We start from the raw sequence: 50,539 nt of genomic DNA on the forward strand, positions 1-50,539 counted from the left end.
CCGCGCAAACTCAGCGGCATGCGCCCTATTGCGCGCCGCTGACCTCGGCGGCAGACCCTGCGCCCTTGCGCGGAGGCAGCACATACACAATGAATGGGAAAGCCGGCGGCGGCTGCCGCTGTGCGCCTCTATGTGAAAACCGCTTAACAAAGCAGGTGACAGACCTGGACGACTCAGGGGAGTGACTCAGCAAATCTTTGCTGGGACCTTTGTACTGCAAGTTTATGTATAAAAATAAAGAAGACGGGACTATCAACAAGAACGCGGTGATTTGTACATTTTGTAAAAAAGAATTTTCTTATCAGCGGAGCTGCTCCAGCCTGAATTATCATTTAAATGCTAAACATGTCCGGACAAGTTCCATTGTAAACGTTACAGCTACTAGTACTTGAATTGCTGTATAGAGTCAGCTTTAGTTTAATTTTGAATTGAGAGTCCGCTTAAAGGAGGTTGAGGCAGGATTGAGGCAGGATTTATGAAAAAAATTTGTATACGTTTTAAGTTTTCTAGTAATAAAGTCAGATGAAGCGTTCCAAACCAAAAAGAATGAGCCCTCTAGTGTATCTCTCCGTTGCCTTGAACAGGCTGTGTGCTGCAAAATGTGCTGCAGTGCTGGGGCCGAGTTTCCCGCGCTGTCCTGCGGATGTGACGTCAAATGACGCTGCATGCGTGTTCTCCCCGTTCTCCGGTGCCGGCTTCGTTGTTGGCTGCAGTACCCCCGACGGCCGTCGTGGTGAAGGGTGGCGCTATAGAGTCTCATTTTTTTAAAAGAGCCTCATGCTCCTTTAAGTGCCTATTTGAGACTCAGTCGTATTTTATTTTCTGAATTTTATTTATTTAACTGTATTTGTATTGCATTTTTGAATAATGCACCTGGCCTAATTGATGTGGTTGAGCTTTTTCTTTTGAATTTATGTTATGAAACACACTTCACCAATAAAAATGTCGATTTCAAATCTTCTCTTCTTAGTGTATTCAATTGATTAGTCGTGCACTGCAATTTTGCAATGTCCTAGAATTCAAATTCTTTATTTGGGGACCTTTAGCAGATATGAGATTAAAATGTGATTAATTAGATTAATTAAGTATAAATCCTGTAATTAATTAGATTCATTTTTTTAATCGCTTGACAGCACTACTAAGTATACATCTTTGCATCTGTATGGGTATTTAAGATTTCTTCAACAGTGTAGTTTACCTTAACAAACCCAGCTACTGAGGGTGAGATGCAAACCACAAAGTTAAGATTGAAACTGCTGGTTTCATTTGTTGCAGAGGCACAGATTATGATACAAAACATAAAAAATGATGCCATCACAGCTTATTCAAAATTAGGGAAACGGCACTACTCTTGTTGTAGTTAACACACACAGCTGTTACCAGTGACACTGCTATGACGATGTGTGCACGTTTCACAGAGAACTAAGAAGTCATTTAACTTTTTGTCCTGTGAGATCCCCTGCGCTCAGCCCAATGTGGACTTGGGGTTTCAGGAGGAAAAGTAATAAAGGACATGCTAGTTGTAGAAGCCACTGAGGTGTATCTCGACGGAAAAACCTTTTTGACGCGCTTACTTTTCATATGCCAGGTGCATGATGAATGAATGTCCACTTACACTGTCTTTGCGATGCACAATATACATTTATTTGTCACTCATATAATCCAGTTTTTGCAAATTACAGACTTACACCAGCCCGGTACCGCATGACATTCCGTGCATACATACGTGCGGTCAAAAACTGTTTCCTCCTGCCAGTCAGAAACACACCTAGTGAGCCAAAAAAGGCTAAATAGACTAAATAGGTTTCAGCGTCACACTGAAACCAATCAGCACCTTGTAATCTGCTCTTACACAAGTTTCAGCTAAGAGAATATACTTGGTTCTTTTTTATTATATTTTTCCACAAGGAATTTAATAGGAGACAAGCAGACCCCTTGTCTTTGCACCACCGCCCCTTGTGAGCAGCGAACAGCCCTCTTTTATGGCCCCACCTTAATTGGGCAGTTACCTTCCACAGAGGGGTGCACAGTACCAACAAATAGACCAAATAATACACTTTACGATAATCCCTCCAAGCCTAAAAAACATAAACCAAAATAATCGCCAGTGTGCAAAATGATAATAAATGAATATGAATGAATTACTTAACTTCCCCTATTCCCTCGCATGCATTGGCCCCTTCCTTGCGGGATGATATGAAAACCCCGTCTCACTGCAGAGCGCGCTTCCCCAATGAGACGTGACAGAGACACAGACAGAGGAAGCGTCAAGGTAAGTAAATGAACAAACAAACCGGTTTGTTTGTTCCTGAGTTTTAGTGTTGAGTAAAACTCTAGTGTGTTAGAGTCAGTAGTCATAGCTGCAGCTAGAGAACAAGACTATAATAGTTAGTTTCAAAACTTCATGGTAGATATGCTGCTATAGGCCTATGCTGCAGGGGGGCACCGACATGATCCACTGGGCGGTGCCTCTCACCCTTCTTCTCTTCTCCTCTTTCATTTTTTATTTATTATAAGTATCTCATAGCCATCATTTTTGTCCATCGTTCTTGTAGTTTGTTGTGCTGGTCTGCCCCCCTATTTTTTCAGTTTTTTGCATGTTTGCCGGCCAGAGCTTCAGGAGCTGCATGTTGACCTGCAGTCCCCCCCTCTGATCATCCCACTGCTTCTTCCACCTGTCTGTGTAAATGTCTGCTATATGCTTGCTGACATCCTGGAAAGATCCTAGATTGAAAAATTTAATTGAAAGTAAAATTGAATGATTGAATGAATGAATGAATGAATGAATGAATGAATGAATGAATGAATGAATGAATGAATGAATGAATGAATGCTTTGCCTAGTGGTGGTGTGTAACCTGATCCCTCTTATAAACAAGTTGCCACTTGTTCACAATGAAACTTAATAAACAATACAAGCTTTCTTAGTTGCTTACTACAATGCAAAAATTAATAAATAAAATTCTGCAGTAACCTAACTCAGCTCAGTATGCCGGACCCTGACCTTTATATGACCAGGTTTGTCACTGTAAACCTTAGCTAACCCTGAAAAAGAGACAAGTATACATCTAAATGCAAATGAATAAAGAAATATTTGTGAAAACATTTTATTAGCACATGGAAATATGATACACTCCCCCAATTCAGCTTATAAAGGAAATAAAAAGTCACCTTGCTCTGTCATATACAGCCGACCATGGATATTGCTAAACACAAGACACCATTTAATGTCTGTATACATTTCTGAACAATTACATAAAACAATGATCAAACTCAACATTTTTCAGTACTAAAAATAGTAATGAAACAAAGTGCTTCATCAAATTTGGTATATTAATTATCAAGACAAGACTGCCATTCCAACGCTTTAACCACAGTTCCTTCTACATGCAGCATCTGATTATTTCCATCATAGTTTGTCCGTGTTTCATTAAGCTAGTCGAACAAAGCATACCTCTTCACATATAGGGTATGCGTTATGAGCTAAAATTCTAACAGATTAAAAAAGATTACACATTGAATTTACATTTAGGTATTTAGCAGATGCCTTTATCCAGAGCAACTTACATGTAAGGAACAATATTCAATAATCATCACAGTCAGAAACCTTGTCATAAGTATAAAATTAAAACTACAACAATTTAAATGTATTCAAAATGACTAAATAAAACAGAAAAGGTCCAAAGGGGCAAAGTAAGGTAGAGTTTGAGATGTTAAGGTGTACGAGGTGTTAGAAAAAAAAAGGTATTCTTTGAAGAGATGATGCTTTAGGAAATTTGTTACACTTATGGCCTCTGCGCCAAATCTGGCCCGCCACCTCATTTAACCAGCCAACTGTACGTCAGGTCCCAGGTGGTGAGAAATAATAATAACTTTCATTTATATAGCACCTTTCATGGAAACCAAGGTGACTTTACAATGGTCGTATATTATTCATTCACTCCATTCATACTTGGTGATGGTAAACTACGTGAGTAGCCACAGCTGCCCTGGGGCAGACTGACAGAAACGTGGCTGACAATCGGCACCGATGGCCTTTCCGACCATCACCATAACCAGAACTTTCACACACCAGCAATACCACTGGGGGCAAGGGGCGGTGAAGTGTCTTTCTCAAGGACACAACGACAGATGACTGGGAGGACCGAGGTTTAAACTGGCAAAATCTTGGATCACTGGACGACCCTCTCTACCACCCGAGCCACTGCAACTCCAACTATTATTCAAATGAATTGAATTTAAGATCATCGTATGCAAGGCATACAATTTTACCCTGACTAGAAACAGCCTTGAAAACATGTCGAGATCTAAATGAACAGGAACTGGGAGTCGTGTGACACTGTTCATCGAGAATGCACTCAGGTGTGTGGAGTATTGAATTAGTTGTTATCAAATCACTGACTTTGTTGACATATCGCATCAAGCCTTTTATAGTGCAGATTTAAGCATTGGCCACATCATTGAAGAAACAAAACCCTATCTGTCAGTAACAGATAAATGCAGAGGCAGTTAAGATAAAAATGTTACCAAGAGCAGTTGCTGCATAACTGACCCTGACTCACTACAATGATTATGTGGCCAGAAAGACACCGAGTCTGATAACAACACAGACACTTCTTTTTTTTTTTTTTTATATTTTTATCCCGGTTTTTTCCCCATTTTATCACCCAGTGCTCCTACCTAACAGTCCTGTGCATTGCCATCCTCTACCAACCCCGGGAGGGCCCTGCACTGAGCTCAGGTCTCCTCCTACAACAACACAGACACTTCTGAGCTAAGAAGGTCCTGGGTTCGATTCCCGCCGGGGACGCTGTGGGCGCTGAAGTGTTAGTTCCCCCATGACTTCAGTGCCCACACCCTGGGTGGGGTTGGTGAAAGGATCTTTCTGTGTGGAGTTTGCATGTTCTCCCCGTGTTCCCCTGGGTAGCTAATGGGAGCTACCCTCACAAAAACATGCAACAGTCCTGGGCTATAGTGCCCCCTCTGACCGGGGCGCCAGATAGGGTGGGGAGGATCCGGCCGGAATAACGTGATCCTTCCACGCGCTACGTCCGGCCGGAGAAACCCCACCCTGTCTGGTGAAAAGAAGCGGCCTGCTCACTCCTCAGGTTAAGGAGGAGACCTGAGCTCAGTGCAGGGCCCTCCTGGGGTTGGTAGAGGATGGCAATGCCCAGGACTGTTAGGTAGGAGCACTGGGTGATAAAATGGGGGAAAAAACCGGGATAAAAATAATTAAAAAAAAATAAACTTCTGAGGTGATCTGTTTTACTCAGATGGCAGTATAAGTTCATGTTAAGGAAAAATTTAAGCCTACATGCATGAGTTTAAATAGTTCCCGCAGATGCAGAAATCTTCACATAATTGGTGATGACAAATTCCACCCCTACACCCAGACGGAATAGGTTCCTGGATCTCAAGCAACATAGCTTTGGGCCAGAGTAGCACTAGTTTGTCTGTCTCTAATCAGGTTTTTCATTGCATTTGGTTATCTACAACATAGAAAGACACAAGCAATGCACTATAAAAGGCTTGATGCGATATGTAAGCATAGTCAGTAAAACCAAAGACCATTTCAACAGAAACACCTCTTACATCAGAGTTCCTCTCTGATTAACAGAGAGCACCCTGACCACTGTCTTCTTTTGCTAGGATGTTCTACTCACAAGTATTCCATAAAACAAAAAATAAAATAAAACAAAAGATCCTTTTATTGGATTATTTCCTTTAAATCTGATCTGATCAGTCCCGGCTGTACCTACCATAGATATATGGATCCGTGACTGTCCTTCTTTTGGCATTACTGCTACCAAATATCTGAAAAAGGTGTATGCCCCTAAGCCCACTTTCTTTATTTGTCCTAAATACCTTTTCAGTGCAACAACAACCCCTTTTATAGCAAAAGCATGACCTTCAAAGCAATGATACAAAGTCTTCTGGGCTGCCAAGTATAACACCCTCTGAGGGGTAGCAGCCCCTTCATCCAGGATAGCATCTCCAGGCAAAATGCCCTGAGGTGAACCTGGGACTAACATATACTTACCATCAGGATTTGGTCCCATTATTGTCCAGCCTTCCATGGCTACTGAACCCTGGATCCTTGCTGGATTATCAGGCAGCAACACAGTCGGAGTGACTGGACCCACGGGTCCAGTCACTCCGACTGAACTATTAAGAGTTCTGTTAAGAGTTCTTGACCCCTCTGCATTCTGGGTAACAAGCCCTGCAAACACAGTCTGAGTGACTGGACCCATGGGTCCAGCAGAACTATTAAGAGTTCTAGTAAGAGTCCCAGAACCCTCTGCATTCTGGATAACAATCCCTGGAAACACAGTCGGAGTGACTGGACCCATGGGTCCAGCAGAACTATTAAGAGTTCTAGTAAGAGTCCCAGAACCCTCTGCATTTTGGACAACAAGCCCTGGAAACACAGTCGGAGAGACTGGACTCATGGGCCCAGCAGAAATATTAACACTTCTAGAGCCCTCTGCATTCTGGACAACAAGCCCTGGAAGAGGGTTCTGGGTTCCACTGATTACAAGATCAGATGGAACCTGGGGACCATTGACTAGAAACATCCCAGGAAGACTGGTTCCTTGGGAGACAACATAGGACATGGGCTGCAGTACAGGGGTGGTGGTGTAGTAAACTGGCTGCTGTTGCAGTACGACCGTCTGAGGAGCATAAGACAGGTTAGCAGAATGAACAATGTTAGAGGAATGACCGATGTTAGTGACACTGGAGCGAGGAAGGGTCATGGAAGATGAGCCATTGCTCACTGTGTTGAGAGATGATTTAGAGATGTTAGTAACACTGGGGTGAGGAAGTGTCATGGAAGATGAGCCGTTGCTCACTGTGTTGAGAGATGATTTAGAGATGTTAGTAACTCTGGGGTGAGGAAGTGTCATGGAGGATGAGCTGTTGCTCACTGTGTTGAGAGATGATTTAGAGATGTTAGTGGATGATATGACTTTCTCTGTCTTTACTACAGAATGCTTTGCTCCAAGCACCTGCTCAACCCTGGTCTTTGAAACAGGTTTAACAGCATCCACTGTGGTTTTGAAAGCACCTGTTGTTTTAAATGTCTGGGAGGGTTTGGGTGTCGGTGTTGGAGGGAAACAGATCTCAGCCAGAGTCATGAACTTTTCTCCAAGGTCATTGAGGAAGTCCAGATCATGGTCAGACTCCAGGAGGCTGCAGCAGCCCACTGAGCCAGCGGAGGAGCCCTGGCCTTCAAAATCATACTCCAACAGACCGTCTTTCCCTGTCACAGCGAACACTGATTTCTGTTTGGATTGAAAAACAGAGTAAACAATGGTGTGAACATGTTTTTGACAAAGCTGTGGTAACTATCCCCCCCAAAAAACAGTATATAACCTTGGAGTAGTAGTAGCTGAGGAACTCATCAGGAAGGGCGATGTCCTCCTCATAGAGGTTTGTTGACTGTTGTTCACCATACATATGTCTGAATGTAGCAGTGCCATCACCATGGTAAAAATCTGTGGAAAACCTGTAGGCGTTGTCATTGTCCATGAATTGGTGGTTGTAGGTTTGTGTCTTAAAGCTGTCCACCACTGTTGACGAGATGGAGTTGAAATTTAGTCCTTGTGCTGTCCCAATTTTTTGTTGGGTACCCTGTAGAATAGGAACACTTTGGAGAGGCACTTCCTAGAAAGAAAGAGAGAAAAGTAATTTTAGCATCCTCGTTAACTACCCAAGCCATGGCCCTGTTCCTGTTGTATTTCATAGATAAAACATATCTGTACATCACAACAGCTTCCATTGTTCCATTATCTATACCCGCTATATCCTTTGCCGGGTCACGGGGGTCTGCTGGAGCCTATCCCAGCTAATTTTCAGGAAAGAGGCAGGGGTAGACAGGTCGCCAGTCCATCGCAGGGCTACATATATACATACAACCAGACATACTCACACCTACAGGCAATTTAGAATCACCAATTAACCTACTATGCATGTTTTTGGACTGTGGGAGGAAGCTGGAGTACCCGGATGTAACCCACGCAAGCACGGGGAGAACACGCAAACTCCACACAGAAAGACCCTGCAGGGCCTGGGAGTCAAACCGGGACCTTCTTTCTGTGAGGCAACAGTGCTAACCAACAAGCCACCGTGCTGCCCTCACAACAGCTTGGGGTTGCACATTCTGTTTTCCAGTCTACATCATCTACTTTCACAGATCAGAAGAGACAATTTGTATTTTCATGGTATACAAATCGTATTAGGAACTTAACTTAAAAAGTCTGAAGGGTATCGACGAACAACAATATCAATTAAAGCTGCAAACAGCAATGAACAGGCCCTCGCGCGTGCATTTTTCACCAATAAAAGTCAAGGACTCAAAACCGAGTCTGATGACACCACGACTCTCTATGTCAAACCATTCAAAAGTTATGCCAGAAAATAGAGGACTATCAACTATCGACCAATCAGAAGAATGGGCGGGGCTAATTTGCACCAATTAAGGTGAAGGAGTCAAAACCGAGTCCGATGACACCACCCACGACTCTCTATGTCAAACCATTCAAAAGTTATGTCAGAAAGTATGAACTATCAAATATGGACCAATCAGATGAAGGGGGGGCGCCCTTTTTGGCGTTTAGCGTCGCCATGGTAACGCTTTTGAAAGAGAAAAGTAATGCATATCGTTGCAGGATCGAGATGCACATTTTGATGTATAACACACCTGGGTGCGCGTTACGGTTCGGGCGAAGAAGCGGCCGAAGGAATGGCATAAATTGCGCCAAAATTACACAATTAATTCAAAATGGCCGACTTCCTGTTAGGTTTCAGCCATGGCGCCAAGAGACTTTTCTTTAAGTTGCGACATGATACAGGTGTGTACCGATTTTCGTGCATGTACGTCAAACCGTATTGTGGGGCTTGAGGCACGAAGTTTTCTAGGGGGCGCTGTTGAGCCATTAGGCCACGCCCATTAATGCAAACCATTACATATCAAATTTTTCACCAGGCCTGGCTTGTGTGCAAAATTTGGTGACTTTTGGGGCACGTTTAAGGGGGCAAAAAGGCCCTCATTTCGTCGGAAGAAAAACGAGAACGAGGATAACGAGAACAATTCTTACAGATACAATAGGGCCTTTGCACTGTCAGTGCTCGGGCCCTAATTAACGCTGCAAGCAGCGATGAACGGGCCCTCGCGCGTGCAATTTTCACCAATAAAAGTCAAGGACTCAAAACTAAGTCTGATGACACCACCCATGACTCTTTATGCCCTCATTTCGTCTGAAGAAAAATGAGGAAAATAAAAATAAACTACAGATACAATAGAGCCTTCGCACTGTAAGTGCTTGGTCCCTAAAAAAACAAAAACAATTCCTACAGATACAATAGGGCCTTCGCACTGTAAGTGCTCGGGCCCTAACCGGTTTAAAAGGATGATTTTCTATAGATGTCCTTCTTCATTATTTTGTTACAAGGTATTTTGCTTAATGAACTATTTTGAGAGAAGAAGAAGAAAGTGGTACACTTGAAAGTCTTTAGAATCTTATCGCGAATGGAAAGATAGTGTAATAGTATGTAAAAAAGCCATTTGATTATTATTCATCGTTGATAGAGGATAACAAAAGTAACCCATGTTTTCTGTTCAGCACTGTAGCCAGGCTGACAAAGATTCACAACTCTGTTGAGCCGTGCATTCCTGCAGCTCTCAGTAGTGAAGACTTTATGAGCTTATTTAACAGCAAGATAATCAAAATTAGAGAAGATATCAATCAGGCCCACCCGGTAGCGGCTGTGGGCGTTTCTTCAGCTTTAGCGACTTCCTTAGGGTCTGACTTGACTCTAGACTGTTTTGATCCTGTACACCTCCCTGAGCTAACCTCACTCGTCAATAGAGCTAAATCATACTAAATCAGACCGGTCCCGCCTCGGCCACCAGGTCTATGAACGTCTACACTTCAGAGTTGGATCTCGAAAAAGACTTTTGTGAATAAAATGAACAAGAAGCCGTCAGAGTCCCTCTTTCTCTGATTTCCTCCTCCTGACTCGGACGTCTGACTCCCAACCCCCTGATCAATTGGTGGCATGTAGTGTGATGATGTCAGATGCAGCCCGACTCAGTCCGCTTAGAACAGAAAAAGTATCTACTCGGCATGTTAGACCCCTAGTGGGAAAGAACCAAACCGAAGCACCATTAGAAAAGAAAAAGTGTCTGATGAAAACAGACTGTGGGTGGATTTATTTGCTTTCACTGCTGACGAGACTGGTTTGTCAGTATGCTTAATATGTAACGAGAAACTATCAAACAACAAAAAGTCAAATGTCACAAGACATTTCCAGCATAAACATGCAGCCTTTGCTCAAAAATATCCAGATGGAGATGAGTGGAAAAAAAAGCCCTTTCGGAACTGCACTGAAAAAAGTTGACTGGCCACCTCTGGGATAGATGTAAGCATCCTGGGTGTAGTTAACAGAATTTCCCCATGTTTTAAAGTTGAGTGTAACTGTATATTGTAGAAACTCCACGATTTGCAGGGAGGGTACATTAATTTGTTCAGATTCATGTTGGATTAAAATTCTTTTTTTGAGCATGCGACGTAATGACACCCAGTCCAATACACAGTCAGAGCTCAGGGGGCCTGGGCACTAGGCCGGGTAGACCGACGAGAAAGTTCAGGGGGCCGTCCTCGGGGCCAGGCAGACCGACAAGGAAGTTCAGGGGGCTGTCCTCGGGGCCGGGCAGACCGACGAGAAAGTTCAGGGGGCCGTCCTCGGGGCCAGGCAGACCGACAAGGAAGTTCAGGGGGCGGCCCTCGGGGCCGGGTAGACCGACGAGAAAGTTCAGGGGGCCGTCCTCGGGGCCAGGCAGACCAACAAGGAAGTTCAGGGGGCTGTCCTCGGGGCCGGGCAGACCGACGAGGAAGTTCAGGGGGCTGTCCTCGGGGCCGGGCAGACCGACGAGAAAGTTCAGGGGGCCGTCCTCGGGGCCAGGCAGACCGACAAGGAAGTTCAGGGGGCTGTCCTCGGGGCCGGGCAGACCGACGAGAAAGTTCAGGGGGCCGTCCTCGGGGCCAGGCAGACCGACAAGGAAGTTCAGGGGGCTGTCCTCGGGGCCGGGTAGACCGACGAGAAAGTTCAGGGGGCCGTCCTCGGGGCCAGGCAGACCGACAAGGAAGTTCAGGGGGCTGTCCTCGGGGCCGGGCAGACCGACGAGGAAGTTCAGGGGGCCTCGCATTCTTTGCGGAGGGGCTACCTGGTTGATCCTGCCAGTAGCATATGCTTTTCTCAAAGATTAAGCCATGCAAGTACACACGGCCGGGGTGTCGGCTGAAGTGCGTCTGGGACCACCACTAGAACATGGGTAGGTGTGTCCGGGACCACCTCAGGGACAGGGGGGGGGGGGGTTCAGGATCCCCTCAGGAACAGGGATGGGCTGTGGCTGTTGCCCCCGCCGTCGTCGTTTCCCCTGAGGTTGAAAACACCTGGGCCTGCCTCGAGCCAGGCGTGTTCCCCATAAGGGGGGGAACAGACTGGGGGGTATCCAGGACCACCTTGGGAACAGGAAGAGGTGCGTCCAGGACGATTACCGGAACAGGCTGGGGCTGGTCCCTGTCCTCTTCACCATCTTGTGGAAGAACTCCACTCTGTTAGGGTAGAAGAACTCCCACACATCAACAGCCTCTTCTGCTGGGTCCATGAGGGCTGCTCTGTTCTGTTAGGAATGCGGTTGGAGTCGGACCCAGATGTAGGAGAGCAGGAGGCAGGAGTTCCACAAAAAGTGTTTATTTTAACAAAAACAAATAAAAGCGCTGCTGAGCAGGATACCAAAAACCTAGAGCTTAAACAAGAATCAAAGAACTACGAAAAACTTGACGTGGAAACACGGAGGGAGGAAACAGTACGGACCAGCAGGGAGCAGCAGGGAAAGAGAAGACCAAATATACAGAAAGGTTAACGAGACACAGGTGCAGATCATGAGGGCAGATGGGAAACAGGAAGATCAACCCAGAACTCAAACACAAAGACATGAGCTTCAAAATAAAGCCCCAGCAGGCTTTACATTTACGGCCCTTCGGTGATAAGGAATAGAACCCTCATTGGGCATGAACCCCAAACCGCAGGAGCGGCCGCTTGCCGATTTATGGCAGCCTGGACCCAGCTATAAAGAGCAGGCTCCCCCCTTTCTCACTCTCTATTCTCTTTTTTCCTCCTCTCTTGTTCCTAAGGTCTCTTCTACCTCGGACCTGTCCACGGACCCATTTTGTGAGCTGTTAAGAAAGGCCACAGCTCCTATTTTAGCATGAAGAGCTACTAGCTATGGGCCGGCTATCTCCATGATCGTGCCTGAAGAAGCATCTGGAGAAGGCAACCACAGTCTGCTGCGCTGCAACGAGTGACCCGCAAACGTTCTAAGCCCCAGATGAGTCGAACGAGGGACACTTGCATGCCTCGACATGAACGCCTTTGGACCGACCTGGAGCTGAAGGAGGCCCAGCTGCTGTGCCCATGCTGCATCCCCTCATCCACACTGGGATGAGGAGAGCAGGAGAGAGAGAGAGAGAGACGCTCTTTACCAGGATCACCTGCGGAGCGTTACCACCCAGCTGTTCATCAAGGAATGCTGACCGGCCAGACCCAACCACCCTTTTCTTCAATTTTTATTTTTGCCGTTACTACACACATTAGTCAACAGTTGAAGAATGATAATTGTATTAATTGTATTAATATTAATATGTATATTAATATTTTTTGTAGAACTAGGGAAAATCCGACTATATACATGTGTGTGTAAATATACAGTATATATATATATATATATATATATATATATATATATATACATATATATATATAAATAGTATTATTATTAATATTACAGCTGCCCTAGACGACAGATTTTGGACACCCCTGATGTAAAGGGACATCTAAAACCTCCAAGACACTGGTTCTCAAGTACTGACTTTGGAAGCCTCTGTGCTATGTTGTCTTCTACTGATTCTCCCTTTAAAAAACATTCATTGTCAACAATACTGTAATTTAGTGCTTTTGTATATTAAACCTAAAGTAGAAATATTATATTTACTTTAATTTCCATAAAAAGAAAGGTCAAATTCCAACCTACCTGATCCTCTCCTAGTCCTTCAGTGTGATAGGATATCAGATGTTCTTTGGTGTCAAATGGTAGATCAGTGAACTGGTCAGCGAAAACTGTATTTGCTCCTCCACACTGACAGAACAGCAGAAAAAGAGGCAGGACTGCAAGGAGAAGGAAACATTTTAAGCAAATATTTAAATTTTTCCTTTTAGACATAAAAGCAAGAGATCATATAAGATAAAAGAACACAAATCTATGTCACATATACAGTATTTTGCTTGTTAATCAGAGTACTACTTTCTTCAAAAACACAGTTTTTCCGAATTCATGGGCTTAATTTATTTATATATATATATATATATATATATATATATATATATATATATATATATATATAAAATGTGTATTTGGCTGACACATACATATATACACAGTCACATACTATTACAGTCATGAACATTTGTGAGGTAAATAAAATTAATTGTAATTGTTTGATAGATACATACGTGTTTATTAGATACAAAGAAGGTGATTATTACACATTAAGCCTGAATTATGGTTAAACCAACGCAGAGCCGCCCTACGCCGTTGCCGTGACGCCGTCGTGAACCCTTCGGACTTCTCCGTCACTCCATTTCGCCGCGTACCCCCCCAGAGCACTAGTTGATACTTTGTTTAGCTTCCGGCTTTTCCGGTCAGAGTGAATCAAAGAGATAAGGACAACTATTGTGCAAAAAAACAAAACAAAAAAAAAATCACACACACACGAAGAAAAGAGCGCTGAAAGTTCACTACTGCTTCACGAACCGGAACCGGAAATGCGTTGCTACCAAGCAAACCAATCACAGCCCTCTCGGTCTGCGTTGGGTCTGCGTCGCCTCGACGCGTAGTTCCATTTTTTGGGAGGTGCAGGTCAGGCTACGTCGTAGGCTATGGAGAGACTCCCGCGTACCCTACGGCATAGGTTTAACACAGAACCATAATTCAGCCTTTACACTATTCATGAAGGTTGAACTTACACAGCAGTAAGCAGAATGCTGATAGGACCAGGCCGATGACTCCTCCAGAGACCTTAGAGGCCGTGGTTTCTAGTCTGTCTGCCATCACACTGCAGTCCTCTCTTCCCTCACAGGTGCATACGTCCACAGAAAAAACTTCATTGGCTGGACAGGCCAGGCCCTGAGCATCCATCACCTCTATCTGGAGCTCATATGTACCAGGCCACAGCTCCTCCTGAGAATGAAGTGCTACCGTCGTTTCTGGAGACGACATAAAACAGAAATGTCTAACACACGACATACTATCGTTGAAATTCTTGCAGTCACAAGTACCACAGTATAGACATAAAGCCTGTGATTAGACTCTAATGCAGGGGTCACCAATCCACCTCGAGGACCAGGATTGGTGACCCCTGGTCTTAACTATAACAGTTTTTCTTACCATTGATGACTTCTGGATCCCAGGTGCCTTTTGTACCATCAGGTATGATTGTGAATGTGAATGGAGCTGCGTTGGGACTGAAGTCTTCATCAAAACCAGTAACATAGACTGTTTTTTTATCTGAGCACAGGCTGGTGTGTGTGGTGGCCAAAGTAGGACAGTGGTCGTTGGAGTCAGTGACTTGGATGGCTATTGTTCCCGTGGCCGTCTTCGATGGTATATCTGAGAATGAAAACAGATACGTTTGTGAAAAATCTAATAGAAAAATGTGGTCTGGTGTTTCCCAGCCCGGGTCCTCGGGGCACACTGTTATGTTTCCCTGCTTCAGCACACCATGATACCAATAGCTGTGTCATCAACAAAGTTCGCGAGACCTTTGTGACAAGCTAATGGGAACAATTCATTATAATCTGGTGTGCTAAAGCAGGGGAACGTCTAAACCAGGAGTAGGGAACGCTGGTCCTAGAGAGCCGTAGTCTTGCATGTTTTGGATATCTCCTTGCATCAACACACCTGATTCTGATTAATGATCGTCATCAGCTTCTCATTCAGGTCGGTACAAGTGTGTTAGTGACACAATCCTTTGTATCAGGGTGTATCAGGGTGTGGAGAGAAACATCTAAAACAGGGGTAGGCAATTCCGGTCCTCGAGGGCCGGTGTCCTGCATGTTTTAGATGTTTCCCTGCTTTAACACACCTGATTCTAATTAATCATCGTCATCAGCTTGTCATCCAGGGCTGCACAATTCTGTTAATGACACAGGTACTTTTATCACGGTGTGCTGAAGCAGGGTAACATCTAAAACATGCAGGACACCGGCCCTCGAGGACCGGAATTCCCTACCCCTGATCTAAACATGCAGGACTGCAGCTCTCTAGGACCAGGGTTCCCTACCCCTGTTTTAGATGCTACCCTGCTCTCTGAATTTCTTATGCAACTCATGAATGTACAGTTGACAAATCATTAGTAGGAAAAACAAAAGCGCTTTATATACGGTACAATTTGATATAAAAGATGAGAAAGGAATATTTGATTTTGAGAAAGATGTTTACCTTTGGTCATGGCCAGAATTTTGGCAATGTAGACACCGTTTACCAAGAAGGGTGACTCTCGGTCTGGAGCCTTGTTGAGTTTAATTTCAGCTGTGTCTTCATCAACAGTAAACCAGTTGTCTGGATCAAAGGCTTTGGCATAACTGGAACAATAAAGAATAAAAAGAGTAACAATTTGGAGAGTGTTTTTTTCTTTTCTTTTTTGAATACAAGCTGTGTTTAAAGGAGCATGAGGCTCCTTTTAAGAAATGAGATTCGTTAGCGCCACCCTTCGCCACGACGGCCGTCGGGGGTACTGCAGCCAACAGTGAAGCCGGCACGGGAGAACGGGGAGAACGCGCATGCAGCGTCATGTGACGTCACATCCGCAGGACAGCGCGGGAAATTCCGCCCCAGCACTGCAGCACATTTTGCAGCACACAGCCTGTTCAAGGCAACGGAGAGATACACTAGAGGGCTCATTCTTTTTGGTTTGGAACGCTTCATCTGACATTATTACTAGAAAACTTAAAACATATACGAATTATTTTCATAAATCCTGCCTCCATCCTGCCTCAAGCTCCTTTAAGGTATTTGTTTATAACAGGGGTGGCCAACCCTGGTCCTCGAGAGCCACACTCCTGCACGTTTTAGATGTTACCCTGCTTCAGCACACCTGATTCTAATTAATGGTCCTAAGCATCAAGGTCTGCACAATTCTGTTGATGATAAAGTTACTTGTATCACGGTATGTTGAAGCTGGGTAACATCTGAAACATGCAGGAATGCGGCCCTCGGAAAACTGTATTTCCGACAAGGCAATGTTTAAATTCATCCATCCAAAAGGGGAAAAAAGAAGTGTTGTTCTAGTACGCAAGTGTTTCCAAACCCTGGTCCTCGAGTGCCACTGTCCTGCATGTTTTAGATCAGGGGTGTCGAACTCCAGTCCTCGAGGGCCGGTGTCCTGCATGTTTTAGATGTCTCCTTGCATCAACACACCTGATTCAAATTAATGGTCGTCACCAGCTTGTCATCAAGGTCTGGACAGCTCTGCAGCTACTTTTATCATGGTGTGCTGAAGCAGGGAAACATCTAAAACATGCAGGATTGGGCCCTCGAGGACTGGATCCCGACACCTCTGTTTTAGATATTACCCTGCTTCAGCACACCGTGATACAAGTGGCTGAGTCATCAACAGAATTGTGCAGGCCTTGATGACATGTTAATTAGGACCATTCATTAGAATCAAGTGTGATGATGAATGGAAACATCTAAAACAGGGGTTGTCAGTTCCGGTCCTTGGGCCTCCCTGTCCTCCATGTTTTAGATGTTGCCTTGCATCAACACACCTGATTCTAATTAATGGTCCTCATTAGTTTGTCATCGAGGTCTGTACAACTCTGTTGATGACACAGCTCCTTGTATCTCGGTGTGCTGAAGCAGGGTAACATCGAACAAGCAGGACAGTGGGCCTCGAGGACCAGGGTTGGGAAACACTGGTGGACAACTCTTTTGGTGACACAGCTACTTTTATCACAATGTGATGAAGCAGGGAAACATCTAAACATGTTGGATAGGGGCCCTCGAGGACCAGGGTTGGCCACTCCTGTTTTATAACATTTTGTGAAATGCAAACATCTAAAACAGGGGTCACCAACCCTGGTCCTTGGGGGCCCATGGTTGTGCATGTTTTTTCGATCAGTGGTGTTCACTCTTGGTCCTCGACAAGCACTGTCCGGCATGTTTACCTTGTCACCAAAGGAACTATGCAAGCCTTGATGACAAATTGGCGACGACCACTAATTAGAATTAGGTGTGTTAAGGCAGGGAAACATCGGAAACATGCTGGACAGCAGCTCTCGAGGACCAGGAATGAAGACCACTGTTTTAGAATGCTACCCTCCTTCAGCATACAACTGGCTAGTTTCCACACTAGTGTCATTGACAGAGTGGTGCAGACATTGCCCTCAAGTTCGTGATGACTATTAATTAGAATCAGGTTATGCTTATGTATAGCAACATTGAAAACATGCAGGACAGTGGGCACTGAGGACCAGGGTTGGGGACCACTGCTCAAGAGCACCTATTCACCATGTTTTAGATCAGGGATGGGCAACTTCGGTTCTCAGGGGCTGCAGTCCTACATGTTTTAGTTCTTTCCCTGCTTTCAACACAGCTAATTCTGATCAATGGTTCTCACCCGCTTGTCATGAAGGTCTGCACAAGTCTGTTAATGACACAGTTATTTGTATAAGGATGTGGGGAAGCAGGGAAACATTAAAACAGTGGTCTTCAACCCTGGTCCTCGAGATCTACTGTCCTGCATGTTTTAAGCTACTTTCACATAGAACATGGCACACCGCCGGGGTGGCGCTGAATCGGGTCGGCGCAGGTGGGAGCAGAGTCGGTGGCGAGTGGGCGCAGACTTGGCGCAGAGCAGCGAGTTGCAAGTTGCTTGGCGACCGAAAAAAGGTTTTCCGGTCTGGCGCCGTTTTCCCACTCGTTTGGATGTACAGTAGCTACAGCTCGGTTTGCAAAATGCATCTGTCCCTGCTTTAAAGAAAAGCCCTGGCTTTAGTTCTTCTTCTGAGGAGGAGGAGAAGAGCAGCAGCAGCAAGGAGGGGATGGGTCCATGAAATCCTCATGAGAAGACAGGATTTGGGGGAATGCACAACTACCAGCATGCACCCTACACTGGATAAAAGTGCCAATAGGCTGGGGGGGGGGGGGGGGTGATTTAAAGCCCCAGATAAACTTGCTGTTGGGGCTTGCGTTCGCGTCCGTTCATGTCCGTTTGCATGCACCACCAACTGCAATGTCGCTCGCGTAGTACGCGAGGAGAGCGCGTGGTACCGGCGGTAACCGATAGGGGGCAGTAAGCAGAGCAACAGTTGGAAAAGTGATCAAATATTTAGAAGTAGCGGTAGTAGCCCTCGCAGGCGGTGGGTTGCCTCCTCCTACTTCTCCCCTCTGTGGGGATGCCGGTGGCCTGGGTTCCGGGCTCTTCCGTGTCGGCCTCTGGTCTCGCGGGTGGCGGGGTTGCTCCCCCCCCTCCCCCACTATAGATACACTTCAGGTGGAGCTTTGTTTGGTTTATTACACACACACACACACACACACACACACACACACACACACACACACACACACACACACACACACACACACAGGTAGCGGTAGCGATAGCTTAGCTCAGATCTCAAGATTTAGGTCGATTGCTGTTATTGTTCTGGTTGGCTCCGTGCCGGTTTCGTGCTTTGTTTGTGTTTTTTTTGTTGCAGATTTCCAGTGCTTGACGTGTGTCTCCGTGTGTTCCTGCTTCCTGGATTGGCAGTGGAGGTCGTCACCCCCCCCCCCCCCCCCCCCCCAAAAAAAAAAAAAAAAAAAACACTGGGTTTGTATGTGTATATTTATGTATGTGTACGCATATGTGTGCGTATATATATGTATATATATTAAATATAGTAATAATGCACACATATACACTTTTGGTTTCTACCGTCATGGTATCAATCAATAATATGTGTGCAGACAAGGTAAAAAAAAAAAAAAAAAAAAAGATACTGCATATCAGCCCAGTTACACCACTGCTGTCAGTGTTGCTCTTCCATCAGGTATTTTGTTAGTTCTTTCCAGCTCGTTTGACTGTTTAAAATCCACCACAGTAAAATTTGTGCTCTCACAACAGTTTCTTTGCTCTTTGCCCTTACCCCCACCTGGGCCTCTCTGATCACATCTGCATCATGCTGGTCCCTGTCCACCACCCCCCACTACGAAGCTCCAAACCCACACAGAAAACCATCTCTGTGTGGCCCAATGACGGAGACTTTGTACTGCAGGACTGCTTTGATTGTACAGACTGGCAGGTCTTTAGATGAAGACTGATGACTGGCACTTGTGCGGAGTGTCATGTGCTACCCGAACCAGAAACCCTGGCTGAATGCAGAACTCTGTTCACTACTGAAGGCCAGGGATCCCCCCTTCAGGTCCGGAGACACACAGAGACTCAAGCCCCTTTCACATAGAACGTGCAAAGCGGCGACCACCGCCGGCTTTCCCATTCATTGTGTATATGCTACCGCGGTGCAAGAGCGGTCCGCTCTGCCGCCGAGCTCGGTGGCGCGTAAGAGGGCACCTACCACGGCGTTGCGCCACGCCTGCCTGCGCCTAAATTGAAAATGTTTTAATTTCACCGCGCTGTGACGACATCTCGGCGCGTCCAATAGGAGAGAATGTGGTGGAGTGTGAAAAAACTTGCAGGTTGGTGATCAGAGACGATCAAGATGGAGGAAAAAATTATCTTGGCTGTGAGTATGTGTGAGGAGCTGGTGGATACAAGACTGCAGGCCTATCGTGACCTCAATAACCCCCCCCCCCCCCCCCCTCTGGTCATCCCGCTTCTGCTTCCACATGCCTGTTTGGATGTCTGCTGTGTGCTTCCTGACGTCCCCGACCCCCCAGTCTGGCTTCCGGTAGGAGGGTCCCCCCTTATGAGCCTGGTCCTGCTCAAGGTTTTTTCCCTCCTAAAGGGGAGTTTTTCTTGCCACTGTTTGGCTTAAGGTTTTTCTCCCACTAGGGGAGTTTTTACCTGCCATTGTTTATGTAATAATTGCTCGGGGGTTTATGTTCTGGGTCGCTGGAAAGCGCCTAGAGACAACTTTTGTTGTATTAGACGCTATATAAATAAAATTGAATTGAATAAAAAGGGACAAAAGTGGAGAGAAATCTCCCAGAATTTGGACATGCCAGGTGTATTTAAAAATGGAACGACTCTGTATTCCCCCTAATCCTGTCTTGCCATGAGGATTTCATGGACACATACCCTCCTTGCTGCTGCTGCTCGTTTCCTCCTCCTCAGAAGAAGAACTAAAGCCAGGGCTTTTCTTTGAAGCAGAGACAGATACGTATATGTGAAAGCAGCTTCAGGAGGGCTAGGAGAGAACTGACTGCAGGCCTAAGCCACATACGCAGAGACGATTCAGGGACATTTCTCTTAAATCAGTCTGCTAGGCACTAACTCCGAGCGTGTTAAAGGGAGAGTTTTTCCTTTGCAGTCAGCTGGTGTTGCTCGAGGGGATCAGGGATTGTATCAAAGAAAGGTTTTGATGCAAGCTGATGGTTTCATTAGCAGAACAATGATTATTTTATTGGCTTTGTATTAACTGGACTAATTTGGAAAGATTAAAACTGTATTGTTGAAGTGCCTTGAGACAACATTTCCTTGATTTGGTGCTATATAAATAAAGGTGAAGTAAATTGAATTTAACTTACTTGACATCTTCCGCTGGTTTTCCTGTATCTGGATTAGTAGCAGCAAACACAGTGAGGGTGCCATTTTCTGGTAACTCATCTGGGTCCTCAGACACAGGAACGTTCTTGGTGCTGGGAAGGAATGCTGGACCTTCTGGAACATTATTCACTGATATCTTAATAGGATAGCTTTTGGCTGGTTTTTTGGGTTTCGGCTTTTTTCCTGGTCCTGGTTTGACGCCTGGCTTAAGTCCAACACCCACTCCAGGTCCAACTCCAGGTCCAACTCCAGGTGCAACTCCAACCCCAACACCAGGTCCAACACCAGGTCCAACTCCGACTCCAGCACCAGCACCAGTAGCAGGCCCACCACCAGGATTAACCCCAACTCCAGGACCAGGTCCTCCTTGAGGTTTAAGTCCTGCATCTAGTCCGACATCGACCCCAGCATCCAGGTCCACGTCTAAATCTACTCCCACGTCTACCCCCACATCCACATCTACTCCCACGTCTACCCCCACATCCAGATCTACTCCCACGTTTACCCCCACATCCACATCTACTCCCACGTCTACCCCCACATCCACATCTACTCCAGCACCAGCTCCAGCACCAACACCAACACCAACACCAGCACCAGCACCAGCACCAGCCTGAACATCCACATCCATCAGTAGAGGACCCCCCTTTGCAAAAGGAGCCACATTCTTAACGAGCAGGCCAAGCTCGAGATTTTGTAGTTCTTCAAAATCCACTGCCTAATTTGGTCCAGATGCATGACAGATGAAATTGAAAGTGAAATAAGGAAAAGGAAACAGGAATAGGAAGAAAACAGCCAAATATGTTACAAAAAAACACATAATAAATGATTAAAATTCACATGTAAAACTGAAATACCTTGATCAGCTTCAGGATGCCCTCGTTGGTTTCTTTGTCCGTCTCAATGGAGAACAGATTGTCCTCATTTCCTTTGGCAATTTCAAAGACAGTCAGCCAGTTGTCTGTGTGTTCAAGGTCTTTGTCCAGAGCTTTGATCCTCATCACAACAACATCAGCAACATTTTCATCCACTGAGCCACTGTACTGCAGAAAACAAAACACAAAACACAAAGATGTAAAGAAGTAACATGTTGGTCAACTTATATATATATATATATATATATATATATACTTGTATATATATATATATTATGTGTTTGGATCAAGCCAGAGGTTGTACATTTGATGCTTATACCCGATTAGAACCTGTATGGATGAGTTATAATAATTTCCTGGCCAGATTCAGTGGAGAGGAGATGCTGCATGTTAATCTCACTAGGTCAGTATTTTGCAGTCAATTGATTTTTCCTGATACACACTATGCCAGAGTTTTCCAACCCCGGTCATCAGAGTACATTGTCCTACATGTTTAAAATGCAACCTGGTTTCAGCATTCATGACATAAATTGAAAGTTGTCATCAAGATCTTCACAACTCTGTTGGTGACACAGCTACTTTTATCACAGTGTATTGAAGGAGGATAGCATCAAAAACCCTGGTCCTAGAGCAGGAGTGGGCAATCCTGGTCCTAGAGGGCCGCAGTCCTGCATGTTTTACATACTACCCTGCTTCAGCACACTGTGACACAAGGAGCTGTGTCAACAACAGAGCTGTCCAGACAAGCTGGTGACGAGCGTTAATCGGAATCAGGTGTTGGGCCACAGTCCTATGTGAACATGGGAAGCCTTAATTTGAACTTTAGCCTGGGATATACTTGCTGTGGTGTAGGTTCACGTCCGTTCGCGTGCACCACCAACCGCAACGTCGCTCGCCTAGTACGCGCGGAGAGCACGTCGTACCGGCGGTGACCGATAGGGGGCAGTAAGCAGAGCAACAGTTGGAAACGTGAATAAATATTTAGTAGCAGCGGTAGTAGCAGTAACATATTAGATGATACCATTGGATGATGTAGGAGATTATAACATTGCTTTGGTTGCAATCTCGGCAAAGGAAACGGCGCCGGCGACCTCCGCATCGTCACTTGTGGCCAGCTGTATCTGACCGGGACCAGCGCCACTAGCAGCCACAGCAAGAACTGCAGGTCGCGTACGCGCTAAGTGTCTTTTTGGGAACGTGCACGTCAACGCGTCAAATGAACGCAGGATACGCGTGGCGGCCATGAAGCGTACACGTACGCGGTCTGAACTGCAAGTATATGGACCCCAAACCACAGGAGGGGCCGCAGTTGCAGCCTGGGCCCAGCTATGAAGAGCAGGCTCCCCCCTCTTTCTTTGTCTTTTCTCTTTTTTTCTTTCTTGCTCTCTTGCTCCCAGGGTCTCTTCTACCTCGGACCTGTCCACGGTCCCATGGAGTTCTCTGTGAACTATGAAGAAGGCCACAGCTCCTATTTTAGCATGAAGAGCTACTAGCTATGGGCCGGCCTCCTCCATGATCGTGACCAAAGAAGCGTCTGTCTGGAGAGTGATCCACGAATGTTCTGAGCCCCAGATGAGCCGAATGAGGGACCCTTGCATGCTTCGACGTGAACGCCTTTGGACCGACCTGGAGCTGAAGGAGGCCCAGCTGCTGTACCCATGCTGCACCACTCATCTACACTGAGATGAGGAGAGCAGGAGAGAGAGAGCCGCTCTTTATCAGGATCACCTGCGGAGTGTAACCACCCAGCTGTTCACCGAGGAACTCTGACCGGTCAGACCAAACCACCTTTTTCTTCAAATACAAACATCCACGTAAGAGGCTGTTTTGTGTCTGGACAGAGAAACATAGTTAACACATGTAACAAGTTTAGTTGCGTTGTAAGCTGGACCGTTGATCCTGTCACAACTGTTTATTAGTTTAAGTGTGTTTGTTTATTTTATCGTTTGTCTACTGTTGCATCCACGTTGCTGGATCTTGATCACATGTTCTTCCACAACAGAAAAAAAAGCCCTTCCTCATATCCCAGTTGAATAACCAGAGCGCACGTGCAAATTTAGTTTCACATTGGTGCATCTCTGTGTGGGAAACATCAGAAGAACTTAAATTATTCTAGTGTCCTGGATTTTACTTTTCTTCTCTCATTCTCTCCTCTTGTTCTATTCCATTTTTACCTATGGTTGAGGTTATTTGATGCCTTCTCACTTGGACTAAACTTTAGGAAAACCCTGTTCAGTCCTGGCTTGTCCTGCATCCATAGTAAACTAAAGTTGGTGGGTAGTTATTTTGTGCATTTTCATATATTTTTTATTTCAAGTAATATCAAATAGTTGTTTATCGATAAAGATAATGAACAGAAAGACAGCGGAACATTGTCACCTCTGTTATGGACTGTGGTAGATTGCAATATATAATCAAATCTGTGTGACTTAATCAAATTACACATCAGGTTTTATTATCTTCTGACATCAGTTTCTTCCATCCAATTTTAGTTTCTGATGCAAAGTCCCACACTGCTATTGCTGTATGGATATTTACAAGTTTAGGCCTATTCTTTACCTCAGATTTTTCCAGAGTGGGAATGTTGTCATTTATATCTAGGACCTTTATCTCCACGGTCCCTGTCCCTGTTAGACCTCCTGGTCCTCCTCCCATATCAGTTCCCATTATGACCAGTTTGTAGAAGTCATATGTCTGTCAGAGTAAAAGAACAAGCAAAACTCAACAATTTTCCTCCTGTGATCTTTAGCAGAAAAGATCTGATGTCAGTCATATACCATAGTGTTTTATTTTCAAGGTGAAAAAGTAGCACAGGCCTAAATGAGCTTTTGATAATATTTTTTTACTGAAAAGTTGAAGCATATGTGCAGTGTCAGGTGTGCAGTCAGCATTACCTCTCTGTCCAGAGTGGGCTCTTTTACATATAGTTTTCCTGTCTTTTTATCTAAAGTGAACATGTGACCGGTTCCCTTTGGCTCCTGACTGATGATTTTGTATGCGATCTCTGAATTAATCGTTCCAGGTTCATCAGCATCTTTACCTTCAATCTGCATAACAAAAGTTCCTGCAACATATCACACAATCAATCAAGCAAATAAAAATTAAAGGAGCAGGTATGTGGGAAAACAGGATAAAGTGATGTCAGAGAAGGGGAAGGTGATTAGTTTGACGTAAATACTAGTGGGGGGACTCGATTAAAAAAATTAATCTAATTAATTAGAGGCTTTGTAATTAATTAATTGCAATTAATCGCTTATCAATATTTGACACGAGAAGCAACATTTTTCAATTTAAATGGATTTTTATATATGACTGAATCATTGAATTGACACATAAATGAGCTTAAACAACAAAATTGTGTTTATTTTGATAACTGAGTGTTAACATAAAGTGCAATATGAATAATAGGAATATGATTGCATTGTCCACAAGGCATAAACTTAAATTCAAGTTAGCTATATTCAAGCTTTTTCAGGACTTTTTGTAAAGTTTTTATGTTTTAAACACATTTGTTTTTGTTTAGTAAAATTAAAAAACAGCCATTTCAAGTACATTCCAGAAAAGTGGAAACTGAACATGGCAAAATAGTTAAAATATCCTTGGCATAAAATAAACAGACCAACAGTTAAACATAAAGTGCCCTTTCTACCATAAATGGTTTTGAAAAACAACAGAAACAGAAATGATCCATCAACTGATGACAGCCCTCCTATTCTGCCGTTGTCCTGAGCAAAAAGTCTTTGCAACATAGGCCACAACAGTTTGATCAACATTAGTGTGACTTAACAGTAACAACCAACCCTTTTATCTAGGTTTCCACTCCGTAGTTTTTTAAAACTAAAATTTCTGCCCACCGAACCAGCAACGACTTCCCATGGGTTTGGGTTTCCATTGTTGTTTCTCGTGTTGAGTACTGTGCATCAGTATTATGGGTTATTTATATCGGGAACTGCAATGAGTGCAATGAGAAACATTCCGCACTGTTTGGAGTGCAAAAGTAAATTGCGATTAAATGCGTTATTTTTTTTTTGTCGCGTTATTTTTCTGTAATTAATTAATCGTAATTAAGACGATAAAGTGCCAGCCCTAGTAAATACATTTGAACGTGTTCTGGCAGGACTGGGATCTGACCCGCCCTGTTGCTGTTATAGGCCAGTGGTCTTCAATTCTGGTCCTCAGGGCCGCCTGTCCTGCATGTTTTAGAATCTAAAACATGCAGGACAGGGGGCCCTGAGGATTAAAATTAAGAAACACTGGTTTAATCAATGTGGGCAAATGGAGAGGGATACACTTAGGTCAGCAGAAAAGTCAAAAGTCAAACGTAATTTGTTAATCGTCACATAGCCTTCAGAGCTTGACGAATGATCAAACACTTGTTAGTCATTCATATATGATTGCATTATGATAACTTAAAAAGCAAAATGTGTCACAACTGGATTGGTTCAAACCAACATAGTTCACATTTAAATTGTACCGCAGTTTTCAGGAAACAGCCAGCTTCAGATGTTTGTTTTTTCTTTTTTAGTTTAGTTTAGTTTATTTTCGGTCATGACACAAAAAAATAAATAAATAAAAAACCAAGAATAAAACTGACAACAAGAAAACGTTCAATTGTTCAAAGAAAACATAACAAAAAAGTTTCCAGTATACAAATAACATCTAGACCGAAAAAGGGGTAGGCTGAAGCAAAGCTTATTATTTGCCTACCCTAGTTAACGTCATTTGTTAACTTAAGCCTTAAGGATGCATCGTACTACATTAGTTGATTTATAACGTTCATGTTGAATTGAAATGTCCTGGGGCAACATAGTGACACACCTGGTGGCCCCTGCTGAACAACATGCAATATAAGTGTTTTAAGCTGAGCCCTACCTTTTTTGCTTGTCTCTGTAATATTCCCAGAGTGCAGCTCGAAGAAAGGAGGGTTGTCATTCTGATCCAGGACATTGATAATCAGGGGAATGTCATCCTCTGCTGTGGTCCCATCCAGAAATCTAGCAGTGCCTTTTAGCTGCAGGGATTAGAAGAGTTATGACACATGTGACTGTTTTCAGAAATAATAATAATATTAAAGCTGCAAGCAGCGATGAACGGGTCCTCGCATGTGAAATTTTCACCAATAAAGGTCAAGGACTCAAAACCGAGTCCGATGACACCACCGTCTTCAGGCCTGGACATTTAGCAGATGACACCAGCCATGACTCTCTATGTCAAACCATTCAAAAGTCATGGCAGAAAGTAGGAACTATCAGATATCGACCAATCAGATGAAGGGGCAGGGCTAATTTGCACCAAATATGGTCAAGGACTCAAACCCATGTCCGATGACACCACCCACAACTCTGTATGTTAAACCATTCAAAAGTTATGGCAGAAAATAGGATCTATCAAATATTGACCAATCAGAAGAAGGGGCGGGGCTATTTCAGGCCAATGAAGGTCAAGTACTCAATACCGAGTCCGATGACACCACCCACATGTCTTTATCACAACCCGTTCAAAAGTTATGGCAGAGAATAGGGACTATCAAATATTGACCAATCAGATGAAGGGGGGGCGCGCTTTTTGGTGTCTAGCGTCGTCACGGTAACACTTTTGAAAGAGAAAAGTAATGCGCATAGTCGCAGGGTGGAGACGCACATTTTGATGTATAACACACCTGGGTGCACGTTACGGTTCGGGCGGTATTAATTGCCGAAGGAATGGCATAAATTGCGCCAAAATTACACGATTAATTAAAAATGGCCGACTTCCTGTTCGGTTTCGGCCATGGCGCCAAGAGACTTTTCTTTAAGTTACGAATGATACAGGTGTGTAGCGATTTTCGTGCATGTACATCAAAAAGTATTGTGGGGCTTGAGGCACAAAGTTTTCTAGAGGGCGCTGTTGAGCCATTAGGCCACGCCCATTAATGTAAACCATTAAAGCCAGGCCTGGCTTGCATGTAAAATTTGGTGACTTTTGGGGCACGTTTAGGGGGGCAAAAAGGCCCTAATTTCGTCGGAAGAAAAATAAAAATGAGGAAAATAACGAGAACATCTCCTACGGAGCATTGCTGCGGAGCTTCCAACAGCTAAAGCTCTCATCATACACACAGGAGCACTTGATGTTGTGAAGCAACAATCGGAGGTATTAAAGCAAGACTTCACTGATCAGGGGCCTCATTTATAAAGCTTGCTTGCGCACAAAACAGGGCTTGAAAGATGTGCAAGCCACCTTCTACGCAAAGGTTGGGATTTAAAAAGAAAAAACTAACCGAAAAATGTGCGTATCTCTACGCCAACCCTGACCCTCACGCAGGAACAGTCTTAAGATATGGGGAACTGGCGACGCAGGCGGTGAGCTGGTGAAATGGAGCCAGATTCATGTCATACTCTTAATGTCATCACATATCAGACTTATAGATCCATATACACCCAAGCCGGTGTTCTGCCGAGGTGTCCTACCTGAGTGGTTTAAATCTTACTTGCAAGATAGGGCCTTTTTTGTGTCAATTGGGAACCATGAGTCTGAGAGAACCAAGATCACATGTGGGGTTCCTCAAGGGGCCATTCTCGGACCGCTTCTATTCAACATCTATTTGCTACCCCTAGCTCATATTATGGAACATCATAACATTTCCATTATGCCGATGACAAACAACTCTATATTTCAGTGTCACCACATGACTACAGTCCCCTACTCTCATTGAGTAACTGTATTCACCAAATCAATGAGTGGATGTGCCAGAATTTTCTCCAGCTAAATGCAGAAAAGACAGAGGTGATAATTTTTGGCCCTAAAAATGAAATGGAAAAGATCAGCGCTCACCTTGGCTCCATGTCATTGAGAGCTACAAATCAAGCCAGAAATCTGGGTGTAATTATTGACTCAGACCTGAACTTCAACAGCCATCTAAAGTTTATCACCAAATCTGCCTACTACCACCTAAAAAACATTGCTAGAATTAAGGGGATTCTGTCTAAACAAGACATGGAAAAACGTATTCATGCATTCATTTTCAGTAGGTTGGATTATTGCAATGGCATCTTTACAGGCTTTAACAAGAAATCTATCAGGCAGCTGCAGCTGATCCAGAACGCTGCCGCCAGAGTCCTTACAAACACCAGGAAACTGGACCATATCACACCGGTCATGAAATCACTACACTGGCTTCCAGTGAGTCAAAGGATAAAATCCTACTGCTGGTCTACAAAGCACTGAATGGTCTTGGACCAAAATACATGCTTGATCTGTTAGTTCCTATGAAGCGTCGTGTTGACGATGGACGCCAAAAAGTGTGCCCCCCCTTCATCTGATTGGACCATATTTGATAGTTCCTACTTTCTGCCATAACTTTTGAATGGTATGACATACAGAGTCGTGGGTGGTTTCATCGGACCCGGTTTTGAGTCCTTGAACATAATTGGTGCAAATTAGCCCCGCCCCTTCTTCTGATTGGTCGATATTTGATAGATCCTATTTTCTGGCATAACTTTTGAATGGTTTGACATAGAGAGTCGTGGCTGGTGTCATCTGACTCGGTTTTGAGGACTTGACCTTCATTGGCATTAATTAGCCCCGCCCCGTCTTCTGGTTGGTCGATATGTGATAGTTCCTATTTTCTGCAATAACCTTTTGAATGGTTTGACATAAAGACTCATGGGTGGTGTCATCGGACTTAGTTTTGAGTCCTTGACTTCTATTGGTGAAAATTGCACGCCTGAGGGCCCGTTCATCGCTGCTTGCAGCTTTAATTATTATTATTATTATTATTATTATTATTATTATTATAAACAGTAGTGCGTAACTTTTTTGAAACCACTTGTGATGTTTCTCAAAAAATATTATTTGATCTGACTAAATTAAATGTCATTCTATTTATAGATACACTTCTATCTATTATACAAGTATACAAGTCATATCTAGATCAGGGAGGGGCACCTTCAATCTTTGAGGATCATTAGCCATGTTTTGGTTATTTACCTTCATTGGTACACTTGATTCAAATTACCATTCATCACCAACTTGTCATCAAGGTCTGGAGAACTCTGTTGTTGACACTGCCCCTTGTATCATGGTGTGCTGAAGCAGGGTAGCGTCTCTGAAACATGTAAGACTGCAGTCCCCAAGGACCGAAGTTGCCCATCCCTGATCTAGGTATTTTCCAGAGACCCAGAACATGACCCCAAGCATCAATTACATAAACAGTAGCAGGACAAAACTCCCCTTTATGATGATTAAAACTTTGGTCAGGACCTCCTGGATCATAAGCAGGGTGCACTCACAGTCCTGGTGAGAATGGACATCCACACAGATGGTCATGATCCCAGTAAAGAAAATTCAGTGCGGTTACATGCACATCTAAATCTCTAAATCAAGCTATTGGCAACAATCTAGCTAAAGATTCAATTGGAATTTCTGAGAAATCCAAGTATTCATGCGCAAGAAGATAATCGATTATTGAATGAGGTGCGTTTGACTCCATGATGCTAGGTTGCGCCACACGAACTTTCGCATTGACGTTCTTCCGGTTAGTTCTTTGTTGTTCCTATTCTTCTTCTCCTACTCTGATGATCTCTGGCTTTTGTGGTGTCGTCACTTCTGGAAGGGGGAGTCCATCACTAGCTCGACTAAGCGTGGGTTGCGTATACATGCCAGAATTACTCAAATCAGGAGTGCATTTTCTGGCACTAAAAGCTTGATCTTAAGAGCTTTGGTTCAGTTCGACTAAGGTATATATAACCTAACTATACCTAAGGTTAGGGTTAGGGTATACATGGCTTTTAAAAATTCGATATAGGTCAGATTAAGACAAAAATTTGACTTTCTGTTTGTGCATGTAAACGTACTGATTGATTTCATGTCCATTTATATTTCATAAAGTATTTTCATCTGTGACCTGAAACCACTCCTTTCAGAGCTTCAGCTTCCTATGACCATCTATTGCTGAAAATGTGGTGAAGCACTGGATTGTGATCTTGCACTTATTGAATATACTAGACTTTTTTTTGATTGCATCAGAACAACCTTTCAAAAAAAGGCCTTCTGAATGGAGTGACGGCTATTATTTAAAAAACAGGGGAAAGATTAGGATTTGTAAACCAAGTGAAATCTGGAATATTGTTTTGGACGAATCATTTAAATATGTGACTATTTGGAAGATACCTCTACTCCAGTGGTCTTCATTTCTGGCCCTCGAGAGCCACTGTCCTCCATGCTTTAGAATCTAAAAAATGCAGGACTGTGTGTCTCAAGGTTGGGAAACACTGATTTAAAGAATGGCTTACATGGTAAACAGCACATTTTTCCCGGTCTAGAACGCCAGTAAGGCGCACATGTCCGTTGTTGTGATCCACCACGAAAAGGTTGTAGGGTGGTCTGTCAGCTCCATGTCCTGTGAGGAAGTACTCCACACTTCCTTGTGTGTCTTTGTCAGAGCGAATCTGGAAACAAAACAGTGTTTGAGTTTGAGAAACCATTGTTCACCAATAGACTTCAAAACAAGTTTTTACCAAATTATAATTATTAGAGTAGTTTTTATTCCAAACAACACATTTTTGTTGACACATCACACGCTTTTTAATTTATTGTGATCTATTACAATGTGAATACCACGATGATGATTCCAGCTTTAGGTGCATACATGCAGTTCAATTAAATTTTATTTATATAGCGTCTTTTACAAAACAAGTTGTCTTTAGGCGCTTTCCAGAGATCCAGAACATGACCCCAACGTTTGAAGTTTGATTTTAAAGGTAGAGGTGGTGTCAGCCTCCTTAACCCAAACTGGAAGTTGGTTCCATAGTAAAGCGGTTTTCACATAGAGGGCGCACAGCGGCAGCCACTTGTGTATGTGCTGCCGTTGTGCAAGGGCGCAGGGTCTGCCGCCGAGGTCAGCAGCGTGCAACAGGGCGCAAGCCGCTGAGTTTGCGCGGTGGCATAGGGTGCAAGTGGGCGCACTTTGCCGGGTTGCCGCCGGGTTGCCGCCGGGTTGCCGCCGGGTTGCCGCCGGGTTTCCGCGGCAGCAAGGGCGCAGACTCGGCGCAGAGACGGCGCAAGGTGGGCGCAAGGTGGGCGCAGAGTCGGCGCAGAGCAGGGAGCAGAGCAGGGCGCGCCTGCGCGCATCACGTACATATTTGTTGCACCCACTTGCGCCCTTTGCCGCCGTTCAAACCCGGCAGCGTGCGCCCTGTTGCGCGCCACCTACCTCGGCGCAAAGCCCTGCGCCCTTGCTGCGGCAGCAGCACATACACAATGAATGGATTTCATGGACCCATCCCCTCCTTGCTGCTGCTGCTCGTCTCCTCCTCCTCAGTAGAACTAAAGCCAGAGCTTTTCTTTGAAGCAGGGACAGATGCATTTTGCAAACCGAGCTGTAGCTAATGTACGTCCAAACGAGTGGGAAAAGCGCGCCAGACCGGAATAACTTTTTTTCGGTCGCCAAGCAACTTGCAACGAATGTGCGCGCTGCTCTACGCCGAGTCTTCGCCCACTCGCCGCTGACTCTGCTCCCACCTGCGCCGACTCTGCGCCGACTCTGCGCCGAGTCTGCGCCCACCCCGGCGGTGTGCCGCGTTCTATGTGAAAGTAGCTTAATGGTGCCTGATAGCAGAACGCCCGCCCTCCAAATCTACATTTGGATACTCAAAACTGTCCAGACCTTGATAACAAGCTAATGAGGACCGTCAATTATAATCAGGTGTGCTGAGGTCAAGAAACACCCAAAACATGCTGGACAGTAGATCTTGAGGACCAGGGTTGGTGGCACTGCTCTAGGAACTACGAGTAAACCTGCACTCATCATCGGATGAGCTCTGTTAGGAACATAAGGTACTATCAGGTCTTGCAAATATCGCGGAGCTATGCCCTTTGGGGCTTTATACCCAAGTAATACAATTTCTGAATTGTGTTCTATGTTTACAGGGAGCCAATAGAGTGAGGCTAACACTGGAGAGATGTAGTCTCTCTTGCTGATTCCTGTCAGCATTCACTCTTTGGATCAGCTGGAGGATATTCAGATAATTACTTCAATTACTTCAGGACATCCTGCTAATAATCATTACACTGTAATGATTACAGTAATCTAATCTAGAAGATACAAACGCGTGAATTAGTTTTTCTGCATCATTCTGGGAGGAGATGTTCCTAATCTTTGCGATATTACGGAGATGGAAAAACGCTATTTTACAAACCTGATTAATATAATGTTTTAAATGACAAATCCTGATCAAAAATAGCACCAAGGTTTCGCACAGTAGTACTGTAGGCCAGTGGTTCTCAACTCCGGTCCTCGGGACCCCCTGCCCTGCATGTCTTAGATGTTTCCCTGCTTCAGCACACCGTGATAAAAGTACCTGTGTCATCAACACAACTGTCCAGACTTTGATGACAAGCTGGTGACGACTGTTAATTAGAATCAGGTGTGTTGATGCAGGGAAACAACTAAAACATGCAGGGCAGGGGGTCCCGAGGACCGGAGTTGAGAACCACTGCTGTAGGCCATCGCAACACCATCTAATCCCTAAAATGCTTGGGACCAAAAATAATAACCTCTGTTTTATCAGAATTTACGCAAAAAATGAGTGGACATCCAGTCCTTAATGTCCCTAAGACAGGGGTAGGGAACCCTGGTCCTAGAGAGCCGTAGTCCTGCATGTTTTGGATATCTCTTTGCATCAACACACCTGATTCTAATTAATGATCGTCACCAGCTTCTCATTCAGGTCTGCACAAGTGTGTTAGTGACACAGTCCTTTGTATGAGGTAGTACCGGTAGTCCTTTTACATGACAGATTGTGACTTGTATAAGAAAACAACACAAAATCCTGTTTTTCCTTGTAGGAGCCATGCCTAAAAAAACGAAAACTATTCATTTTCAAAATTGCTCATGGTTTCATGTCTAGAAGGAGTTTTAAGGCCCTCCGCACATTTAAAAAGAAACACATATTTGTTTCAACCAGATGCTCTGAGTCTGGGCCAACCGCTTCACATGACATCCATCTCACTTCAAGTGGAAACTAGTTTGAGCACCTCAGGGCTGGTAGGAAACCAGCCAATAATGTCCAATAAAATCCTTTTTTCAAGTCTTTGAAGATCACGCTGGTATTTTACCAGTTTTCCAGTGCATTATTGCACCATCACGTGGTAAATCAGGGGTCTCCGACCCTGGTCCTCGAGAGCACCTATCCAGCAGGTTGTAGATTCTAAACCTGCTGGATAGGTGCTCTCGAGGACCAGGGTCGGAGACCCCTGTTCATTAAGCCATTTTCACGTAGAGGGCGCACAGCGGCAGCCGCTAGTCGCTTGTATCATGGTGTGCTGAAGCAGGGAAAGATCTAAAACATGCTGGATAGGTGCTCTCCAGGACCGGAGTTGGAGACCCATGCGCGCCCTGCTCTGCCCCGACTCTGCGACGAGTCTGCGGCCATTCGCCGCCGACTCTGCACCCACTTGAGCCCACTTGCGGCCACCTTGCGCCCACTCGCCGCCGGCTCTGCGCCCACCTGCGTCGACTCTGCGCCGAGTCTGCGCCATCCAGGCGGTGTTGCCGCCTTCTATGTGAAAATGGCTTTAATCATATTCAGACAACTACCTTTGCGATGATTCCAGTGTGGTTGGTGTTCTCCACCAGTCTGGATGGGGGAGGGAGCCAATTTCTCTTTGCCCTCTTCAGTGTCTTCATCCTCTTGTCATTTGCTTCAACATTGTTTGTCTGAAAACATAATAGAGAATGTCGTCAGCAATATGAATGCCTAGGGATAAGATAAGGATTTTAGGCTATTTACACCCTGGTACAAATATCGATGTATGCTATTTGCACCCGTGTATGATTAGAAGTAGATGCGATTTTTACCCTGGTGTATAGCAATGTGTGCTATTTGTACCCATGTATTATTAGAAAAAAATGTAAAAAAAATTATAAAAATAAAAAAATCCATCACACCACTTTTGACCTTCATTTAATCTCTTCAAAATATCTTACAATGACATAAGAGCAAAACATGCTGAGTTGTGATGAAAGCAATATATAATTTCTGTAAACACATTTTATAAACACAATCATCCTTAATCTATTTCTGGTAGCCTTGCTCTGACCATTCACCTAATACTGCAGTGCTTTGCAAAATTTTGTTGATGCACCCAAATTAAAACCAATGTGAAAAGTTAGTGTGGAGCCCTCTTTCATCAGTATCTTCATTGTTTCACTGCTAGTTTGGAAATTCTGTGCTAATTACTGTACTAAAAACATGTCCTCTAGTCCAGTGTTTCTTTTTTTTTATTTTTTTTTATTTATTTATTTAAAATGGGACAGTGCATATTAATGAACATTCACATGTAAATATGCCAGATTATAGCCTCAGGCTAATTTCCATCTGTAGTCCCCTGGCAGGTTGATGGTAACAACAGGTTCTCAATCCTGGTCCTCAAGTACCACTGTCCTGCATGTTTTAGATGCTACCCTGCTTCAGCGCACCGTGATAAAAGTACCTGTGTCATCAACAGAACTGTGCAGACCTTGGTGACAAGCTAATTAGGACCTTTAATTAGAATCAGGTGTGTTGGTGCAGGGAAACATCTAAAACATGCAGGACAGTGGTACTCGAGGACCAGGATTGAGAAGCACTGCTCTAGTCTAAACCAGTTTTTCCCAACCCTGGTCCTCGAGGCCCACTGTCCTGCATGTTTTAGATCAGGGGTTTCCAAAGTCGGTCCTCGAGGGCCGGTGTCCTGCAGATTTTAGATGTTTCCCTGCTTCAGCACACCATGATAAAAGTACCTGTGTCATCAACAGAGTTGTGCAGCCCTGACGATGATTAATTAGAATCAGGTGTGTGCGGGAAAAAAACAGCTGCAGCAGCGAAGGAGAGAATTGGCGTGGGAGAAAGTTACTGCAGTCAATGTGTAAGTTTGAATGCAGTATTCATTTAACATTTAAGCACACTGTCTTATAATATTACCAATGAAAACAGTGGTGGAATGGTATTGAATTAAATGTTATTGTCATTTAGATCAGGGGCAGCCGCCACACCTCGGCTTCAGGGGAAAATGTAAATGTTTTTTTTAATTTTTTTAATACATTTATGGAATTACTCTGTGTCTATTTGTATTGATTTATTCTATCACTTAATACATATAAAATAACTACAAATGCATATCAGAACAACATGATGGATTTCACTAGTTATCTATCCCTGACGACAGTGGTCGCTATCAATCTGGTTTTTAGCTCTGCAGTGTTACTAACTTACAAAAATGAAAAGGAAGCAGACAACCACGCAATTTAAAAAAAAAAAAAGAAAGAAGACAATGTTGCCCCAGCAGCAGAAGATATTAACAAGGCTGTAGCCACTGATGGATTAATTAAGCAAGTTAATTTTAAGGTAAGATATCAAATCACCCTACCCTCTTATAAATCTGTTTAAGGGAAATATTTGACTTTTTTTTACTCCCTCCCTCTCCTTTTTTGCATTTGGACTTTAACTGTTTGAAGTTAAACTGGGATGTTCCTGTGATATTGTTGCACTGACATAGTGAATAAAATACGTTGCGTTTGTTAGATATGCTTTTTCTGATCTCTCTGCCGCTTGCCCCAATCGGCTGAATTGACGCCACTGAGGGAGGAGACGGAGAGAAACTCAGACTTTATTGAAGTAAACCTGCTAGTGAGCAGGTTAGGTTCAGAGGCTCAGTTGCCGTAGTAACTGACTCAGAGTTTGAGTTAACTCGCTTTCTGGAACTGAAAACTCTGGATTTCCCTCATCTCAGGCTTAACAAACTCAGGATTTTCACTAAACCCGCTTCCTGGAATACCCCTCAGAACTTAAGTTGGAGGGACGAAAAACGGCTCCTCGTTATGTTTTGCTGTCACGCGTATTATATACTGACGGATTAAGACCAATGCACATGTGTATTGAGTCATACATTGTGGACGTCCGCGATCGCCTCTCTCATAAGTATAACAATGTGAAAAACATAAACATATATTTAAAACATGAAGCATCACGATTTGATTTCTCAGCTGCAGAAATAAAGAAAAGTTGTTCGAACGTGATTATCGAGGTGCAAACGTGAGAAATAAAGAACAAAGTTGCTGTAACTCGGAGTGCAGCTGCAGGAGGAGAAACGGGTCTGAGTCCCAGAGGAGAGAGCGGTCTCGGTCTCGGCCTCCGTCACCGGAGAAACACTTTCTGGATCCTGCAGCACCTGCAGCCGACTCCATATCAGACTCTGAAAGTCGCCTAAACATTCAATAATCTTACTGTTTTATCGTCATCTCAAGATGAGTTTCCATTCACTTTATGCTGCAAACAGGACGTATGATAACCTGGCTCTCTTGAGTTTAAATAAGACTAAACGTGGACATATGACAGCACTTTCAACAACAAAACACAGCTGACAGCATGATGCCATCTCAAACAGCACACTGTCTCTCTATTCACTGCTCTGTTATAAATCACAGGTGCACAAGTTTGTTCACGATCTCGAGTAGTCTGATCCAAGACATCCAAGAAAATGGCCCGAGGACCGGGGTTCCCCACCCCTGTGCTATGTAAGAAATGTTTCAGATGAGTTGTTCATGAATACAGAAATCATGAAAAAAAGATAGAACTTGGAAATGCTTGGTATAAAGCAGGGCAATTTTTTATGGTTAATTGCATAATTAGAATTATAATCTTTTAACACTTTTAAGTTATATTATTGTAACTACTACTAACTTCATAACTAAAGCCAACAGAACACTGAAAAAAAACAACTATTTAAGTTTTTTTTTTACAGTCGTTGGCAAACACGTTTTTGTCTTTTGTCATTTTCATTCATTCAGTAAACCTGCTTACAAAAGTGCTACAAAGATGAACAATAAGACTATTATTATTGGGGCCCCAGCACAGGGGGTGCAAGGACCCTATTGCATCTGTAATGTTTATTGCATGCCAGTAGTGGCAGGCCCATACTGCGACTGTACAGCCTTTCACTAGCATAAAAAAAGGAAACACCCCCTCCTTTTTTCTTCCCTGAACAGAGCTGCATACCTGGACTGCTGCATACCTGAAAAAAAAATTTGAAAAAAAATGCCTGAAAAAACTAGAAAAAAACCAAAATGACCCGACACAAAAAACCCGCTGCGCAGCCCAAACCGACACATGCCCCCAGGAAAAATATTGACTATCAATGAAAGCAGGTAATATCTTCATGAACATTGTTGAAAACACAAAAGGTTTGGAAAAATTCAATTTACCACCGTTTCATGTTTGTTCATAACTATTGGTCTGCGAGGCCACAGACTACCAGAAGCAGGAAAAACATGACACAAAATAAATCAGGCAGCACACAGCAATTGAAAATCATGAGTTTACATTTGTTGAGGTTGTTACATGAAGTTTTTTTATTTTGTTTGGTTTATAAGGTGTAATGATATGTGACATAAGTGCTGCGTAAACACAGCATTATCATAAACAATACTTAAACTGAACATAGTTATTCAGTTTTATGAGTCCTCCTGCAACATCCTCGAGGTTGGGTGTGTCGCTACACTGTGTTGTCATAACATCAAGTCCAAAGTTGTCAGGCAACGCGCTTTCTGCAGAACAAACTTGTTCTTTACTGTTTGTGTTTGTCAGTGCAATACTCATCAATGCAGTACATTAGACATACGTGTACATAAGTACAAACAAGTGATGGCTGTGCATCTACCTTTGGAAATTAAGCTGAGCTCCATAATATTTAACAGTTTACCCTCATTAGTTCAATTAGATTTTTTTTTTTTTTAAGATAAAGTTAGTAAAGTTCCTGTCCTGTGGCAGATTTAGTGGGTACTTACCAAGAGCAGCAGTAACAGAAGCAGCAGGCTCAACTCTGGGCAGGAAAACCGAGCCATGGCTGCTGGAGAGCCAGGTATGCAGCAGTCCAGGTATGCAGCTCTGTTCAATACGCACTCTGTAACCTCTAGGTTTAAGTGGAAGAGTATTTTATCAGCACTGTCACTTTTCCGCCCCTCCCTTGCAACATTATCCACACCCGTTGTACCACCCCCGCCCCATTTCCATACTTCAAACTTCAGCTGTCACATTTTTTCATGTTTCCTAAAGGTGTGTCAGCCGCAGCGCGTGAGGAGTTATAATAAAGCCAAACGAGACTGTGTTTCACTGGGGACTGCACGGCCTGCAGCACACAGGACCAGCAGGCCAGCACACAGCTCCCGAAGCTCCAGCCTGCAAACATGCACAAAAGAGAAAAAAGGGGGGCCAGCACAAGAAACTACAGGAGCGATGGACAAAAATGATAGCTATGAGATATTTATAATAAATAGAAGGGTGAGAGGCACCGCCCAGTGGATCATGTCGGTGCCCCCCTGCAGCATAGGCCTATAGCAGCATATCTACCGCGAAGATATATTTGAGACTAACTATTATAGTCTAGTTCTATAGCTACAACTATGACTACTGACTTTAACACACTAAAGTTTACACTACCTAGAGATTTACCAACACCAGCTAGAGGTTTACTAAACACTAACTATAGGCTTTACTAAACAGAAAGGTTTTAAGTTTGGTTTTAAAGGTGGAGGTGGTGTCAGCCTCCTTAACCCAGATTGGAAGTTGGTTCCATAGTAATGGTGCCTGATAGCAGAACGCCCGCCCTCCAAATCTACATTTGGATACTCTAGGAACTACAAGTAAACCTGCACTCCGAGAAGGGAGAGCTCTGCCAGGAACATAAGGCACTATCAGGTCTTGTAAATAATGCAGGGCTAAGCCGTTTTGGGCTTTATACGCAAGTAATAAAATTCTAAATTGGATTCTGAATTTTACGAGTAGCCAATGGAGCGACGCTAACATTGGAGAGACGTGGTCTCTCCTGCTGATTCCTGTCAGCACTCGTGCTGCTGCATTCTGGATCAGCTGGAGCCTATTCAGCAAATTACTTGGACATCCTGCTAACAACACATTACAGTAATCTAGTCTAAAAGATACAAATGCATTAACTAGTTTTTCTGCATCCCTCTGCGAGAGGATTTTCCTAATCTTTGCAATATTACGGAGATGGAAAAATGCTATTTTACAAACCTGATTAATATATGGTTTAAACCAGGGGTTCTTAACCTTTCTGACCTTGGGGCCCAATTTTTTTCAGTACAGAGTGGCCCGGGGCCCATTAAATATTAAAACTGTATAGCAGGGGTCTTCAACTAAAACTTTAAGAGGTCCATTTAGAGAAAATTTACTCAAGCGAAGGTCCAGAACATCATAATATATATATATATGTATATATATATGTGTATGTATATATATATATATATATATATATATATATATATATATATACATACACATATATATATATATATATATATATATATATATATATATATATATATACATACACATATATATATACATATATATATTATGAGGTTCTGGACATTAGTATAGTATATATATATATATATATATATATATATATATAGGGCTGCTACTAACAACTATTTTAATAGTTGACTAGTCACCGACTATTGAAACGATTAGTCGACCAATCGGATAATTAGTAATTTTTACTTAAATTTTGTATGTTGCTTTAATTATGTGGCAAATGATAATAAACACAAGAAAGATGGGTACTTTAATGAAAAATACAGGACTGTCTCAGAAAATTTGAATATTGTGATAAAGTCCTTTATTTTCTGTAATGTCGTACATTCTGGATTCATTACAAATCAACTGAAATATTGCAAGGCTTTTATTATTTTAATATTGCTGATCATGGTTTACAGCTTAAGAAAACTCAAATATCCTATCTCAAAAAATTTGAATATTCTGGGAATCTTAATCTTAAACTGTAAACCATAATCAGCAATATTAAAATAATAAAAGGCTTGCAATATTTCAGTTGATTTGTAATGAATCCAGAATGTATGACATTTTTGTTTTTTTTTAAATTGCATTAGAGAAAATAAATCACAATATTCCAATTTTCTGAGACAGTCCTGTAGATATTTTATTCAACTTTGCCGCTGTTCATACAAAAAGTAAATAAAATGTCCTATCTAAAACCAAGGACAGGCACAGTGATCAGTCGGTATAGATATAAATCCATGAATAAATAAACCTCTGTCCATTATTTTTCATTTTTTAAGGACAGGCAAATGTGTTATATAAAAAATAAAATAAAACGGCTCATATTTTTTCTCCATCAAGTGGGTAAAATGGGTCTGGATGGCAGGACGTTCTCTGGGTTGAAGTGGTGTATCATTTGTTGAAACTCGTCAGCATCAACCATGGAGAGCTGCTCGTATCACAGATCAGTATTAGCTCAGTGAGGGCAGTCGTCTGTTGCAGGAACACGTCTGCTTCCTCTGCAGAAAGGGCTCCATGGTGGCTCTCTTCTGGACTGCATGCATTTAATTCAAAATACTTTTGTCAGGCACAGTCAGGCATAATGTTAAAGCTCTCTTTTAAAGCCAAAATAGGCTTAATACCGTTTCATTAGAAACTCTGAGGTTCTTTTTCTCTTCAAATGCTCGTGCGTTACCGACGTGCTCCCGTGATAAGCAAGTTCTGCTTTGCAAACCTTGCAAGTAATCTTTTTATTTACCGTATCGAGGCTAAAAGGCTCCCAAACTTTAGAAGTTTTGTACATATCTACTCATATAGTTATTCAAGTAGATTGTTATATCATTGCTGTCTATTGTTCTCTATTATATTGTAGTATTATAGTAAAGTAATGATAATGTAATACTATGCATTATAATTACTTCTATTAGTACATACATACATACAGTAGTAGCACAACTTAATGCTGAGCGTTGATTTTGACTATATTTATATATGCATATAATTGAGTATTATATCACTGTATTGAACAGTTATTGAAACTCGTCTTGTTATATGTAAGAATGTTGTAAGAATGTATGTCAGATTCAGGGGTAGGACTGGATAAGTGACTACTTCAATCCTACTCCGTCTCCAGCATGTTGGTGGATCCGTGAACTATTATTATATGAAGTGCTGTACATACATACATATATATATATATATATATATATATATACATACATACATACATACATACATACATACATACATACATACATACATACATACATACATACATACACACACACACCGTATTTTCTGGACTATAAGCCGCACCTGCACATAAGCCGCACCCGCTCTATTTAAAAAAAATAATAATTAAAAAAAGATATACAAGCCGCACCTGCATACAAGCCGCATCCGCTCTATTTAAAAAAAAAAAAAAGATATGCAAGCCACAGATATTTATGTTGTTAGATTAGATCAGGGGTCACCAATCCTGGTCCTCGAGGGCCGGTGTCCTGCATGTTTTAGAGTTTTCTCTGCTTTAACACACCTGATTCTAATTAATCATCGTCATCAGCTTGTCATTGACGTCTGCACAATTCTCTTAACGACACAGTCACTTTTATCACGGTGCAATGAAGCAGCAAAACATGTAAAACATGCAGGACACCGGCCCTCGAGGACCAGGATTGGTGACCCCTGGATTAGATATTTACTACATGTACAGAACGATTTTGAACTTATTTTGAACTTATAAAACCAGCCAATTTGGTGTTCAATTCATTGAGGGTACATGATTAGCAGCAGCTGGCTGCAACTTGCCATCTTAAATCTTATGGAAGCAGTAAGGGGTGGCTACTCGAGTTATTTTGTTCCTTTTGGATTCATTTTTGTTGAACAAATGATGAATGTCCTGGTAAAAAACATTACATGTTACTTTGTCTGAGGTAGTAATTTGCATTGCATGATTTTTTTTGTGTCTCACGTGGGTTACCCACATGACTACATGGCATCTGACATCATGAAACACAATGAAAAATGTGCCAAGTGTCGCAGCGTCGAGTAAAGGGCTGTACCAATACAAAGTCAAATCACATTAGCTGACAACGCCACCTCGGGAATTTCACCCAAAGAATTATTTAATATCTCTAGTCAAGACACACAAGTTCGTTTACTCAAGGCAAGAGACGTGAAATCCAGATAGCCTACTTTATAAAAATAGGTTTTATTGCACAATGTTTTAAAAGAATACTAAAAAACCAGTCATGAAAATAAAGAGCAAAATAAATAAGGGGCAGGAGCTGTAGCGTACTGGTGCAGAGGGGTACTAGTGAAGGGAGTGGGAGTCTACAAAAATGAAAGATATTAACGTAAAAATAATTAAACACTCAACCACACGTGGCAAGCACACAGCACACAAAAGGGAAGGACTCCACCCAAATCACCAACACCACCACCGGCCTACAGCAACTGCAAAACAAACAAATTGTTACAAAAATAATCATATAATAAACATGCAAAATAAGACAAAAGGGCAGGTAACTACTACACTAAAAACACTGCCCGAAATGAAATAAACAAGGTTAAACAAACACTGGTCCCAAAGACTGTTAAACTAAATTAATTAAAAGAAAACGGCACTGTATCGCCACATTTATTATCGGGGTCAAGCCGGGAACTGGGTGAGACTTCAGGGGACCCCAGCAGAGCAGACAAGCACCGCAGTGAGGACAAGGCAGAAGAGCAAGCAAGCAAGCAAGTAGGAGAGCAAGCAAGCAAGCAAGCAAGCAACAAACTGCAGCAAACAGCAGCAGGAGACGAAACAGCAGCGGCGGCTTTAATCAGCTGGTGGTTCTGACGTCACACCACCGGGGACTCCGTCAGCTGATGAGCCTTCCTACTATAAACAAAACTAAATTAGTATCCCAAGCTAAAAGTAAGTAAACTTGGAAGGCAGCAAAAGTAATAGCATACCTTCTAGTAGGTTCACACAGGCATAGAGTGAGGGAGAGAGGAAACCCGCACGGTCACCAGCATTTGTCCGTGACCACACTAGTGTTCAGCCAGCGTGGATAACAACCATAGTAGAGAGAGAGACCTACACAAGAGATGCTAAATCACGCAACAGGAGCATGGCATTTAGTCGCCGCTCTGCAAGGAAATACAAATGATTTTAACATACCGAGAGAGCAAGACTACCAACTAGAGTGAAGCAGCAGCAGCATTACCTGAGAGGCAAGAACATCCGGGGCGGAAATGACGCAATGGGGGAAGTGCAAGACACAGGGAAAGCTGCCACTTATATACACAGCTGGACCAATTATGGTTGGCTACCAGCTGTGTTGATTAAGGGCAGCTCCCTCGTTCTGCTACATTCTACCCCCCCTTTCTGCATCGTCGTCCCGACGATGAACAAACCGAGAGCAGACTAGCTCCAAGGTCTAAAGATGGCCTGAACCAGGGGTCACCAATCCTGGTCCTCGAGGGCCGGTGTCCCTGCAGGTTTTAGATGTTTCCCTGCTTCATTGCACCATGATAAAGGTGACTGTGTCATCAACAGAACTATCCAGACTTTGATGACAAGCTGGTGACGATGATTAATTAGAATCAGGTGTGTTAAAGCAGTGAAACATATAAAACATGCAGGACACCGGCCCTCGAGGACCAGGGTTGGTGACCCCTGGCCTGAACTGAGTTGGACACCAAAGCAGAAGGAGCAGCGGCTCCCACTTCTCCGACTGAACGTGGGAGGTGGTGAACATTAGGGTGACACCCAGCGGTTGACCGTGCCGTCCGGCGTGGCGCCTCCTGGCCGGGACTGGCACGACCGGCTCGGGAAACAACCCCAGAGGTGGATGCTCCACTAAGTGGAGCCAGAGATGAGGATTCTCCTGCAGAGGAGGTCACTGTCACGCCACCCTCAGAAGAAACTGGGTCAGTTGGTCTGGTGGGGGGTGGGGCAGAAGAACCCACAAAGGGCTGTTGCCCAAGAACTACCAGATCATACTCGAAGGAGCAGCTATTCTCAGAAGGGGGCCCTTCCGAGGACGAAGGAGCAGGAGAGGCATAACCAGGCAAGTCCATGCCAACCACGGCCTTCAGCATGGTGCGGTGAACCCGTTTGACCTTAGTTAGGTCCTCCACTGGCGCAATGGTATACACAGAGCCACCTTCCGCCGGTGCCCTCCACACCTCATACCTTACTGAACTCCACCGGTCCCGGGTCTTGTGTGGCCCCCTAGCAGTGAAGTCACGCAGGAACACCACTTGACCCTCCCTCAGTGGCAGGTCTTTGACACGTTGGTCATGGTAGTGCTTCCTTCGGTCTGCTGCAGACTGTAAGCGCTCCCTTGCGCCTTCAAACGCCATCTGCAGCCGAGCCTGGTGCTCCTGGACCCACTCGTGAACCGTGCCGCCAACAGGTCTCTCAACTCTACCCAACAGGAAGTCTATGGGTAACCTGGGTTCCTGGCCAAACATCAGGAAGAAGGGAGACTCTCCAGTAGCCTGATGGGGAGTTGTGTTGTAACAGTACAATACCTGAGGCAGGCACGAGTTCCAGTCTGCAGATGTTCCCATCAGCCCTCCCTTTACTACTACGGGTTCATTTATTTCATTTAATTTGTGATCAACAATTTGAATGTATTATTATACATACCTGTATACACAAAACATACAGGTAAAACAACACAGCGGCACATCCATACCATTGATAAAATGAAAAAAAAATGAGAAAGCCAATTGCAGGGGTCACCAATCCTGGTCCTCGAGGGCCGGTGTCCTGCATGTTTTAGATGTTTCCCTGCTTTAACACACCTGATTCTAATTAATCATCGTCATCAGCTTGTCATCCAGGGCTGCACAATTCTGTTGATGACACAGTTACTTGTATCATGGTGCAATGAAGCAGGGAAACATCTAAAACCTGCAGGGACACCGGCCCTCGAGGACCAGGATTGGTGACCCCTGGCCAATTGTATAGCAGTGATGTCTGTCTTTTTTTCTTGTTTGTATTTTAAGAACTGACACCAGAACTTAACTCGTTCTGTTTTATTGTCACACGTATAATATACTCATGGATTTAGCCCAATGTACACATGTATTTAGTTACACATTGTGGATGTCCGCGATCACCTCTCTCATAAGTATAACAATGTGAACAAAACTTATATTTAAAACATGAAGCAAAATCTGATTCCTCTGCTGCAGGAATAAAGACAAGTTGTTCCAACGTGATTATCGAGGTGAAAACGTGAGAAATAAAGAACAAAGTCTGTAACTTAGATTGTTGCAGCTGCAGTTATGGGATGTTTAAGTATGTGGCTTTTATCTCGAGTAGTTGTCCCATAAGGTCGTCATGGCGACTGAGAGATGTCCAACCTGTCAGCAGCTCCAGCTGAAAGGTTCATGTTGGTCTGAACCGGAGCAGCTGGGTCCATGGAAACCTGAGCTATTTACACCCTGAATATTTACATCTTCAACTATATAGCTACTACTACCACTACTACTGTCATTTAGCAGATGCTTTTATCCAAAGCAACTTACATCTGAGAGAACAAACACACCATTTCGCCTAGGGAGCAATTAGGGTTAAGGCCTTGCTCAGGGGCCCAAGGTAATTCATCTTTGTTGCCATTCTGGAGCTTGAACCTGGGTCCTCCAGACCAAAGTCCACCTCTGTAGCCACTAGATCACTACTCCCCCTATTATTAATTCTTATTCTAATCTCTAATATTCTTCACTTGTCAGCAGCGACTTAGGTCATCTAACTTCTTCGTATATATTAAATTGCCGGTGGCATCAACAGTTCAAAGAAATATGTTGACTGAGAGGTATTTTTATTTTGTGGTTGTATGACTCACGAAGACACACCTGTTTTGAGGTTAGAAAAAACCCCACACCTGTTCACTCCTGTCAAATACTCAATGAAACTCCCACACATCCTCTTTGCATCAACACATCTGATTCAACCTGACAACCAACGACCTGTACAACTTCTTCAATAGGTTTAGCCACTCCACCCCCCACCGCCCCTGCTGCCACAGCCCCCCCCACACCCCCTCCCTGGTGGCCCCAGGCAGCCCCACACCAGCCTCCTGCACCACCCTCCCCGCCCACTGCCCCTCCCTCCCCTTCCACAGCCCCCTACCAACTTCACGGCTGACCAGGTGAGGGGAGAACTGAGGAAGCTTCAGCCCCGAAAGGCAGCAGGACCTGACAAGGTGTGTGTGTGTGTGTGTGTGTGTGTGTGTGTGATAGTCTTATCAAAGCTCCACCTGAAGTGTATCTATATTGGGGGAGGGGGGGAAGCAACCCTGCCACCCGCGAGACCAGGGGCCGACAAGGAAGAACCGGGAACCCAGGCCACCCGCCACCCCACAGAGGGGAGAAGTAGGAGGGAGGCAACCCACCGCCCGCGGGCGGGGCCCCCACGACACGGGAAGAAGCAGCCAGGGATCCCGCGGCGGCGGGCCGCGACCCAGGGAGTGCCGGGCCACGCGGAACAATGCCCCCCACGACCCGGACCCCCCGCCCCTTCGCCTATGTGCGTATGAGTCGTGAAAGGGGGGGAAGGAGGGGGAGCAGAGGCCGAAGCCATGAGGCAGGACCAGCAGAGTCGGCCCTGGAAGGACGCCCACGCTCCCCCACCGGCCATCCAGTTGACGGGGGCCGGCCCTCCGAGCCGGGCCAGGGCCCCACCGTACCTCCACGGGCGCCCCCAGCGCCACCGGAGCCCCCAGACGGAGGGGGAAACGGTCCAACATCCCTCCATTTGTACTGACAAAATAAGACATAGACAACTGGGAATACTGCCACCCCACCGCCGCGCCCGCCCGCGCATCCCCCGGCCAGGGGAGGCCCGATCCCCGGACCCGGCCCCACCCCCCTCCGGGGCCACCCCGGCAGACACCCCAAAGGTCACGGAGTCCCCACAAACGCAGGGGCACGCAGCCCCCGCCCAGTGACGGAGGACCGAGGCAGCGCAAACAGCCACCCCCCACCCAGGCAGGGCCGGGCCCTCCGAGCGGGAACCCCACACCCACGGCCCAGCCTCCCCCAGGAACACCGGATACGCCCTAGCCACAGCCCCCCCCCAGCCACCCCCCCCACTGCCATGAGGTAACCCCCCCCATAGGCCCCCAAGGCCCCCACCGGCTAGGGACAGGGCTCCACCCACCGCCCCCCAGTGGCCACTAGAGGCCCGCGCCCCAGCCCTCCCAAGCCGACCCCCAACCCCAAGGGCTACGAGATCACCACCCCCCCCGCCCCCACTACGTAATGAAGCCTATAATCGGGGACCAGAGAGAGTGCAATTCAGCCCATTCAGCCCATTCCCGCTCTATTTTTAAATATGCCCACTTGTATGCTTGTTAGTGTTCTGCGGCGCGCACATGTGTGTTGTTGTAAGCGACACTCCGTGTGTGTAGAGGGCGCCTTTTCGGTCGGTGCTCCGTGTGTGTGTTTTAAATACAGAAATGACACACAAAACTGAGGGTGCGCCTTTCCACACGGCGCGCTGTATGGTCGTCAAAATACGGTAATTAGCTTGACTCTATATACAGAGATGACTTTTGTCAGCAGCGATTTAAGTCATCTAACTTCTTCGTATATATTAAATTGCCGGTGGCATCAACAGTTCAAAGAAATATGTTGACTGAGAGGTATTTTTATTTTGTGGTTGTATGACTCACAAAGACACACCTGTTTTCAGTTTAGAAAACAGGTGGTAGTTTCTTGTGCCGGCCCCCCTTTTTTCTCTTTTGTGCATGTTTGCAGGCCGGAGCCTCGGGAGCTGCGTTCTGGCCTGCGGTCCCGGCCCCCCCCCCCATCCCCGGTCATCCCGTTGCTGCTTCTGCCTGCCTGCGCCCCCCCCCCCCCCCCCCACCTCTGGTCATCCCACTGCTGCTTCCACATGCCTGCTGTGTGCTGCTGACGTCCCCGACCCCCCAGTCTGGCCTTCGGCAGGAGGGTCCCCCCTTATGAGCCTGGTCCTGCTCAAGGTTTCTTCCCTCCTAAAGGGGAGTTTTTCTTGCCACTGTTTGGCTTAAGGCTTTTCTCCCACTAGGGGAGTTTTTACCTGCCATTGTTTATATAATAATTGCTCGGGGGTTTATGTTTATGTTTATGTTTATATTCATGTTCTGGATCTCTGGAAAGCGTCTAGAGACAACATCTGTTGTACTAGACGCTATATAAATAAAATTGAATTGAATTGAATTGAATAGATGAGAAGCGCGTAACAGATGGAAAGGGAAGTTCAACCCGGAATGGACAGATTCATCCTGGTTCAGTCTTCCCACTGGGACAAAACCAGTGTCTCATACGTTCAGAGACCGTGGCGTTCAAAGTGCGAAAGTGAAACGCCACTGAAACAAAACACAAAGTTTTTCATCAAACATATTCAATTCAATTCAATTCAATTTTATTTATATAGCGTCTAATACAACAGAGTTGTCTCTAGACGCTTTCCAGAGACCCATACCCAGAACATGACCCCCGAGCAGTTATTACATAAACAATGGCAGGTAAGAACTCCCCTAGTGGGAGAAAAACCTTAAGCCAAACAGTGGCAAGGAAAAACTCCCCTTTAGGAGGGAAGAAACCTTGAGCAGGACCAGGCTCATAAGGGGGGACCCTCCTGCCGAGGGCCAGACTGGTGGGTCAGGGACGGCAACAGCACAGCAGGCAGGTGGAGGCAGCAACGGGATGACCAGGGGTGGGGACCGCAGGCCAGCACGCAGCTCCCGAAGCTCCGGCCCAATCAGCAAGTCCCAGGTTGGGGTGCAGGGTCAGGGAAAGACTTGTGCTCCGTAATGCAAGCTACAAGCCACCCACGACCACCTGCAGAGAGAGAAAAGGGAGGAGAAGGGGGGCCAGCAACGGGATGACCAGGGGTGGGGACCGCAGGCCAGCACGCAGCTCCCGAAGCTCCGGCCCAATCAGCAAGTCCCAGGTTGGGGTGCAGGGTCAGGGAAAGACTTGTGCTCCGTAATGCAAGCTACAAGCCACCCACGACCACCTGCAGAGCAGTGCATATCCACTCAAGTCTGAACTGAAGTCACAGAAAATAAGCTGACCATCTTAAAACATCCTGCCCATGTTTGGGTCCACATAGAGCTGTGAGGCAGCTTTCTCCACAATGAACATAATTAAAACTAAATATCGTTCCAGGCTCACCAATGAGCACCTTCACATGTGCATGAGATCCTGACACCATCCAGCCCAGATTTAAGTAAAAATAAAAATAAAATAAAATCTATTTTATTTTGTATTGCAGTACTTCTTTAACCTAATAAGAGAAAAAAATATGTGTAATTCAAGTTACACATCTTAAAGCGACACTACGTAACTTTTCCACCTTAATATCATATTTCCAGAGTCATTGTGATGGTACATCAACTTCCAACAGGTTTAATGACACCTCTGTCATGATCTGAGGGGGTCTGTATCGCTTTCACTGGCACTATGTAACTTTGAGGAGCATGGTAGGAACCCTGCCACACTAAAAAAACTACAAATTTTACGGCTTTGACTGCTTTACGGCACATACGTCACTTCCCCCACCTTCCCGATTCGTAGTCGAGACAAAAATGGGCAGGGCTTGGAGCGCAGAGGCTGAGCTCAGCAGAAGCTGGTGTTGAGCTAAACGAGGAGCTGGTATCATGGCCGAAGCAGCGAAAAAAACGAAGAAAATAAAAGTTTTAACGGAGCGGAGGAGGCGAAAAAAAGAAAGCGGGAGAGTAACAAGCTAAATGCCCGGTGGAGAATAAACATTGGCCCGGCATTCTCTCGCTACAAGCCCTTGCAGCCGTCGTCTTGGATGAGATGGTTGAAGGATGTAAAGACGTTCATCACCTTCAGGTATGCACTTTTGTCAACACCTTTGTCAGTGTGTTTTACAAAAACAATTATCCTGAAACTACTACAGCTGGTGTAAGTGTTGCTACTGTATCAAATGTCAATATCTATGTAAACCTTTTGACTCTTCAGGTCTGTATATACAGATACCTATACACTGATGGTAAAAACAACAC

The 50,539-nt window shown here is 44.5% G+C and overlaps 1 protein-coding gene across 2 annotated transcripts; it reads right to left on the reverse strand.

The window, feature by feature from the left end:
- Positions 1-4,766: 4,766 nt before the first annotated feature.
- Positions 4,767-38,614, reverse strand: LOC133457967 (desmoglein-2-like protein). 2 transcript variants are annotated; one of them, XM_061737375.1, is made up of 14 exons: positions 38,507-38,614; positions 34,280-34,399; positions 30,975-31,130; positions 26,578-26,716; positions 24,600-24,769; positions 24,265-24,399; positions 21,688-21,873; positions 20,812-21,548; positions 15,562-15,704; positions 14,509-14,730; positions 14,088-14,327; positions 13,096-13,229; positions 7,374-7,664; positions 4,767-7,282 (listed from the first exon to the last, which is right to left on the reverse strand). In XM_061737375.1, exons 1-14 carry the CDS (start codon positions 38,561-38,563, stop codon positions 5,645-5,647), a joined length of 4,368 nt encoding a protein of 1,455 aa, XP_061593359.1. In that variant the 5' UTR covers positions 38,564-38,614; the 3' UTR covers positions 4,767-5,644. The 2 variants fall into 2 exon arrangements, with proteins under 2 accessions (XP_061593359.1, XP_061593360.1); XM_061737376.1 differs by lacking the exons at positions 24,265-24,399; positions 24,600-24,769; positions 26,578-26,716; ... (1 more) ...; positions 34,280-34,399; positions 38,507-38,614 and adding an exon at positions 23,332-23,449.
- Positions 38,615-50,539: the final 11,925 nt, after the last annotated feature.

Source organism: Cololabis saira, chromosome 13 (genome assembly GCF_033807715.1).
Source record: "Cololabis saira isolate AMF1-May2022 chromosome 13, fColSai1.1, whole genome shotgun sequence".
Taxonomy (NCBI): Eukaryota; Metazoa; Chordata; class Actinopteri; order Beloniformes; family Belonidae; genus Cololabis; species Cololabis saira.

Excerpts from the sequence above, each read along its gene's own strand:
- LOC133457967 (XM_061737375.1), bottom strand. The coding sequence starts at position 38,563 with ATGGCTCGGTTTTCCTGCCCAGAGTTGAGCCTGCTGCTTCTGTTACTG. Across the intron at positions 24,770-26,577 it reads TACAGAGACAAGCAAAAAAG|GAACTTTTGTTATGCAGATT; the intron begins GTAGGGCTCAGC and ends GATATGTTGCAG. Across the intron at positions 7,283-7,373 it reads TCAGCTACTACTACTCCAAG|AAATCAGTGTTCGCTGTGAC; the intron begins GTTATATACTGT and ends CAATCCAAACAG.